At 42.3% G+C, this 72089-nt stretch overlaps 1 protein-coding gene across 1 annotated transcript; it reads left to right on the top strand.

The window, feature by feature from the left end:
* The first annotated feature begins 24153 nt into the window (after positions 1–24153).
* On the top strand, positions 24154–46882 carry cops8 (COP9 signalosome subunit 8). Its single transcript, XM_052016021.1, has 7 exons — positions 24154–24291; positions 31535–31605; positions 32313–32361; positions 37164–37296; positions 40080–40187; positions 42897–42959; positions 43631–46882. The coding sequence occupies exons 1-7, from the start codon at positions 24214–24216 to the stop codon at positions 43708–43710; spliced, it is 582 nt and encodes a 193-aa protein (XP_051871981.1). The 5' UTR covers positions 24154–24213; the 3' UTR covers positions 43711–46882.
* The last annotated feature ends 25207 nt before the right edge of the window (positions 46883–72089 follow it).

The following is a 72089-nucleotide window of genomic DNA, read 5'->3' as shown; positions in this document are numbered from 1 at the left end:
GAAGAATTGACATGTCCACAAGGATCCTCTCAAACTTCTACAGATGCGCTATAGAAAGTATTCTGATGGGTTGTATCTCAGCCTGACATTGCTCTGCTCTGGACCAACAGAACCTGCAGAGAGTGGTAAACACTGCCCAGTCCATCACAGGCTCATCACCTCCTTCCATCCAGTCCATCTTCACGGTGCGTTGCTCCAGGAAGGCTGATAGTACTGCCAATGATGCCTGCCACCCTGGCCATTCCCTTTTCTCTCTTCTACCATCTGGAAGAAGATACAGGGGTTTGAAACCTTGGATGTCCAGACTTAAAAACAGCTTCTTCCCCACTGCTATCAGACTTCGGAACCAATCACCTCTTTCACATCCCCTTCCTGGTCTTCTCAGACTCTTAATCCTACCTCTCTCAGTTATTCCGTTATTGTCACTTTAGCATTTCTTTTTTGCAGTACCTCAGGTTGCACTACAATCTTTTGTTTTTGTGCCCATCACTGTACTTATTGTTGTATTTATTATTACCATTTATACTATTTATTCTGGAATCTTCACACAAGCAAGGAATTTCATTGCACCCTGGTATCTATGACAATAAATTAATCTAATCTGAAGCCTTGAAACTTTCCCCCTCTCATCTTAAAAATATGTCCTCTGGTATTTGACATTTCCTCCCTGGGAAAAGGACTCTGTCTGCCCTATCTATCCCTCTCACAATCCTATGGACTTCTATCAGTTCGAGTCACTTTGCACCGGGATCTTTATTTGTAGTTGACCAAGTTATGATTAATAGTTATTCTATAACAAGAGCAATAGAGACAGCAAATTGCTTGTCAAAGGTTAAAGGTTCAGGGTAATTTAACACATCTGGCATTGTATAAACTGTAGTATAGTGGAAGGTGGGCTTAGTTGGAGCTTGGTTCATTGTCAGGACAGTTTAATAATGAATAATCCTACAATGCAGTAAACTAATTGTGGCACAGGTGCACTGGCCTTTATCTGATGAAATTGTTTCAGTGTCGTTCTCCTTTATACTCTCATCACTTCTTAATCTCCTCCCCCCACCTGTTGATACTATTGAGATAAAGGATGTATTTAATGTAATCCTGGTGGGAGTTGGGGTTTAATATAAATTGACTCGTGGGACAGTTGGCAAGTCTTAACAGTGAAGTGAAATCACAGCTGTTTCTGAATTGGAAAACCGCAAAAGGATTTATAGACAATACTTCTGGTTAAAAAGAGATCAAGATTTGCTGGACTTTTAAAATGTTTCTAGTGCATAAAACTTTCAATCTTAACTGACAAAAACTGAACATGGAAAGAGGAAATTCTAGCTGGACAATTGGGCAAGGAACAGTCTGAGATGGTCCCTTTCGTGGGTCGAATGAGGGCAGAGAGTAAGAAAGCTTCACAACATCTTAAATTCTTTTGCAATCTCCACTGTTACCCTATCTGATTCTAGAGTGGGATTGTGAAGAACAACGTAACTCTCTGACTGCACCACAGCTTGATCCCACATAACCATAACTCCTCTGGAGTGCACTCTGTTTCTTACCCTTTGTCCACTCCCAGTGTCCAACCCACATCCTCACAGCTCTGAATTAATAGTAAATGCCAATTCCTGCAAAGATCGGTGGAGAACCTGCACTATTGAATTGATGCACAAGGTTTGCATCTAACTCCAAGCAAGTGGATGCAACCGTTAACGTACCAGCACCAACCAACATGGAGGAGTTCGGGTCATTCGGAGGTGTGTGGAATTATTATGAACATTTGCTCGCCATCCTGCCGACTTTGCTACATGAGTTGTTGCAAGCAGAAGCCAGACAGAGTTTGTCTCCACAACATGAAGAGAAACTTCAGCCATGTAAACACTGACTTCTGAATAGCAAGGTTGCTGCACTTCAGACAAGTCTCCAAGACTTGCCCATGATGCATCCCCCCATGGAGTCGGTGCATTCATCTTGCACTTACTATTTACAAGTACAAGCATCCATTCGTTTTCACTTCCAGAATCCATTGAAGCAAAAATATGCTCAAATTGAAAAAGAAAAACACAGCGTAGTTCTTGGAGTGGAGAAATTTCACAAAGATTTGTATGGCCAACTATTCAAGTTGCTGAAAGGTTGCAAATCTCCCTTGACTATCCTTGGCCTAAAGTCAGCAGAAACGACTATTGCAGTACTGAGAAAGCAGTACTGGGTATTGACTTGTTAGCCTATGACTGCCAAATCAATTACAGATGTTCTCAGAACCATGTTAATGCTGATGCACTGTCTCCACTGCCGTGCAAATATAATGGAGGAAGGGTCAGTGAAGCAGCAGTACTTCAAGGGCCGGATATTGGGGACCTACCTGTGTTATCAAACAATATTGCTACAGAAATAAGAAGGGGTTCTGTCCTTTCAAACAGGGTTGTCACCTTCCAGGGAGAGAAAGCATCCTTTCTTTGATGAAAGGGGCTGGCTATCCACAGAATAAGATCATACTCTGTGAGGTTCTAAAGTCATAGTACCTCAGTGTTCAAGAGAAGGTTAGCATCACCCTGTCATTACTTGCACAGTGGCCTTGGTGCAGAATTACCTCTGGTGACCAAAACCGGATCCGCACGGGGTTCAATTCCAGCCGCTGTCTGTAAGGAGTCTGTACGTTCTCCCCGTGTCTGCATGGGTTTCCTCCGGGTGCTCTGGTTTCCTCTCACATTCCAAAGACATACGGATTAGGAAGTTGTGGGCATGCTATGTTGGCATCGGAAGCGTGGCGACACTTGCGGGCTGCCCCCAGAACACTCTACGCAAAAGATGCATTTCACTGTGTGTTTCAATATTCATGTGACTAATAAAGATATCTTATCTTAACATTTTATGGGCCAGTAGGTACCCTGTAATGTTGTTTAAAGTCAGCCTGTCCCTGGTCCACTGCATTTGTGGTCTTTGATCACTGCACATGGAAGCGCATTCACACGTGCTATACTAAAGTGGACAAACAGCAAACTCTGCTTGTGATGGACGTCTACTTGAAATGGCTAGAAGTATTTCCCACACGTAACCACTATTGACAGGACTAGGAATCCTTTTTGCATCTCAGGGCTTACCAAGAGAGCTTGTATCAGACAACGTACCTCGGTTTGTTGCACATGAATCCGAGCTCTTCCTGAAATTAACTTTGGTTCACCATATGTTGTCCCCATCCAATTGCGTGCCTGACAGGCTGTGTCACCATGGACAGAAATAACATTCTTAGCCTGTTGCTTCTTCCCAAAAGTTGGCTCAGTTCTTATTTGGATGTTGGAACACACCTCATGCAGTGACTGAGAGGGCACCTGGTGTGTTGTGTTTAAAACATCAGCCTTGCATTCAGCTGCCCTTGCTCAGGCCTGATTTATGCTCCACTGCTTTCAAACATCAACTCCAGCAGTCAAAAGCTTGATAAAGTGACCAGGCCTGTCCAGATGTTCTCTCCTGGGGATAGAGTAATGCTCTGGTATTTCAGACATCCAAAGCACCTGTGGATTTCTGGAGAGGTTGTCAAGCAGAGGGACCTTTGACCTACAATTCCAGTGGAAAATAGATATGCCCACATTCACATGGACCCCATCTTACCCTCACAAGCTCCAACACTACTGACAGTTGTTCTTCTGGATCAAGACAGATATGTGGAAGACTTTGATCCTGCTCATGAAACTGCAGCAGAACTGTTCCACGTGCTAATGGTCATCCAGCTTCATCAGCATCTGTTGCTCCTCAAGGAACATGCTTTATGTCGCAACAGAAGGCACCAGAGAGAATTGGCCTTTGAGTTGGATATCGGAGTGGGTTAGTAAGTTTGCTGATGACATGAAGGTTGGTGGTGTTGTGGATAGTGTAGAAGGTTGCTGTAGGTTACCACAGGACATTGATAGGATGCAGAGCTGGGCTGAGAAGTGGCAGATGCAGTTCAACCCAGAAAAGTCTGAAGTGATACACTTTGGAAGATCGAATTTGAAGGCAGAATACAAGGTTAATGGCAGGACTCTTAGCAGTGTGGAGGAATAGAGGGATCTTGGGGTCCACGTCGATAGATCCCTCAAGGTTGCCGCGCAGGTCGATAGGGTTGTTAAGAAGGCGTATGGGGTGTTGGCCTTCATTAGTCTGGGTATTAAGTTCAAGAGCCGTGAGGTGATGTTGCAGATCTATAGAACTCTGGTTAGACCACACTTAAGAGTATTGTGTTCATTTCTGGTCACCTCATTATAGGAAGGATGTGGAAGCTTTAGAGAGGGTGCAGAGGAATTTACTAGGATGCTGCCCAGATTGGAGAGCATGTTTTATGAGGATAGGTTGAGTGAGCTAGGGCTTTTCTCTTTGGAGAGAGGGAGGATGAGAGGTGACTTGATAGAGGTGTACAAGATGATAAGAGGCATAGATCGAGTGGACAGTCAGAGACTTTTCCAAGGGCAAAAATGGCTAACACGAGGGGTCATAATTTTAAGGTGATTGGAGGAAGGTATAAGAGGGATGTCAGAGGTAGGTTTTTTACACAGAGAGTGGTGGGTGCGTGGAACGCATTGCCGGCAGAGGTTGTGGGGGCAGATACATTAGGGACATATAAGAGATTCTTAGATAGCCACATGAATGATAGAAAAATGGGGGGCTATGTGGAAGGGAAGGGTTAGATAGACATTAGAGCAGGATAAAATGTGGGCACAACATCGTGGGCCGAAGGGCCTGTACTGTCCGGTAATGTCCTATGTTCTATCTGACTGTTTTGTTAGCAGAACGTTCAAAAATTGGGCAGAATTCTCTCCGGAGTTGAACATTCTACTTCAGCCCAGGAGTTAATAGCTGTTATCTTCTGTGCCATGAATAGTTACAACCCGTATTATCTTGCTAAGGAATGTTTAACCCATAGGTGAGCTCTGTAGTACGTTGAAATTGGTTGTTTTTTTCCAGTTTCGCTGTAATGCTGCTATAACAGCAGTTTACCAGCTGGGGGAGTCAAAGAGTGGCAGGAGAAAAGTAAATGTTACCCTCTCTGTGGTGTTTCTAACAAGGGTTATTACAATCGGCATCCCATTAACAAAAAAAACATTCAAATTTCTTCATTCATAATTATCTTGTTATCCTAAGGACTTTAGTATGTCTGGATGGAAGATGAGGTGCTTATGGTAGATTTTGAGGTGCTGCATTTGAGGCCAAAGGCAGAGAGATCAGAGCAGGAATGGGATGGAGAATTAAGGCGATGGCCAGCTGGTATCTCAGACTCATCCTTGCAGACTGAACAGCAGTGTTTTACCAAGTGGTCACCCAATTTGCCTTAGCAAAATCAGTAACAAATCCAGGATGAGGTTGTGTTGCAAAAAAAATCTCACGTATTGAGGGCTGAATTCCTTTTTCAAGGAAAACCAAGCAATTGGTTGTTGTTACAAATTGCTATAAAATTCCTGGTAAGATTCTATCAAACAACTAAAAAGAAAGCTCTGGATAAAACCAAATACATAAACTGATCAAAAGGCACCATCTGGTGGCCAGCTCTGGAACTGACGTTTCTCTTTCTGGAAGTTTATTTGGATTCAATGCTCCTTACTGACAACACCCTTCTCTGCCGCTAACAACAATCCATAGATCCGTGGGGAGAGAAAGTAAAGAGGTAATTCCAGGAAAAATTCCTTCCTGCCTTTTGCAGCCTTTTCTTGCCCTCTTCTGTTTGACAGTGCCCTTTCCACTCTGATTTCCCATTCAGCTTTAGTCAGGCCCACTATTTGGTATTGGTATTGGTTTATTATTGTCACTTATACCGAGGTACAGTGAAACACTTGTCTTGCATACCGTTCGTACAGGTCAATTCATCGCACAGTGCATTGAGGTAGTACAGGGTAAAAACAATAACAGAATACAGAGTAGTGTCACAGTTACAGGGAAGTGCATTGCAGGTAGACAGTAAGGTTCAAGGTCATAACAAGGAATATGTAAGGTCAAAGGTCCATCTCATCGTATAAGGGAACCATTCAATAGTCTTATCACTGTGGGATAGAAGCTGTCCTTGAGCCTGGTGGTACGTGCCCTCAGGCACCTGTGTCTTCTGCCTGATGGGAGAGGAGAGAAGAGAGAATGACCCAGGTGGGTGGGGTCTTTGATTATGCTGGCTGCTTTACCCAAGCAGCTAGAAGTATAGACAGAGTCCATGGAGGGGAGGCTGGATTCCGTGATGCCTGGACTGTGTCCACAGCTCTCTGTAGTTTCTTGTGGTCCTGGGCAAAGCAGTTGCCATACCAAGCCATGGTGCACCCAGATAGGATGCTTTCTATGGTGCATCGATAAAAATTGGTGAGTGTCGAAGGGGACACGCCAAATTTCTTTAGCCTCCTGAGGAAGTAGAGGCACTGGTGAGCTTTCTTGGTCGTGGTGTCTACATGTTTGGACCAGGACAGGCTATTGGTGATGTTCACTCCTAGGAACTTGAAACTCTCAACCCTCTCGACCTCAGCACCATTGATGTAGACAGGTGCATGTACACCGCCCCTTTCCTGAAGTCAATGAACAGCTCTTTTGTTTTGCTGACATTGAGGGAAAGGTTGTTGCCATGACACCATGTCACTAAGCTTTCTATCTCCTTTTTGTACTCCAACCCATCATTATCTGAGATACAGCCTACTGCGGTGGTATCAACTGCAAACTTGTAAATGGAGTTAGAGCAGAATCTGCCCACGCAGTCGTGAGTGTATAGGGAGTAGACTAGAGGGCTGAGGACACAGCCTTGTGGGGCACCAGTGTTGAGAATAATTGTGCTGGAGGTGTTGCTGCCTATCCTCATTGACTGCGGTCTGTTGGTCAGAAAGTCGAGGATCCAGTTGCAGAAGGAGGTGTTGAGTCCCAGGTCCCGGAGTTTGGTGATGAGTTTGCTTGGAATTATAGTATTGAAGGTGGAGCTGTAGTCAATAAACAATAGTCTAACGTAGGTGTCTTTACTGTCCAGATGCTCCAGAGATGAGTGTAGGGTCAGGGAGATGGCGTCCATTGCTGACATGTTTCGGCAATAGGCGAATTGCAGTGGGTCAAGGTTGTCTGGGAGACTGGAGTTGATGCATGCCATGACCAGCCTCTCAAAGCACTTCATGATGTTGGATGTCAGAGCCACTGGTCGGTAGTCATTAAGGCATGTTACCTTGTTTTACTTAGGGATTCAGCACTAGTCATTTAGCACTAGTCATTCATCCACTAGCTGGACGGGCAAAGGATTAATAACAAATAGAGGCTCTTCTGTTAAGTTTGGTCACAGCCACCACAGCCAATCTTATAACCTGCACTGCAGGACCCTCAGTAATACATGTCTTTCTTCCAGGAGAAGGTGACACACAGCTAAACACAGCAGGAATTAACATTAACCAAGGGGGAGAGAGAGTGCTGGCCACTGCTGGTTAGGCCACTGTTGGTCTCAGCATGATGGTGAGGCTGAAGATGGCATTATCTCTGTCCCTGGTCCACCTTCTCTCACCCCCGTTGTCTCCTTTGACTTACAAGGTGCATCCAGTATGGCACCATCCTTCCTTACTTCTTACCCACTGCAAGGCGCATCCGTCTGCTTTTCTCAACTCAGAAACTCAAGGCTGTTCAAGCAGTGGAGAGGAAGCAAGAAGACAAGTAAAGGGGCGCTCTCAGTCTGATGCACACTGGCAGACAGCAGGTTCTGATGTTGTAAACAAAGGGGTTTCATCCCCATAATTCACACCTCGAACACCAGCACAGATATTGAAGGAAAGTGGGGCATCATCCTTCCATTTCACAGTGACAGACACTGTCTCGGCTATTAAGTGTCAAGGGGCAGCATCACTGGCTGACACTGGCAGAGATGTGGCAGGAAAATGGGGCATTGTCATTCCAGTTTACTGTGACAGACACTGGCTCAGTTATTCTCAGCACAGAAACACTCTCACTATAATTCAGACTGCAGACCCCAGCTCAACAATTGAAGGCGCCAGGCTCCATCACTATAATTCACACTACTGATACCGGCTTAGATATTGAAGGTAAAAGGAAGCCATTGCTATAATTTACACAGCAGATGGCAGCATTGGTATTGCAGGCAGTGCGGGTGTAGCAGTGTGAATTATAGTGATGGTGTCTCTTTCCTGACACTACAGCTATAACTCAGATTGCAGACACCAGCTCTGCAATGCCTGGAAGGACAGTAGCATCTCTCTTATTCACCCTGCAGACAACAGTTCAGGTATTGAAGGTAGGGAGATGCCAAGGCAAAAACGAGAACGAAGACACCAGCACATATGTTGCTTGTAGAGGGTCATCATTGTTCCAACTCACACTGGTAAACACCAGGTCACATATGGTATGTAAGGGAACACCGTGTCTATAAATCAAACTGAAGACCTTCTTCACCCAGATTGCAATGAGTACCTGGAAGGCATTGCCTGAGAGAGTGGCTGAACCTGGTATGCTGACAGCATTTAAGAAGTGTCTGGGTGAACACTTGAATTGCTTAGGCATAGAAGGCTATTATGGACCAAGTGCTGGGAGATCGGATTAATACAGAAGGGTTTCCCACTGGCCAGTGTGGATGAGTTGGGCCAAATGGCCTGTTTCCATCCCGTGCCATTCTATGACTCTTTGACTCTGTAAGAGACAAGCTCAGATATTAGTACAGAGGCAATACCAAAAGGACTCGCACCTGAAACGTGAACTTTGTTTCTCTTCCCATAGATGATGCATGAACTGATATTGGTATTGGTTTATTATTGTCATTTGTACCGAGGTACAGTGAAAAACTTGTCTTGCATACCGATCGTAGAGATCAATTCATTACACAGTGCATTGAGGTAGTACAGGGTAAAAACAAGAACTGAATACAGAGTAAAGTGTCACAGCTACAGGGAAGTGCGTTGCAGGTAGACAATAAGGTGCAAGGTCATAACAAGGTAGATTGTGAGGTCAAGAGTCCATCTCATCATATATTGGTTTTGGTATTGGTTTATTATTGTCACTTGCACCAAGGTACAGTGAAAAACCTGTCTTGCATACCGATTGTACAGGTCAATTCATTACACAGTGCAGTTACATTGAGTTAGTACAGACTGCATTGATGTAGTACAGGTAAAAACAATAACAGTACAGAGCAAAGTGTCACAGCTACAGAGAAAGTGCAGTGCAATAAAGTGCAAGGTCACAACAAGGTAGATCATGAGGTCATAGTCCATCTCATCCTAAAAGGGAACCGTTCAATAGTCTTATCACAGTGGGGTAGAAGCTATCCTTAAGTCTGGTGGTACGTGCCCTCAGGCTCCTGTATCTTCTACCCAATGGAAGAGGAGAGAAGAGAGGATGTCCTGGGTGGGTGGGGTCTTTGATTATGCTGGCTGCTTCACCAAGGCAGCAAGAGGTAAAGACAGAGTCCAAGGAGGGGAGGCTGGTGTCCTTGATGCGCTGGGCTGTGTCCATAACTCTCTGCAGTTTCTTGCGGTCCTGGGCAGAGCAGTTGCCATACCAAGCCGTGATGCATCCAGATAGGATGCTTTCTATGGTGCATTAATAAAAGTTGGTGAGAGTCAAAGGGGACAAACCGAATTTCTTTAGCCTCCTGAGGAAGTAGAGCCACTGGTGAGCTTTCTTGGCCGTGGCGTCTACGTGATTTGAACAGGGCAGGCTGTTGGTGATGTTCACTCCCAGGAACTTAAAGCTCTGAAACCTCTCGACTCAGCACCGTCGATGTAGACAGGTGCATGTACACCGCCTCCATTCCTGAAGTCAATGACCAGCTCTTTTGTTTTGTTGACATTGAGGGAAAGGTTGTTGTCATGACACCATTCCACTAAGCTTTCTATCTCCTTCCTGTACTCCGACTCATCGCTGTTTGAGATACGGCCTACAACGGCAGTATCGTCTGCAAACGTAGATGGAGTTAGAGCAGAATCTGGCCACACAGTTATAAGTGTATAGGAGGTAGAGGGCTGAGGGTGCAGCCTTGTGGGGCACCGGTGTTGAGAATAATCGTGCCGGAGGTATTGCTGTCTATCCTCACTGATTGCGGTCTGTTGGTTGGAAAGTCAAGGAGCCTGTTACAGGGGGAGGTGTTGAGTCCTAGCTCTCGGAGTTTGGTGACAAGTTTGCTTGGGATTATTGTATTGAAGGCAGAGCTGTAATCAATAAACAATAATCTAATGTAGGTGTCTTCACTGTCCAGATGCTCCTGAGCTGAGTGAAGGGCCAGGGAGATGGCGTCCGCTGTAGACCTGTTTCGGTGATAGGTGAATTGCAGTGGGTCAAGATTGTCTGGGAGGCTGGAGTTGATGTGTGCCATGACCAACCTCTCAAAGCACTTCATGATGGTAGATGTCAGAGCCACTGGTCGGTAGCCATTGAGGCATGTTAACTTACCTTTCTTCGGTACCAGGATGATAGTGGTCTTCTTAAAACAGGTGGGAACCTGAGATTGAAACAGAGAGAGGTTAAATATGTCTGCAAATACTTCTGCCAGCTGATCAGCACAAGATCTGAGCACATGGCCAGGGACACCATCTGGGCCAAATGCTTTACTCTCCGGAAGACTGACCTTACGTCTTCAACAGTGACCACAGGTTCAGTTGCATTGGAGGCTATCAGGGTGGGTGGTGACAATCCACCTCCCTTCTGTTCAAAACGCGCATAGAATGCGTTAAATCCATCAGGAAGGGATGCGCTGTTGTTAACTATGCAGCCTGTCTTCGTCTTGCCGCCTGTTATGGCATGTAAGCCCTGCCATAACATTAAGGGAACCATTCAACAGTCTTTTCACCGTGGGATAGAAGCTGTCCTTGAGCCTGGTGTTACGTGCCCTCAGGCTCCTGTATCTTCTGCCTGATGGGAGAGGGGAGCAGAGAGAATGACCCGGGTGGGCTGCTGAGTGATTCCAGCATTTCCTGTTTTTTTCTTTCAGGTTTCTCTCTTTTGCAGTTTTTGTTTTGATTTTAAGAGGCACTATCAGTCCATTTCATGCTGGCAGTCACCAGTTCAGGTATTAAAGGGAAAGAGGCATCATTCAGACAGAAGATATTGCTGGTACAGGGGTATCGTCACTCTAATTCACACCAGCTAAGGTACTGCAGATAAAGGACGATGATCACTATAATTTAGACTGCAGACAGCAGCTCAGGTACTGCCAGTAGAGTAGCAGCATTTCTCCTATTCACACTGGTACACATCAGCTCAAATATTTCAAGGAAAAGAATTACAATTCACACCGGTTCAGATACTGTATGTAGGGGAATGCCATCTCTGCAATTCTGACTGCAGATATTTCTGGTGGAGAGATTCAGTAAAGCACACTGCAAGAAAGCAGCAGGTCAAGGCTGTGGAAAAGTACAGCATAAGTCCAAGCTTGTCGGAGGGTGGGTCCACACGCTGTTCTTTTTGGGAGCAAACTTAGATAAGAAGTTGCTATGTGTATGTGTCTACATTCATGGTGCACCATTGCTTCCATTGTAACATGGATAGTTTCCACCCAACATCTGTGTGCTGCTATTGAAGCCCTCGTCATTGTCCACGTGCTTTTGGATGTCTGTTGAACAGCAGACCTGCTTCCTAAAGACCCTCGGTGAATATAACCTTCTGCTGAAGTCCTTTCTCTCCATTCTCCTTTCTTAATAAATGGATCAAGTAAGCTGAGAGAGACAGGCATGGAGATATAAAGAGTAACAGGGTGAAAACAGCCCCTTTGGCCCACCAAGTCCATGCCAACCATCATCCACTCACTTACATTTATCCTAGACTGATCCCATTTTTATTCTCCCCACATTCTCGTCAACTCCTCCCAGATTCTACCACTCTCCTACACACTAGCTACAGAGGCCAGTTAACCTACCAATCTACGTGCTTTTGGGATGTGAAACCGGAGCACCCGAAGGAAACCCACGCAGTCACAGAGAAAACGTGCAAACTCCACACAGACGTAATGCGGACAAATGGGATTAGTGTAGAAAGGCTTCAGAGTTGGCAAGGATGAAGTAGGTTGAAAAGGTCTGTTTCTGTGCTGTACATAGAACATAGAACAGCACAGCACAGGAACAGGCCCTTCGGCCCATGATGTTGTGTTGAACTAATTAAACTAGTAATTAAATGCCTAACTAAACCAGTCCTTTCTGCTTACGCAATGTCCATATCCCGCCATTCTCTGCACATCCACGTGCCGAGTACAAGCCTCTCAAGCACCTCTGTATTTGCCTCCACCACCACCCCTGGCAGTGCATTCCAGCCACCCACCACTCTCTGCTAAAAAAAACATGCCCCGCATATCTCCCTCTCACCTTAAAGCCATGCCCCCTAGTATTAGACGTTTTGATCTGGGAAAAAGATACCAGCTATATCTATGCCTCTCATAATCTTATAAACATCTATCAGGTCTCCCCTCAGTTTCCACCGCTCCAGAGAAAATAACCCAAGATTTTCCAGCTTCTCTTTATAGCAGATACCCTGTATGATTCTATGATTCTAACATTTCCTTCAGGCTTTGATTGGAGCAGCAGTATTGGTGAAAGATGGATCAGATTTGTCTAAAAAGTAAACTAGACAAAAATTATACAATATAATCTAAACAGGAAATATTGCATGGTCTATTGAATGTTGTCTGTGTTTCTGCAGTTCAATTGCTTGTCTACAATCAAAGCAGAAGGGATTAAATCTATACTACCCATGGTCTCTTAGGTGACTATGAATGAACGTACTTTGACATGCAACATTAATTCTGTCCCTCTCTCCACAAATCTGTCCTGATTCATTGAGTATTTCCAAGATTAGTTTTTATTTCTTTGGTGGGGGTGGTAATGGAAGGTCAACCCTAAACATATCAAGAGAGTTACTACATAACATACAAAAATCCCAAATATTGGAAGAGCCCAGTGATCATTTAGCTAAAGTACACTAATAAATATCTCAAGCCATCAAGATAAATCTCCTTCATTGCCTAGAATCAAGATAAATCATGAAAGCTATGTTTTCTATTAACATCCATTCCAAGGATGGAATGTCCTGTGAATATGGCAGCCAGCCATATCTGCATTCTGAAAGTCTAAAGCAGCTTAATGTTGAACAATTGAATTCAAAAACTGATCTCACGCTCAAATTATACTTCCATTGTTTTCATAACTTGAGAGAGTCCAAGACATATACATTCTTAGCATGGAAACTAACCATTGATCTATGCACTAACTAGGCAGAGTGCTCTTTCATTCTATGTAAGGGCTTATATGGTGTTTCTAAAGCCGTACAAGGAATAATAATTTTTGTTATGATCCCTAAGTTGCTCCATTGTTTAAATAGATATTGTGCATAGAAGGTCTTCTCTAGATAGTGAGGCATATGGGGTTTGCTCAAGAGAGTCATTTCAGAAGCAAACCCAAGTGTAACAGCCCCAAAAGAGGAAACTTAATTGAAGACGTACATTCTTTAGCTTCTGGTCAAAATATTATGCAAGATTTATAAACTGTTGTCTGTACTACACACATATTGAAGATTGCCTTCCTACAAATATCATTCATAAAATGAACAATCTAATGAATCTATAAGCTGGTGTGTGCCAGTATAAAATAGAGTAAGTTTAAATGGTGTGCCATATATTAGGCATGGAGTAGAGTCTGAACAAACAGTATGATGTGTGCAGTTTTGGTTTCAGTACATGGAACACTAGCCCAAATTGCTATATGCAGCTTCCTGACAAATCTGGTTTAGCTACGTGAACTTTCGTGGTTCCAAAACGGCTTTATGTAGTCTGTAAAAGCTGAGAAACTCTCCCCTTCACCTTTTCCTCCTTTAGGTTTTTAACTCACAATCATGGGAGCCCCCTTCCATGTTCAAAAGCCTCAATAAAATCTGTCTCCTTAGTCATAATTATGGGCATTTCCACTTCCCTTCCATCTGGACAGATCCAATTGCCGATAGTAAATTACTTTGGGATGTTTTACTACATCATAGACGAGGTGGCGTGGCAAGGCCCTCAGATGTCAGGAACGTTTAGTGCGGGCAAGAGATGCTGGCAGCTGTTTGGAAACAAGTAATTTAGTCTGTATTGAATTATCTATTCCCAACATTATATGGGAATAAAATATATGTTGAATCAGAAAATCAAAGTGCATTTTCAATGCAGCAGGATTTAGTATAAGGTTTGGTATGCATCTAGAGTGCCATGCCTTTCTGTTTGCAAGCTTCAACTCTTTATACTGTGTCAGAAGTTAAGAAGGGTAACAGCTTGAAACTGCATCTTGTTTTTATTGATTCATCTCTATGATGTGGGCATGTTGGGAGGGCCAATATTTATTACCCACTTCTAAATATGCTTTGGAATTTGGTGGTGACTTTCATTTGTGAACTGTTGCAGCCCCTCTGGTATAAGGTATTGGTATTATTATTGGTTTATTATTGTCACTTGTACCGAGGTACAGTGAACAACTCGCCTTGCATATCGATTATACAGGTCAATTCATTACACAGTGCAGTTACATTGAGTTAGTACAGAGTGCATTGAGGTAGTACAGGTGAAAACAATAACAGTACAAAGTAAAGTGTCACAGCTACAGAGAAAGTGCAGTGTAATAAGAGTCCATCTCATCATATAAGGGAACCTTTCAATAGTCTTATCACAGTGGGATAGAAGCTGTCCTTAAGTCTGGTGGTACGTGCCCTCAGGCTCCTGTATATTCTACCTGATGGAAGAGGAGAGAAGAGAGAATGACCCAGGTGAGTGGGGTCTTTGATTATGCTGGCTGCTTCACCAAGGCAGCAAAAGGTATAGACAGAGTCCAGGACTTTCATGGTGCTGTTAATGTGTTCAGGACCTTGGCCCAGCCAAGCTGAAAGTCTGGTATATTTCCAAGTCAAGATGACGAATGAGTTGTAGGGTGATTTGCAGGTGGTGGTGCTCCTGTGTGTTGACCATGCTTGTCCCTCTAGGTAATAGATGTGCAGGGTTAGGGATGAAAGGTCAAAGAAGCCTTGGTAAGTGATGTGTATTGCTATACGTGGAAAGCACACACCACAACATTCATTGTGACAGTGAATGAGCCACGCGGAGACTGGAAATTGAGATATAAAAGGTCTTTATTCGACACAACAAGCAGGTATTCCCTTGGAGACACTCTTATCAAGAAACTCAGCACTACAGTGAGTTTTTATGCTTTTTAAGCACAAAGGTAACACAAAGTGATTAACTACAGTTTTAATGGTTATAATTACCAACTTCAATATTTTGCTTGTATACAGTTAACTTTGTAGAATTACATATTTACAGTGGGAATATTTCTCAACTGACAGAACCACTTTGAATATTCAAATACCAGTAGCTGGTCCAAGGGGTTCTGAGCACAAAACATTCAAAGTACAGTTCTTTTATTATAGTGTTGAGGGATGGCTCCCAGGATATAAAAAAAATCAGCCAGATGATTAAATGACAAAACAAACATGCTTAGTCTACGTGTTAGGTGGTGGGGATATGTCTTTAACTTTGCGTTAATACAGGAAATGACTACCTAATACTTTTCCTGATCTTGTCCTGAGAGTTTCCGTGAGGGCCAATTAAACACTCATCTGTTGTTTCCCCGTTCATAGTTACAATAATGCAGATTCAGAATGTCCCACACCCAATGGCTGGTTTCAATGTCCTTAAATTATCAATGGATATTACACTGTGAACAATTCTATGTTGAAGACCGGTTCCTGTCTGTATTAGTTGCTACCTCTAAACTCAGAATTCCTGAAAAATGTCCCATGCATAACAATCTCTAACAGCCACAATGTGTCAGCAGGAGTAAGTGTTTCCAAGGTTGTATAGGGTGCTAATAAAACAAGTTGTTTTATCCTTAGTTGTGTCAAGCTTCTTGGGTATTATTGTTAGGGACTATTTGGGACATCTTCAGGAGTTACAGAATTATGTGGATAGCAGTCATTAATACAAACAAGAACCAATGTTCAAAAAAAACCTGTTCAAATGTAAATCAAAAACAGTAATGAGTTCTGAAATTAAAAGGGCAGCTTTGTAACAAACAGTACTGTCTACAGAGCACAGGCCACTGGCCCACAGCAGGAGGCCGCTCAAGAGATGTGGTTTGCAAAGTGACATATACGTGAGGTGTTCTCATCTGCTTTGGCCAAATTGGGGGGGGGGGGGGGGGGGGGGGTGTTAATTAGCGTACATCAAACCAGGCATCAGATACTGAGGTTGAGCACCTATGCTTTGTCCACAATAGCAATCTTGAGCTCCAGTTTGCATTCCATTTAAACTCCCACACCGACTCCCACTCCCACACCATTCCCACACCGACCCATCTGTCCTCCGCCTCCTTCACTGCCAGGCTGAGGCGAAGCACAAACTAGAAAAACAGTGCCTCATTTTCTGCCTGGGTGGTCTTCAACCTAATGGCATGAACATCGAATCCTCCAATTTCAGGTAACCTGCAGCCTTCTGTCCCTTCCTCTCTCCTTCTGATCCACCCCGGTCTTCTCTCACACACCCTTCTTCCCTATCCCCCCCTCCCCAGCCCCCTGTTCCCTAGTTTCTTTCCCTTCCCCCACCAATTTCTATCTGCCCATCATGCACACACACAACCCACTGGGTCCCCTATCCCCTCCCCCTACTGTTTCCACTTGCCCACTGTCCCTCCCTGATCCTTCACACAGCTAGTATGGCACCAGTGATCGAATGGACTCCAAATGTCGACCATCGCTTTGCATCTATGGGTTCTGCTTGACCCACTGAGATCCTCCAGCGGCTTTTTTTTCGCTGACTAAATAAATATTTCTTTGTTGTCAACCAAAAAGGCCATTGCAATAATATTTCTGATAAGTGTTCCCTGGAAGAGGGCTGTTGGTCACTTTAAATCAGTCTTTGAACCAAATTTTGATGCAGGCATTGATAGATATGTAAATTGCCTTCATGCACAGATTTACTTAGTAACCTGGGACATTCAAAGGCGAGCTGAGGAGAAATGCCCTTACGTGGTGGGTTGTTGTGATCTGAAATGCACTGCCTGAAAATGCAGGGGAGGAAACCTAACCTTTCAGGCAGTATGTTTAAGGGATTTTGTGTGTTTACCCATACTCAAGGTCTGGCTTTCACGTGGGGCCCCATTCGCCCTCTTGATTACAGCTCAGACCGGGACGACAGACTGAAGAAAACCCATACAACTGTGTTGATGTTCTCAAATAAGTCAGTTTATTTTGGCCTGGGAAGCACTTTGAGAGACAGCTCAAAGGTACTTCACTCACCCAAAGAGCTTCCAGTATTTTACAGTATTCGCATTACAGTAGTTACACGTGGATTTTACAATTTCGCTATAAATTATCAAGGTCCTGTTTTCCTTTGTGCATTGTGCTCATTAGTATTGATTTATACGGGACTAGTCTGAGCGTGGTCCTCTCATTCTTCTAGTAGATAACGACTCCTCCTTTGGCCGTCTGTATGTACAAAAGGATGTGTGAACCTGTTTTCTGTCCTAATCACACATCTTTGCTTATCCTGTGACCTTGCTTTTCTGTTCATTGTTCTACATTCTGACCGCCATACTTGACTACCTTTGCTCTAATTAACTCTACCTTGCAGTCGAAGCACTCCTCTAGTCTAATTACTGCACTGGCTGTTCTAACATGACCTTTAAGCTACCTTCACTAGGTTGGCCTAATTACCCTCAATCCTTTTCCAGTATGTAAGGCACGCAAGTTGACTATTTTACAAACTTTTCTAATTTTCTTACGATCCCTGGAGATTTCTTCTTCACCGTGCATTTCAGATCAAAACTTTCAAAGGAGAATTAGATGAAAGTGAGCAGGGAAAACTATGGGTTATGTTGACTATAAACCCTGGTTTTTGATTAGAGAAGATAAAACACTTATTTTCATCCATCATCAGACTTCTGAACAGTCCACAAACCCATGAACACTTCCTTTTTTTTGCACTATTTATTTATTTGCTGATTTATGGTACCTTTATGTTTTTGCACTGCACTGCTGCCGCAAAACAACAAATTTCATGTCATTTAAGACTAATAATAAACCTGATTCTGATTCACTTCAAACACTTTGTTTACACCAAACCCCATTTATTTATTCTCTTTAAGCAAATTATTAAACAAGTGTGTTAAGTGTTAAGTATCATCCACTTGTTTCCAAGCTGGCGAGGCTCAGTACTGCAGGGATTCTGACTGTTGCTCATATCCCAATCCCAAGATTTCTCCTCTTCCTTGTCAACCATTGTTTCTTACCTCACTACAGCTAGAGAACCAGTGGCTTTAGTATCTCATGCCAGTCTAGATTACTCTGTGATTAATCAATGCTAGAGGTTCACACCTTTGATGAAGTTGTTTTAAGTCTCTTTGCTGATATTTCCTTAGCATTCTCAGAGAATTTCCTGGATCATTAGCCAGTTCTGATGCAGGGTTTTGACCCGAAACATTGACTGTTCCTTTCCTCCCACAGATGCAGCTCAAACCGTTGAGTTCCTCCAGCAGATTGTTTGTTGAACCATTAACCATCTTTGTATGTGACAACCGGGGGCTTGCTCCATCCGCTGCACGCATTGACCCAGAATTGCCGTGCCTCTGGGAAGAGTGTGCCTCCCTTTTGGGAGATTTTTAAAGCTGGAAAGAAAAGACTGAACTCCGTTGCATTGGGTGTATGGTACTGGGATGTTGTTTATGTAGAGCAGTGTTTATTAACAGTAACCGCTGCTCCTGTCTGGCTCCCAGAGCTGCTTTGCTCGCCAACTACTTACTCCACTGTCATTTCAAAGGCTTTGTGGGGAAGGGTGCGATGTAAGGCCTTGCCACCACTGGACACTGAGGAGCTGGGTCAAGTGTACCAGCCCCTCAAACAGATGTGCTATTCACAAAGGCTACATGAACGTCAATGGTGCTTTGTAAATAGAATGTACTTGGCACTTTGAATGTAGAGGAAAGACATGTACTGTTGGTGTTGTGTTTTTTATGAATGAAGTGTTGATTCACACTGAAAACACTGTCCAATCTTCTGTTCTGGGATGGCTGCTTTTAACCCTTTGCAAATTACCTTTGCACTGTTTCATATCTCTTCTCAATAATCTGTTGCTCATGTGAACATAGAACATTGAGCAATAAAGCACAGGAACAGGCCCCTTGGCCCACAGTGTCTGTGCCGACCATGATGCCAATCCAAACTAATCCCATCTCCCTGAACATGGTCTGTAACCCCCCCCCCCCCCCCCCCATTCCCTACCTGTTTATTAGCCTGTCTAAATGCCTCTTAAATTCCACTGTTGTATTTGCTTCCACTATTTCCCCTGGCAGCACTTCCAGGCACCTACCACTCTCTGTGTGAAAAAAAAACATGCCTCGTAAATCTCCTTTAACCTTTCCCCCTCTCGTCTTAAAACTATGACTACTAATATTTGATATTTCCACCTTGGGAAAGAGACTCTGACCATCTACCCTATCTGTGCCTCTCATAATTTTATATACTTCTATCAGGTCACCTCCCAGCCTCCGACACAAGTTATGATTATTGTACCCAAAGTGCTTTCCCACTGAAACTCCAATCAACTGGCCAAGCTCATTGGTATTGGTATTGGTTTATTATTGTCACATGTACCGAGGTACAGTGAAAAGCTTGTCTTGCATAGCAGTCGTACAGGTCAATTCATTACACAGTGCAGTTACATTGAGTTAGTACAGAGTGCATTGATACAGTACAGGTTAAAAACAATAACAGTACAGAGTAAATGTGTCACAGCTACAGAAAAAGTGCAGTGCAATAAGGTGCAAGGTCACAACAGGGTAGATCGTGAGGTCAGAGTCCATCTCATTGTATAAGGGAACCGTTCAATAGTCTTATCACAGTTGGGTAGAAGCTGTCCTTAAGTCTGGTGGTACGTGCCCTCAGGCACCTGTATTTTCTACCCGATGGAAGAGGAGAGAAGAGAGAATGACCTGGGTACGTGGGGTCTTTGATTATGCTGGCTGCTTCACCAAGACAACTGAGAGATAAAGACAGAGTCCAAGGAGGGGAGGCTGGTGTCCGTGATGCGCTGGGCTGCATCCACAACTCTCTGCAGTTTCTTGCGGTCCTGGGCAGAGCAGTTGCCATACCAAGCTGTGATGCATCCAGATAGGATGCTTTCTTTCTTTTTCAATCTCTTTATTGAATTTCAAGTTAATTCAAATTAATGTACATAACATTAATGATTATGCATATGATACAAAGAGATTGGGATAACAACAACAGTTAATATTTATACTCACAAGGAGTAAAATATGTAATCTAGACCTCCCGCACTCTTGCTAAGTGAACATTATAGGAAACAAAATAATTGAAAAGAAATATAATTATATTAAGAGAAAACCCCCAGATCAAAAAAAAGTATAATATTAAACAAAAGCAAACCAAAAACTTCAAAGAAAAAAAAACTGGACTGATATTTCTTCGATTAAAAAAAAACACATTCTTATGTCATCAGCTCCGCTCTTCTATATTCAAAGGTTATTGAAGGGGATTCAAAAAAGGTATGCTCATATTGTATGGAAATATTGAATAAATGGATTCCAAACTTCCTCAAATTTAAGCGAAGGATCAACAGTACCACTCCTAATTTTTTCTAAGTTTAAACATGTTATAGTTTGAGAAAACCATTGAAATGTAGTAGGGGATATAGGGTCCTTCCATTTAAATAAAATGGATCTCTTGGCCATTAATGTAACAAGATCGGATGCTTTCTATGGTGCATCGGTAAAAGTTGGTGAGAGTCATTGGGGACAAACCGAATTTCTTTAGCCTCCTGAGGAAGTAGAGGCGCTGGTGAGCTTTCTTGGCCGTGGCATCTACGTGATTTGACCAGGACAGGCTGTTGGTGATGTTCACTCCCAGAAACTTGAAGCTCTCAACCCTCTTGACCTCAGCACCATTGATGTAGACAGGTGCATGAACACCGCCTCCTTTCCTGAAGTCAATGACCAGCTCTTTTGTTTTGTTGACATTGAGGGAAAGGTTGTTGTCATGACACCATTCCACTAAGCTTTCTATCTCCTTCCTGTACTCCAACTCATTGCTGTTTGAGATACGGCCTACTACGGTGGTATCATCTGCAAACTTGTAGATGGAGTTAGAGCAGAATCTGGCCACACTGTCATGAGTGTATAGGAAGTAGAGTAGAGGGCTGAGGACTCAGCCTTATGGGGCACCAGTGTTGAGAATAACCGTGCTGGAGGTATTGCTGCCTATCCTCACTGATTGTGGTCTGTTTGTTAGAAAATCAAGGATCCAGTTACAGAGGGAGGTGTTGAGTCCTAGGTCTCGGAGTTTGGTGACAAGCTTGCTTGGGATTATTGCACTGAAGGCAGAGCTGTAGTCAATAAACAATAGTCTAACGTAGGTGTCTTTACTGTCCAGATGCTCCAGAGCTGAGTGTAGGGCCAGGGAGATGGCATCCGCTGTAGACCTGTTTCGGCGATAGGCAAATTGCAATGGGTACAGGTTGTCTGGGAGGCTGGAGTTGATGTGTGCCATGACCAACCTCTCAAAGCACTTCACGATGGTGGATGTCAGAGCCACTGGTTGGTAGTCATTGAGGCATGTTACCTTGCTTTTCTTTGGTATCGGGATGATAGTGGTCTTCTTAAAACAGGTGGGAACCTGAGATTGAAGCAGGGAGAGGTTAAATATGTCCGCAAATACTTCCGCCAGCTGATCAGCACAAGATCTGAGCACACGACCAGAGACACCATCTGAGCCAGGTGCTTTCCTCGTGTTCACTCACCAGAAGACTGAACACCGACTCCGGAGACTGAACTCCAGAAGATTGCATTTCCCAATACAAGGTCTAGTATGGCCCCTTCCCTGGCTGGATTAGCTGCATACTCTGTCAAGAAATCCTGCTGGATGTGTATAACAAATTCTGCCCCATCTAAGCTTCATGCACTCATGGAGTCCCAATCTACATTGGGGGAATATTGGAGAAATTAAAGTCATCCACTACAACTACCCTGTTGAACATAGAACATAGAACAGTACAGCACAGAACAGGCCCTTCCGACCACAATGTTGTGCCGACATAGCTAATCCCTCCTACCTATAGAATGCCCATATCCCTTCATTTTCCTCTCATTCATGTGCCCATCCAAACCTCTCTTAAAAGCCCCCAATGAACTTGCCTCCACCACCCTATTAGGCAACACATTCTGGGCCTCCACCACTCTCTGAGTAAAAAACGTGCCCCTCACATCTGTTCTGAACCTACCCCTTCTCACCTTAAATGCATGCCCTCTGGTATTGGATTGCTCTATAAAGGGAAAAAGATATTGCTTGCCCACCCTATCTATGCCCCTCATAATCTTATACATTTCCAACAGATCACCCCAAAGCCTCTTCCGCTCCAGAGAAAAGAGCCCAAGTTTGTCCAGCCTCTCCTGATAGCACATGCACTCTAATCCAGGCAGCATCCTAGTAAACCTCTTCTGCACCCTCTCTAAAGCCTCGACATCCTTCCTATAGTGAGGTGACCAGTATTGCGCGCAATACTCTAAATGCGGCCTAACCAGAGTTCTAAAGAGATGCATCATAACTTCTTGACTCCTATACTCAACACCTCAATTAATGAAAGCAAGCATTCCATAAGCCTTCTTAACCACCCTATCTACCTGTGTAGCCATTTTCAATGAGCCATGGACTTGTACCGAAAGGTCTCTCTGCTCTTCAACACTGTTAAGGGTCTTGCCCTTAAGAGTCTACTGCCTCTAGACATTAGTCCCACAAAGGGGCAACACCTCACATTTATCCGGGTTGCTTAATACATCTTTCCATAATCTGCCTCCATATCTGTTCCCCTATCTCCCGTTGGGTATTGGGAGGCCTATGGTATAACCCCATTATAGTGATTGCATCTTTTTTATTCCTGACCAGTAGTGCAGCTCCCCCACCTCTTTTACATCCCCCTCTATCACGTCCAAAGCATTTGCATCCTGGAACGTTGAGCTGCAAATCCTGCCGTTCTCTCAACCAAGTCTCTGTGATGGCTACAACATCCTAGTTCTATGTAGTAATCTAGTCCCTAAGTTTATCTTACCCGTAATACTCCTTGCATTGAAATAAATACACTTCAGCCCCTTAGCCCCAACATGTTCATTAATCTGGCTCTGCTTTTCCTTCCTTTAAGCCTTACTTGACCTAACTTCAACGTTCCCCTCAATCCCTACACTTGCTGACCTATTTCTCTGGTTCCTATCCCCCGCCATGCTAGTTAAACCCTCCCAAGCAGCACTAGCAAACCTCCGCAAGGATATTTGTGCCCCTCCAGTTTAAATGCAACCCATATTTCTTGCACAGGTCTCACCTGCCCTGGAAGAGAGCCAGTGATCTATGTACCTGAAGCCCTTCCTCCTGCACCAGCAAAGCCATGCATTTACTGTACTATCTTCTTATTTCTTGCCTCACTAGCATGTGGCACAGGCAGTAATCCTGAAATTACAACCCTGGAGGTCCTGCTTTTTAACTTTCTGCCTAACTCATTAAATTCTCTTTGCAGAATCTCATCTCTCTTCCTGCCTACGTTGCTGGTATCAATATGGTCCATGACCTTCGGCTGCTCACGCTCCCCTTTCAGAATGTCCTGTGCCCACTCAGAGACATCCTTGACGCTTGCACCAGGGGGCCAACACACCATCCTGGAGTCCTGCTCGTGGCCAGAGAAATGCCTATCTGTGCCACTAACTAAAGAGTCCCCTATCTCTATTGCTTGTCTAGTCCTTGACCTACCCTGCTCTACAACAGAGCCAGTGGCGGTGTCACTGATCTGGCTGCTGCTGTCGCTGGCTTCTTTACCCCTCACACTTTAGGGAGGTATAGCTGGCAACCACATGGCCACTGTCATGGTCCCACAGTAGAGATCAGCAGAGTGGGACCACTTGGATACAACTTTCACACAACCAGTATGGAACCAGTGGTCAAAGGGACTCCGTGTTGTTTGAATGCATGTTATTATGTCACTCACCAAGTTAAAATAAGCCTTTTCCTTGTATTTAAATAGGTGCAATAACGATATTATGTGCAATTCCTAACATTTCCCCTATATTTGGGGCTGCTTGAGAGCAGCCTGATCATCCAGCACATTTCGCTTTCACCGCAGTGGGGGTGCCGCACCTCCTCCTGGGCGCCAGGGCGGCGCTGTAGAGCCGCTGTCGGAGACCCCGCCTTGTGGCCCGGAAGTGGAAGTGCGGGAGGGAGGGCGGCCGCGGCGGGTAGAGGACGGGGAAGATGCCCGCTGTGCTGATGGCGGGGAAGTCTGTGGCTTTCGGCAAGTTGCTGGAGCAGTGCGAGACGCAGGAGCTGGAGGTAGGGCAGAGCGAGCGGGGACGCCCGCCACGGCCGGGGCTCCAGCTCGGACGAGCGGGAGCCGGGCGGGTGGGGGGCAGCGAGGGAGACGGCACACCTCCCCCCCAACATCATCCCCCCCCAACATCATCCCCCCCAACATCATCCCCCCCCCAACATCATCCCCCCCCCAACATCATCCCCCCCCAACATCATCCCCCCCCAACATCATCCCCCCCCAACATCATCCCCCCCCAACATCATCCCCCCAACATCATCCCCCCCAACATCATCCCCCCCAACATCATCCCCCCCAACATCATCCCCCCCAACATCATCCCCCCCAACATCATCCCCCCCAACATCATTCCCCCAACCCCGCCTAAACATCATTCCCACCCCCCCAAAAGTCATCCCCCACTCCCAAACTTCATCCCCCAATCCCCCCAAACGTCATCCCCACCCCCAAAACATCATGCCCCCCAAACATCATTCCCCCAAATATTATCCCCCACCCCAAACATCATCCCCCACTCCCAAACATCATCCCCCCTACCCCCCAAACAACATCCCCACCACTCCCCCAAATATCATCACCCCCCATACCGAGCATCATCATCCCCCAGACATCATCTCACCAACCCCCACCCATCGTCTCCCCCCCAACCCCCACCCATCGTCTCTCCACCCCCTGACCCCATGCACTACATCACCTCTCCTCCACCTCACCCATCCAACCCACACCTCATACCACCCCTCATCCCTACCTAACCCTTCACCCCCCAGCCCACACCTTATACCACCACCTCTCCCCTGCCCCGATCCCCACACTCCTCTCCCCTACCCTCATTGTCTTCATCCCTTCCCCTCCCTGTAGCTTTGAGTCCTAAGGTTCAAGCAGAGCACCAGAGACGACTTCACAATAATTTAGGCCGGCACTCCTGTGCAATACTGAAGGAGTATTATACAGTGATGGATGCTGTCTTTTGGGTGAAGCATTTTACTGAAGCTCCATGTGTTCTTTAAGATGAATATCAATGATTCCATGGCACCATGTTGTAAAAGATCAGGGAAGCCCCTGTTAGGGTCCTGACTGAGGTTTGTCCCCCCCACTCAACATCATTGCAATGGATTGTCTAGTTGTTATTACATTATTTGTGGGAGCTTGCTGTGTGCATGTTGACACTATATTTCCTACATTACAACAAGTACTATAATTCTACAATAGTTTGGGTGTGAAGCATTTGGATTTTGTGAAAAGTACCACATCAATGCACTTTGTACTAACTCAATGTAACCGCACTGTGTAATGAATTGACCTGTACGATTGGTTTGTAAGACAAGCTTTTCACTGTACCTCGGTAAAAGTGACAATAATAAACCAATACCTAAGTACAGGATAAATGCAAAGCCATTGTAGGAACAGAGATGTGGTATTGCATCTGTGCAAATCTTGGAATGTAGCAGGGATTCTGATTGAGAGAGTGATTGCAAAGGCAAACTGAATAGGTAAAAGCAAAAATCAAATAAGGCAGATGAGTGAAAATGGTTGTGCAAATTCATGAAGATTCCCATGCAGAAAAGCTTTTTCTCTGACTGAAAGGATTACATACAGGTCTTAGTCAATGAAAGATCATCAGTGGCATTAACTTACTACAGCAATGTTAAAGCAAGGGAGTACATAATAGAAAAAAATGATTTATACGCAATGGAGCATCTTATCAGGTGATGGGAACTCAACCAAGGTCAACGGTAGATGCATGTCAGTTCACCTGAAGGTGGAAGAGTGCGGTTTGCTTCTTAGCCTTTCTGAGAGCGATGGTCTGCATTGTCAGCAGTGGCTGCGCTGGATTTGATTCTGCTGCTCCAGAAAATGCATGTTTATTCTGGCTGTTCAAATGGACATCCAGTTTTTGCAGTTTTGTTTTACTTTGATGAAAGATCATCTGAGGGTCTATAGGTCAGTGGCCTTGAGGATTTGGCTGCTGATATTATGTTGGTCAGTAGGATCAACCAAGGGTCTTTCTAAGAGTATTTAAGCTTACTGTTGTTGCCATAATGTGCTAAATGCAATAAATACATAATGTACTTAGTGTCTTGTTCCAAACACCTGCAGTAAACTTACCACAGGTAATAAGACCGCCAATACGCACATTCCTCTTAATTATTGAACTGCTAACATTTGAACCAAGTTAGCAGCAGTGTTCAATACTATTAAATACCTTATTGTTCTCTTGGGCATTTGGAGGAATGTTATTGCTTTCTGATAGGACAATTGTTTTCCTAATGTAGATGATTATGCTAAAGGTAGTGCAAGCAAAATAACTGTCACCTGTAAAGAGCAGATTATGGGAAGTGACTTGTGCAAAGTTCTCCTTTGTTTTTTCTTCTGCAGTCACTTGGGATCAATGATGATTTGCTTCCCCCCCTAGCTTTCAGGAGTAAGAGATGCTTGTGTGTGAAAAGGTGGACGTTACATATGAGCTACCAATCAGTCTTGACTGAGAGAGGGCTTGGGTCCAATGATAAGGGGATCTGAGACAACTGTAGACAAGGTTGTGCTGCACTGTTACACTATATGCACACACGCACATTCTTCCTCATCCTAGACCCCAAACCCCCTCCCCGCCCAACCCCCGGATCCACTCCCTGCTTCATTCTCCCCTTAATTGTCTCTCTTTTATTCTTTATACACCACCTGCCTTCTTAGCTCCTCCTTCCTTTCCCTTGCATCCCCTCATTGTTCGCCCCACTCGACAGCTGCTGGCTGCTTGTCCAGAAGTGAAGAAGCCCACTGGCCTGGCACATAGGTGCAACTATGAAGAAGCTACGCCAGTGTCTCTATTTTCTTAGAAGTTTAAGAAGATTTGGCATGTCATCGAAAACTCTGACAGACTTCCACGGATGTGCGGTGGACAGCATTCTAACTGGTCGCATCACAGCCTCGCATGGAAACTCCAATGCAATAAAAGAGGCTACAGAGACTGGTGGACTCAGCCAGTTCCATCACAGGTACAGCTCTCCTCACCATTGAGGAAAAGAGGTGATGTCTCAGTAAGGCAACATCGATTATTAAGGACCCCTCACCATCTGGGCCATGCCCTCTTTTCATTGCTGCCATCAGGCAGGAGGTACAGGAGCCTGAAGACCCACACCTCAAGGTTCAACAACAGCTTCTTCCCCACTGCCATCAGGTTCTTGAACGGACCTGAAAAAGTTCTAGTTCTACCTTGGACTATATTTCCCTCAATTTGCACTAATGCTGTTATGTTTATTTTGTTATGTAACTTATGTATAATTTATGTTAATTTAAGTTTGTGTCATCTATGTTTGTCATATTCGTAATTTACTGTGCTGTTGCTGCAAACGGTCATTTTCATGGTATGTATACCCTAGGTATGTATGCCCATGGCAATAAATGATTGCAGCCCCACCTATCTCACATATCTCAGCACATGCACTGCCTGAAGCTTGCAGCCCAGCCCCAAACACTCGGACCTCTCCCAGAAAGCCAGGGTGACTCTTCAGCCACCCACTCAGTGCTGCCCAACATCTCCAGATTATTGTCTCCTGCTGCTCTGTAGATGGGTTGGTGGGTTCCAATGTGCAGTTTCCTGGCTGGTAGAGAATGTATCCAAGGGGAGAGGAAGCATCTCCCTTGGCCATCATCACATAATGTACACAAGACCCTGAACTAAGTGGGCCTCTTTTTCTTTCTGTGAAGCTACATTTACCTTGAAACCATGTGGTAGTGAACAATCAACGTCCATCTTTGTTTCAGTTTTTGTTTCAGACTGATAACTTTCAAAAGCAAATTGTGGAAGGAGACATAAAACGCTGGGTGTAAGATTGCATCCTTATTTGATCCTGGTATCATTTATACAATGGGATGGTTACCATTGTGAAATCCATGGATTTTGTGCAGATAACTTGTATATTTGAATTTAGTTAGCAATAGGTCAACGAGTGCCTTGTGAATTGTGTGATGTTCTCTGCATTTTTCTTAGCAAGAACATTTTGGTCGTTGAATATCCTACTATCCATAAATGGGCTCTCGGCAGGGATTTGGAAGCTTTTGAGCAAGAAAGTTGTTGCAGTTCATTCTGTATTTATTTTCTATAAGAGATAGTTATCTTTGAATACTTTAATTCTGTGGCATTAAACTATTTTCCCAGGAAGTACAGAGAAGTGTAGAGATCTTGTTTTCCCCTGACTTCTCAGCCTTTGTTTCTTCTGGTGACATTTTAGTAATTTCTTGCTGTTTTAACAGACAGAAGTTCTTGGGCCTTTTGTTTCATCTGGAACAATTGGTGTTTGATCCCATGCAATTTTTAGAGAATCATAGAGGTAAGCAGCATGGAAACAGGGCCACCATCCCACTGAGTCCACAATGACTGTCAACCACCCATACGGATACAAATCCTACATGAGTCCCTCAGTTAATAATTTATAGTTGGGGAATACCCACTGTCACCCGTCAATAAAGTTGTCATTACCTCACTGTTTAAATGCTGCCATTTTTAGTTTGTTGAGTCTTTATGAAAGTTGGGCCCGGTGCTTTTATATCTTTTTATTGGTTTCACAAAAGTTACCTCTTTCAAAGCAGTTTTGTACTTTCATGCAAAAGATTTAGAACACTTCTGAGTGCAATATCTTTAAATTGTTGGACTGTAGCTTTAGCTTCTTTGAGTTATGTGCTAAGAAAATTGTTGAACCAAGGCTTAGCAGCCTTGCTCTGCCTTTACTCTGAGTGGAACTAGCAAATTAGATGCTGCAAGCCAGTCAGACCATTGCGTTTCAGTTTTCTAAATATATCTTTGGCTGTTGCTGGCTCTTCTCATATGGTGTCACAGTTCACCTCTGGCATGTGATCAGTTTCATAGACCTGTTCAAGTACTCATTGGAATGTTTATTGGTTTGCGTATCTATCATATTAATTGCTGAAGCAAAAGTTACATTCTGGATGGATGTGTTTACGTTGTAGTTGGCATAAAATGGCTATGATCAGTTTTTGAACTTGCATCGTGTGATGAGTGGGCATGGTTGTAACATTCTGGATATTGCTGAGATGTACCAAATGCCATGTCCCCAAGGAGTGTGCCTACAAGTGGCTTTCCAGAAATTGGTGCCTGCTAACAGTATTTACTACTTGTGCAGATACATTGCAATGACTGATTTTCTTGCTATGACTTCCAGTATTTTATCATATTTCCTTTCAAACTACTTTTTTGGAAGGGGTGGGAGCCTATCCTTAAATCCCAAACAACATTTGTAATTTTTATTTTACAAAACAAAATATTAAGTGCTCCCTTCATTAATCTATCAGTACAGAGAAGAGTGATCTGGTTTAATGCTTATACCTGGAATATAGGGTAACTTAAGGAAGTTGTTTCCTTTAGAGAAATCTTAACTGCTTCAGGAGGGCAGAGTTGCACCAATTCACTCGCATGTTGAGGAGCTCTGTTGAAGAATCTGAATCAGAATGATTAGAATCAGATTTATTATCACTGACTTGTATGAATTGAAATGTCTTGTCTGTAAGGAATTGAAGTAATTTAAAATTTTTTCTGTAATCTTTAGAGTTTTTAATACTTTGATCATTGTAGTGTTCTTGAATGTATTCTCAGCCTTTCTAACCCAAGGCTCGTTTCATCTCCATGACTTTCCATTCTCCTAAAAGTGGCATTGTGGAATTGGACTCATTAGTTTTGAGCCTTAGCCAGCAATTATTAAAGACTTAGTACTGCTGCCTTGCTTTTGTACTGTTACTTGAATTGATAGTCATAACTCCAATTAGAATTCTTCATAGCCTGCTGTTCTCAGATTCGCTTGAGAATCCAATCTCTTTCTGTGGCTGTACTTCTCTTAAAATTGTGCCATTTAGTTTATTTTTGCTGCCCCCTCCTATTTTCTTCCTGAATAAAATCTTGCTTCTCTGCATTAAGTTTCATCTGCCAGATATCTGCCCATTTTGCCACTCTTGTCCTCATGTCTGCTGCATTCTCTACATTTCAGAGCTTTGGTAGTCCCATTTAGCTGTTTGTTATATTTAAATTGTGGTCTCTTTGCACTTGAGTATAAGGAGACTGGATTTGCCTGTGTGTTTTGCATGCACTCATTGTCTTGCTTTCTAGTTGATATCTAAGTGAATAACTAAAATTTCAGTGGTGTAGAATTTTTTAAAAATATGATCACTAGCACCACTCCTCAGTGAAGGGTCTGCAGTGGAAAGGATGAGCAACTTTAAGTTCTTGGGTGTCAACATCTCGGAGGATCTATCCCAGGCCCGGCACATAGATGCAACCATGAAGATGGCACACCGGCGTCTCTATGTTCTTAGAAGTTTAAGGAGATTCGGCATGTTGTCGAAGATGTTGACAAACTTCTACAGTTGTACAGTAGAAAGCATTCTGATTGCAACACAGCCTTGTACGTGAACTCCAATGCACATGAATGCAAGAGGCTACAGTGGTGGACTCAGTCAGTTCCATCTTGGATACAGCTCTCCCCACTCTCGAGGACATCTGCAAGAGGCAATGGCTCAGGAAGGCAATATTCATCATTAAGCACCCCCACCACCTGGGCCAAGTCCCCTTCTCTTTGCTGCCATCAGACAAGAAATACAGGAGCCTGAAGACCCACACCTCAGGGTTCAAAAACAGCTTCTTCCCCACTGCTGTCAGGTTCTTGAACAGGCCTGAAAAAGCTCTAATTCTACCTTGAACTATATTTTCCTCAACTTGCTAGTGCTATTATGTTTATTTTTGTTTATTTTGTTGTGTAAGTTATGTATAATTTATGTTTGTAATGTACTGTGCTGCTGCTGCAAAAAGCTAATTTTCATAGCATTTATACCCTGGGTATGTATACCCATGACAGTAAACTTGAACTTGATTTGTATGAGTTCAGGAGAGCACACTTGAAAAGAGGCTGAATCATTTCTATTTAGAAATGCCAGAATTGGCTCAGAACATTAACTGAACAGAGGAGGAAATAATTCTGGTAGCAAATGACACAACATAGACAGAAATGTGTCTAATCTGAGATGACCAGCAACCATTTGAACTTATTCATTGATAAGGAAAAAATGTTGATAACGTGTGTAAAAGTTGTTTTGGGAAAGCTGATCTACATGCATTGTTGAATCTGCAGCATTTCCGACCTGGTTTCTTTGCACTGGGCTGCATGTTAACAGTAACTTATCAGAACTGAAAGGTTATTTTATTTTTCAGTGGAATTTACACACCTTTATCTTAATTTACAGGCTCCAGGTGGAATAGCAACGCCTCAGGTTTATGGCCAACTTCTTGCTTTATATCTTCTGCACAATGACATGTGAGTACTGAGAGATGTGGCAACTTTACACAAATTTATGTAATTTCTCTGTGCCAAGAGCAAAATTCATCATCATATTCAAGGTTGTGACCAAGAGTATTGACGAGGGTAGGGCATTAGATGCTGTCTGCATGGACTTTAGCCTAATATTTGACAAGGTTCTGCATGGTAGGCTGATCCAGAAGGTTTGATCACATGAGATCAAGGGTGAGCTAGCCATTTGGATACAAGATTGGCTTGACGGTAGGAATTGGAGGGTTTTTCAGAATGGAGGCCTGTGGCCAGTGATCAGTGCTGGGTTCACTGTCAAAGGGCCATTTCCATGCTATATGACTCTTATGACCTTTGCGACTTGGATTACGATACAACTCGTGTCTAAATGAAATTTTACTCTTTATGATGTAATGGTTCAACCAAAAATGACCTGGCTCATCTGACCTCATCCTTTTATGGCTGTTGTCTCCTCTTCTAGAACTGCTCACAATTTAAGGGAGATACATGGTCTTGAATGTCTTTTTGGAATTCCCTGTTGTACTCCAATCGGTAATAATGTTCAAACCAAATTGAAGATACTTGCTTCAACTCAAGTTATTGTATCATTCCAATACAAACACAAGTGGAAATGACTGTACTGATGTGTTTGGTGCTTTAATAATCTTTAATAATTGTTACATTGAAAAACGTGCTGTTTCTGTTCGTTATTACAGGAATACGGCAAGATATCTCTGGAAGAGAATACCCCAAGCCATCAAAACTGTGAGCATATAGTTTTACAAGCATTTTTTTCCTGAATTGTTGTTTGTCTCAAAAAAACACTACTTGTATTTTTATAACACCTTTAGTATGCAATGAAGCATTTAATAAACATTATTAAACAAAATTTTAGACTGAATAACATTGCAATATACAAGCAGCTTAATAGCCAAAATCGATTCATATTATGGTCTAAGCTAAAGAAGTCGATTGTTTATTTTGTCTATTTTCTGTGAGGTCTCTTAAAAATGAAGGTGCAACTGATCTGAGTCTTTATCAATTATCTTTCACTTTTGGGTCTTGGCTCGATAGAAAGGTTTGTGTCATAAACTCACTGTGGTGAATTGGGAAACCACATTAAGAAGTATAGCAAGCATTTAAAGAATTAGTACATAGCTTGCATTAAATATCTGTCAAAGGTCCAGAAACCCAACAATAAAAATGGTCCAGCCAAGGCTAGCAAGTTAAAGATAACACTAGATCAAAGGAAAAGACTTGTAAAAGAGCAGTACACCTAAGGATTGGGAAAATCTCAGATTTCAGCAAAGGATAACCAAGAAATTTACAAAGTAAGGAAAATTAGAATACAAGAGTAATCTATCAAGATATATAAATGACTATAAAGGCTTCAATAAATATGTAAAAAGGAAATGGTTAGCAAAACTTAATGTGGGTCTCTTGCAGACTGAGATAGGAGAAATTATATTGGGGAATAAGGAATTGACAGAGAAATTAAACAAATACTTTGTTTCATAGAAGAAGAGACATATGGGGAGTTGAAAAAAGATTAATAAAATAAAATGTTTTGGGAAAATTAACAGGACAGAAAGCTGATAAATCCTCAAGCTGATGGCCTGCATCTCACTGTTTTGAAAGAAGTGGCCACACAGATAGCTGGTGCACTGTTTTTCTACCTTCCAAAATTCAGACTCTAGAGGGGTTCCCATATATTGGAAGATAGCACATGTAACCCTACTTTTAAAGGAAGGAGTGACCGAGAAAACAGAAAACTGCTATCAAGCTAGCCTTGCACCAGTAGTAACACAAATCCTAGAATCTGTTAATAAGGTAGCAGGGTACTTAAAAAAAAAGATTGAACAGAATTAACATGCATTTATGTAAGGGAAATCATGTTTGCCAAATCTAAGAAAATGGGAGGTTATCCACTTTGGAAAAGCAAATTATTACTTAAATAGAGTGAGACTACAAAATGTTGTGGTACAAAGGGATCTGGATGTTCTAGTGCATAAAAGTGGATCAATTAATGAAGACAAAACTAGTATTTATATAGCATGTCACTTGGCCTTTAGTGCAAGTGGTATGCGATATAAAAACAGGAAAATATCAATGTTACTTTTCAGGTCACTGTTGCAAGTTGACCTGAAGTACTGCATACAGTTTTGCTCTCCATATTCAAGACAGGATATACTTGCATTGGGGGCAGTGCAGAACAGGTCTGTTCCTGTAATGAATGAACTGGATTTTGAGAGGGATTGACGGGGTAAACTTCAAAAGGATGTTTCTTCCAGTAGGAATATTTAGAATAAGATATTTCCCATTTAAGCCTTGACTAAGTAGGTGCTGCTTCTCTAGATTTTTTTGGGGAATTTAGTACCCCAGAAAACTGTAGAAGTGGGGATTCTCAGACGACGAACTGAAAGGGAGTCAAAGATTTAGGAAGAGCCCGGGACAGTAGTGGAGTCTTGACTGAGATCAAGAACTGGCAGAATAGGTAATTAGTATGGTGATTTGAACTTTCAAAAGATCTTTGATTAGTTGCCATAAGAGGTTTATTAAACAAAGTTAGACCTTGTGGGCTTGGGGCTAAAATACTGGCATGAATTGATTGGTTAACACAGAAAATAGAGAGTAGGGATCAAAGGTCATTTTTGAGTTGGGAGGCTGCAACTAATAAAATGCATCTGCTGTTTACCCTCTATCCACTGTGGTCAAGACTTGGTCATACAGCTATACATCATGGAAACAGGCCCTTTGACCCAACTTGTCCATGCCAACCGAGTTTCCTAACGGAGCTAGTCCCATTTACCTGTGTTTGGCCCATGTCCCTGTAAATCTTTCCTATCCATGCATCTGTCCAAATGTCTTTTAAATATTGTAATTGTACTGGCATCTACCACTTCCTCTGGCAGCTTTTTCCATATACGCACCACCCTCTGTGTGGGAAAAGTTGCCCCTCAGGTCCCTTTTAAATCTTTCCCCTCTCACTTTAAACCTATGCCCTCTAGTTTTGGGCTCCTCAACTCTGGAGAAAAGACTGTGGCTATTTAACTTATTTATTTTATAAACCTCTATAAGGTCACCCCTCAGCCTCGTTCGCTCCAAGGCCTATCCAGCCTCTCCTTATAACTCAAACTCTCCAGCCCCGGTAGTCCTCAAAAATATTTTCTTACATCCTTTCCAGTTTAATGACACTCTTCCAATAGCAGGGTGACCAGAACTGCACACAATACTCCAAATGTGACATTACCAACATCTTGTACAGCTGTAAATGTCATCCCGACCCCTGTACTCCATATCCTGATCAATGAAGGCAAGCGTGTCAAACACCTTCTTCGCCACCCTGTCTACCTGTGTCACCACTTTCAAGGAACTATGTACCTGCACCCTGAGGTCTTTCTGTTCTAAAATGCTCCCAGGGTCCTACCATTTACTGTGCAAATCCTGCCCTGGTTTGCATTGTCAAAATGCCTTTCATCTATCTGAATTAAACTCTGTTTGCCATTCCTTGGTCCAATGGCCCAATGATTAAGATCCCATTGTAATCTTAGATAACCTCTTTTCAAAAAAAAACTAAGAAATTTTTTAGACATCATTTCCCCATCATGAAGCCATGCTTACTCTGCCTGGTTAGATTGATTTTCCAAATGTGCTGCTATTTCTTCAGTTATAGATTTAACATTTTTCCAACAGTAGATGTTAGACTAATCGGCCAGTAGTTACCTGCTTTTTGCTTAGAGATGTTACATTGGCATTTTTCCAATCCTCTCACACTTCTCCAGAATCCAAGGATTTTTTGGAAGATTATAACTATTGCTCTGTGGTTTCATCCCTGCCTAACTTTGAGCTCTACCAGCAGTACAATCTTTAATAAATATCTGTACTCCTACATTTTTGGCCTCTTAATCATCCCCAGATTTCCTCCCTCTGCCATTGGTGGTTAGCCTTCAGCTGTCTAATCCTTCAATGCTGGAATTCCCACCCTTGACCACTGCTATTCCACATTTTCATTCTTTATGGTGCTTCTTAGTACCCTGACCTTTTGACAAGATGCTCATCAGTTCAATATGTAGGTAGCTGTCAAATTTGATGTGACAATGCTCTAGTGAACCATCTTAGGATGTTTATTTTCCTTTTAAGAGAGCTCTGTAAATACAGACATTGTTTGTCTTGAAGTACTTTAGGACTTGGCACTGAGTCAGATAAGGTATTAGAATAATTTTTTTCCACTGGAAAAGCTTTCCTAATGTGTAAGTAATAAACATTCAACAAAGAGCACATTGATCAGCTGCAGAATTTCATCGCCAAAAGAATGATAAAATCACCAGAATGCCACTTTATAAGGCAGGATTAAGTCAAATGTCACCAACTCAGAGCCTTTTATGTTATGTGTTATATAGAACACAATCCTTATTGAGGTGTATTTTCCTGTTCAAGTTTGCATGCTTTAATTGGAGGTTCTTCAAATGCATAATATGTTGTCCTTGAATTGATGTTGGGATAATGTGGCAAATTTCTTGAATAATGTGGGCAAAGAAATGGAAGATGGAGTTTAATCCAGACAAGTCTGAGGTGTTGCACTTTGGGAGGTGAAACATAATACAGTAAATGACAAGACCCTTGGGAGCATGGATGTACAGAGGGCTCTTGGGTACAAGTCCATAGCTCCCTGAAAGTGACAACACAAGAAAATAGAGTGGTAAAGAAGCGTACAACATTGCCTTCATTGGTCAGAGTGTTGAGTATAAAAATTGGCAAGTCATGTTGCAGCTGTATAAAACTTGGGTTAGGCTGCATTTGGAGTGTTTATTGCAGTTCTGGTCACTGCATTACAGGAAGGATGTGAAGGTTTTGGAGAGGGTGCAAAAGAGGTTCACCAGGATGTCCCCTGGTTTAGAGAGTATTAGCTATAAGGAGAAGTTGGACGAACTTGGATTGTTTTCTCTGGAGTGTCAGAGGCTGTGGGGTGACCTGATAGAAGTTTAAAAAATTATTAGAGGCATTGATTGGGTAGATAGAGTTTTTCCCAATGTTGAAATGTCAAATACTAGAGGGCATTATTTTTAAGGTGAGAGGGGGAACTTTTATATGAAGCAAGTTTTTTTTTCAGAGAGTGGTGGGTACCTGTAATGTGATGCCAGGGGAAATGGTGGAAGCAGACACGATGGTGGAGTTTAAGGGGCACTTAGGCACATGAACAGGCAGGAATGGAGGGATATAGACCATGTGCGGGCAGGTGGGATTGGTTTAGATTGGCATCATGGTCGGCACAGACATCGTAAGCCGAAAGGCCTGTTCCTGTGCTCTACTGTTCCATGTTCTAATGTTAGGAGAGTGCTAAGTGTATGAAATAGTTAAATTCAGTTGCAACATTGGACAACAATGTTGTCTCTTCCATTTCTTTTTTCATGTGTACCATGGCATGGCTTTTGGTGTAGTCAATCTCAAAAAGCCTCAGTGTAGAAAGGTAGTTCTGTTCCAATATTGTCCCACCCTTATTGTCAACTTTAATACCTGAACTCTCAATTGTCTACCTTAGTGATGTTGCTTTCTCTTCCATACTGTAGGCTAATCCTGAGCTGGGAGCAATATGGTCTGTGGGGCAGCGTGTCTGGCAAAGAGATTTCCCAGGAATTTACTCAGTAATTAGCTCACATCAATGGTCTGATACCATCCAGCCTATAATGGAAGAACTAAGAGGTATGATCTTTAACAGTGTTTCAGGAAAAAAGGTATTTTCAGAGGGAAATCTGACATTTGTAGAAGCAGAATGTGTGATCCAAGCAGAGGTGTTGTGGAAAAATTAGTTTGTCAACTGAGGTTTTCAGTTTTGCTGATGCAAAGTTGAAAATCTGGGTGCGCAATCCCAGCCAAGTGGGGAGCTTTTGAGTGCGAGCACCGTGGAAAAGAGCTGGCAGTTAATATAGATTGTGCTGCAGTGTCATGGAGTCCTATAGCATGGAAATGGGCCCTTCGGCCCATCTGATCCATGCCGACCAAGTTGCCTACCCAAGCTAGTCCCCTTTACTTGCATTTGACCCATGTTCCTCTACACCTTTCCTATCCATGTAATTGTCCAAATGTCTTTTAAATGTAATTGTATATGGATCTGTTAACACACTAAGTGGCACCTCTATCTGCCGTGATGTGCTTTCAGGTGTGTTGTGGAGTGGAAAGCTTCTCAGTGAATCCTCAAATGGGTCCAGTGCTGCAGGGGTCTGTGTAAGGAAACATGGAATAAGCAAAACTTACATATAGATGGGACTGCTGATCTGTGAGTTCTGAAGAACTACAGACCATTCCACACACTGGGCCGGAGGTGGCTGATGAGAGTGGCTGGATAGTTTGTGAGATGCTGCTCTCCTGCTTCCTTGATGATTTATTTATTATGCATCTCCTCAGCCTCTCATGCTCCAGGAAGAAAAGCCTCAGGCTATCTAGTCTCTCCCTGTATCTCAAGCCTTCCAGTTCCAACAACATCCATGTGAATCTTTTCTGCATCTTTTTCAGCTTAATAGCATCCTTTCTATAGCTAGGTGACAAGAACTGCATGCAATATTCGAAGTGCTGTCTCACCAGTGTCTTATACAATTGTAACATGATGTCCCAACTCATGGTACAACTCACAAAGCCCTAACTGTTGAAGTCAGGCATGTCAAACCTACTTACCTGTGTCATCACTTTCAAATAACTATCTATCTGTACCCCTAGGTCTCCCTGCTCTACAATCTGCAGGGCCCTGCCATTTAATGTGCAAGTCCTGCCCTGGTTTAATTTGCCAAATGCAACACTTCACACTTGTCCAAGTTAAATTCCATCTGCCATTCCTTGGCCCACTTTCCCAGTCGATCCTGTTGTAATCTTAGATAACCTTCTTCACTGTCCACTATACCATCAATTTTGGTGTCATCTGCAAACTTACTAACCATGCCAACTACATTCTCTTACAAATCATTAATATAGATAACAACAGTGGCTCCAGCACTGATCCCTGCAGCACACCGCTAATCACAGGCCTGCAATCTGAAAATCAGCCCTCCACTACTTGACCCCTACCACCAAACCAATTTTGTATCCAGTTGGCTAGTGCACCCTGGATCCCATGTAATCTCACCTTCCAGACCAGCCTACCTTGTCAAAGGCCTTGCGTTCCCTAATTCATCGATTGTGTTATATTCAATTTGCATTTTGGAAACGTGCATTACAGCAGAACTATCTGTTCCTCTTTCAATTCAGCCTGAATTCAGTGAGTTATTAATTTGCACGTACTGAGAGATAACAGTAGTATATCAGATCTCTAATAAATAAAACAATGATGCTTTAACAAAAATATGAAAAAAACTTAACTATCTAACAGGTTTTTTAGGTCTTATTTCCTTGTCTGCTTTCTCTATATCCCAATTTAGAGTTCTTTTTTTTTACTAAGGGCTTCGTAATGTGAATTTAAGTGCTAAGGAATGATTTACCATTCTACTGCCCTTGTTTAATGGTCCCTCCCACCAAAACCTGATTTGATTTTTGAACATTTTAACAATTGATGGAAAATAATAGATTTTCAAAAGCATAGCTGATTTGAAAGAATAACATAGTTTGTAATGCGGTGGAAGTGACGTAACTGAAGTTCAATTTTACTCTAATACTTTTAATTCATGGGATGCAGACATGACTGGCAAGCCAACATCTCTCACATAAACCAGTCTGGGTAAGGGTAACCATTTTCATTCCTTCGTGGAGGGATCATTACTGAAACCAATTTTTGCTTTTAATTCCAGATTTACTTGTATTTTAATGTCTCAACTGCCATGATGGGATTCAAACTCACTTCCCCGGATTAGTGATTCAGATTTCTAGATATTAATTACTATGCTGCAAAAACGCCCCATCAGCAACATTAAAGTTAGTATCAGTTGACCATGTTTATTATGCAAATCATTTACTGATTTCGATTGAGTGCAAATCCTGCATTCAATGTGTCTTATCCTGATTTTAGTTTTTTTTATATAGAGAATAAGTTATAACCTTCAGAAAGATACCAGGAATTTAGTTTGGTATCTGCAAACTACATATGCACTGTATAGAATAGTTTGTACTTCATGGAAGCACTTTCATAGTAAGTAGTGATCTTCCTGTTTTGGAGAAGCTTTATTGGACAACCTTATATTCTGACAAGTAGACTTAATGCTGTTTATTGATGGCGCTCATGGAAAGATTATTTGCTGCTGCATGTCATCTATGTAATTAGTGCAGAATCTTCTCTGAAAATTCTGATGTCTCTAACAAAAAAAACTGTCACTCCCTTCAAAGCCCCCCCCCCCCCCACCAACCAAGTATCTTTTGCTCAGGTAGATCAGTTACATTCTGGATGTCATCTCACCTTAGTTTTGTGTATAGTACTTTTACAATAAAACAAAACTGACATTTGCTGAAGGTTTTCATTGACATTTGCTGAACAGTTTCAGAGTTCTATTAATTTTCTTTTTAAGATGCTACAAGACGACGTGCCTTCGGTCTCGTTGCTCAAGCATACACCTCAATTAGTGCCGATGATCTTGCAGCCTTTGTAGGGCTTCCGGTAGAAGATGCTGTTAAAGGTAGCATTTTTACTTATTTCTAAGATGTGTCCAGACATGGCTTTGCTCTGAATCAAGAGCTTTACAATTGTTATTTAGCCATTACAGCCCAATATGAACTCCAGGTCCACAAGAACTGCTTCATCCATCAAGCTCTGATCCCAAACATTACACAATTTGCTCAACATTTATGTATAAGAAAATAAAATGCATTCCAGGCTACTTAGACCGATGTGTTCACGTCTTTTAATCCAAAAAGTGCAGAGTATGTTGATGGTATTCAAGGGTCAGGTCCCATCCAGCTCCATTCTTTTTGGATGAATGTTGGTTAAAACAAACACAAAAGGAATAATTTTTGGAATCATGTGAATATCTGATGAGAAGAAAGTTAAAGAGGATAGTTTGGTTAATATTCTGAATAGAGATTTTCAAAAGCATTTGAAGTACCCACCCCCCCGCCCACCCCGGTAAAAGATATTAGCAAATTTGAATCCCATACAATTTAAGGGATATGACAGCTTTTATACAAAATTGACAATGAGAGAAAATAGAAGTGATGATCTTTGATTTTCAGACTGGAGTGATTCACTTTTTAAGGAAAAATCAGAAGAGAACATAAGTCAGAAGTCAGTTTTAAAGTGGGTATGATAACAGATATGGGAGTTGATGTACGCAAGTCTTTAAAGATAGCTGTTTTCTTAATACAAAAAGTAGGCAGGGGCAGGCAGATGGCGTTAGTTTAGTTTGGCATCATGGTTGGCACAGACATGGTGGGCCGAAGGGTCTGTTCCTGCACTGTACTATTCTGTGTTCTAAGTACTAGGAATCTTTGGGTTTATTAAGAAAGCATGAATCATTTGTTGGACTGTCGTGTCCATTTCTGGCGTTGTATCTTAGGAAGTACGTCAAGGCCTCAGAGATGATGCAAAAGAGATTTGAGAATGGTACTGGGATTAGAGACTTTGTCACATCAGGTGACAATAAAAGCTGGAGTTATTTCCTCAAAGAGCAGGAAATGTTGAGGGGAAATTTAAGCTGGCCTATTCAAAATCAAGAAAGGCTTTGATAGCCTAAATAAGGAGGAACTGTTTCCACTGGCAGAAAGGTATGTAATCAGATTTAAGATGATTTGCAGAAAAGCCAAAGTAGAAAAGGTCTTTTTTACACAGCAACTATGGAGCAAGGCGACCAGTTGATCTGAATGGCCACTTCTGTGCTGTGGACTTAATGTAACTAATTGGTCCAGCATAGTCTTTTATTGAAAACTGACAATTATATTTATTATTCATCTACATGTTGGCTCTCTAGATTTTACAAAATTAATTGCATTTCTGTGATGACAATATTTTGGCTCTTTTATTATGAAAGATGTACTTAATAAATATCAATTGTAGCTGAGCAGAGTGCCATTGTTTAACCACTCTTAATTGACTTGTATGAAGTCCTTTGCTATAAGTCATACAGCACAAAAAATTGCTCTTCAGCCCACTGTCCATGATAACCATCAAGCATCCATTTGCAGTAGTCCTATTTTATTCTCCCATCAACTCTTTCCCCACCATCACCCCCCCCCCCCCCCCCACCAAATTCTACCACTTACTTACGCACTACGAGCAGTTTCCAGTGCCCAGTTAACCTAACAACCTGCATGTCTTTGGGATATGCGAGGGGACTGGAGAATACGGAGGAGAGCCACGTGTTCATAGAGAGAATATGCAAACTCTACACCAGGGGTCAGGATTGAACCTGAGTAACTGGAGCTGTGAGGGAGCAGCTCTATGAGCTGCTTTGGAAATTGTAGCTTTATAATATATGCAACAGATGCATGAACGCAAGTAGATAGGGTGATAAAGAAGGCATGCAGCATGCTTGCCTTAATTGGTTGAGGCACTGAGTATTAAAGTCAGAAAGTCATGTTGCAGCTGTATAAAACTTTTCGGTCAGGTCATATTTAGAATATTATGTGCAGTCTGGTCACTGCATTACAGAAGGAGGTGGAGGCTTTGGAAAGGGTACAGAAGAGGTTCACCAGGATGTTGCCTGGATTAGAGAATATTAGCTATAAGGAGACATTGGACGAATGCAGATCATTTTCTCTGGAGTGTTGGAGGCTGAGAAAAAACTGACATGCAGGTGGTTATGTTAACTGGGCACTTTTTCCCCAGGTGAAAATGTCAAATAGTAGAGGGAAAGTTTAAAGGAGATGTGTGAGGCAAGGTTTTTTTATTTACACAGAGTGGTAGATCCTGGAACATGCTGCTGGGGTGGGGTGGGGGGAGCAGATAGCAACGTTTAAGAGGCATTTAGACAGGCACATGAACATGTAGGGAATGGAGGGATATGGATCATGTAAGGCAGATGGGATGAGTTTAATTTGTCATCATGGTTGGCGCAGCCATGGTGGGCCAAAGGGCCTGTTCCTGTGCTGTACTGTTTTACGTATTAACTAGATTCTTTAGGCACATGTAAGAATTATTAATGTTTAATTTGATACCTGTAGAAGGTGTGAAATGCATACCTATAAAATTCCCCATTCATCTTCATTTTACATTAAACACAACAGACAGATAAATATCAAACATTTGAACAACTGGAAATTAAATGAGTCATGTTGAGAGTTACAAAAGCTTTTTTCTGGATCTTGTTTACATTTCCTTGTTATTGCTCTGATCTTGAAGTGATATTTTTCCAACTTTCCAAAGCTCACTCTAGTTTCCCTTCTGATTCCAGCTGTATTAGAACAAGGGTGGCAGGCTGATCCTTCCACACGAATGGTTGTACCCAAAAAAACCGGTAGGTGGTGCTCTAGCTCTTTTTTTCTCAATGGAGTCAGTTTTTGAGCAGGGAATTTTTTTTTAAAAATGGGCTTCTCCGTCTGCCTTTCAGAAAATAGAAAACTAACTTTTCATGTAAATCATTCACTCAAAGTGGGTTGACAGAAATAGTCTGGTTTAGTTGTAACATACTTGTGTCTGCATCTGATTGCATTTCCCAGAATTTTTCTTTGTTTGTGTTGCTTTCTGGCATCGCATTTCATAGGTTGGTTGTAAAGAAATCCAGTGAGGAAGACACCTTCTCAAGTTTACTTGGTAACTTCAGTGTGACTTTTGAATGCAACTTTCCAGTGGGTGTTTTTAAAGCAGTGTTGATGGATTTTCTTTCAGCATCTAAACTGTTGCCATTCAATAGATGTTTTACAGATGAAATGCATTTTATGATTTCAAGGAAGATTTTTTGTAACCTTGTAAAGAAAAACGACTGATCATGCATCAAAACAAGGAACATGCTTTTTTTTCTGTTTGATTAGCTTTTTCCTATTTATCCAGGTTACTTGCTACTCCTTGAACTTACGATGATTAAGCTTAGCACCCATTAAAACGTTTCCATTTGTTTGAGTCCCCACATAAATAGCTGTATTTGCATGGATACTTAAAGTGATTCTTTTGCCTTTTTAATTTTAACAGAACCTCCTCCAGTACCACAGATTCCTAATGAACAACAGTTGGCCAGACTAACTGACTACGTGGCCTTCCTTGAGAACTGACAAACTACCATCAGCAAGGGAGAGAACCCAGCCATGTCGGTTCGTTGCCTTGAGAGTGACAGAGATGAGCAGAAATCTCTAGCAGACTTTAACTTAATCTCGAATGTACTTGTAAATATCAATGTCATTAAATTAAAGGCCCTCCAGGGAATATCTAGTGTTTTCCACGAAGTAAAGCTTTTTATTCTTTGAATCCCACTGACTGGCCTTCAGAAAAGCCAGCATTATAGGTTCTAGAACTTCCTGCACTGCTTTGAGTTTATCCACTGAGTTGGACTGTTTATTCGTAAGAAAACAAAATCCACATAATGCAGTCACGCACCAGGCTCTCTGTCTTGGAAAAACCAGGGCATTTTTTTTCATGATGTACATGGTTAACAAGCTATAATAATACTAAATGAGAGATTTTTTTTCCTTAAAAGTTATTGGTATCTGGGTTCTAGAGTAATGTCTGGACCTTAAGTTTGGATACATTTTGAGAGGCTCTGGTTTGTGTTTAATGATGATTGGCAATGGGTTTAATATACTTAAGCAATGCTCGCGTCTTTTATCTTTGAGAGAGAAATTTGGAACTGGTTATGTATAGCAGTGAAAAGGATTGTATTGAGTGGAGACTAAACTGAAATGAGGTGGTGCAATTAACTAGAGAGTCGCTGCAGCCAAGCATATCCCATTAATATTTATGCAGGTAACAAGAGACCACTTGGTTCATCAGGTCTACTCCTTTCAAAATATTTTCACTATTACCTCAAGTTTTGATCAGATGTATCCAAAAAGGCAAATGTCCCATAAAATTTTCAACTGTCCTCACATTTCTGCTGTTCATCCCCCTCTTCCCAGTTTTTCCTCAACATCAGTATTATAAACTTGTTCATTGCAACCTGGTGCCTCATAGTTCTGTCCTTGGTCTGTAAGTCATCTAATCTACTTGTCTGTAAGATAAAAAAACAAAAAGTAGCATGAGTAGGGATTGTAGCTGTCAAGAATTTTTATAAGTTTGAATAAAATCAACTATCACTTTTTAAGCTCTTGAGAACCTAGACCCATTATGTCTGGATTCCTGGGATGAAAGGGCAGCCCCATAACATAAGTACATATATTGTCCCTGAGGTGATGAGATCAAAGCTATAGATATGCTCTAAGTGTGGTTTCACAAAAGCCATATATAATGTGCTCCAACATCCTTGTAATAATGACTGACAGTATATCTACTTAATTGTTGCTATGCCTGCATGTTAACCTTATGGTTCATGTACAAGCAATCCCAGATCCCTCCGTGTGCCAATCGTTATTTACCCTCCTACCTTTCAAAAGAATGTCTTTTCATTCTTCTACTAAAATGGATTTTGGTATCCATCATGCTTTATCTGCCACCACCTTTTATAGTCGCACATTTTATTAGATTTATCAATAACAGACTGTAACGATACTCAGTTCCCTCATCTAAGTGATTAATGTGGTTTATAAATAGCCACACCCAAGTTGTGGTATTGTGGTGATCCACTTGTAGCTACCTAAATCCAGCCTGCTTATTATTTTCTGTTTTGAAGAAATACCTCTGCCTCCTAGTATTTTAACCACCTGGATCTTGAAAATTTGCCTTCATTCTTTCCCACTGATGTAAAGTTACATGTTGTAAGTTTCTGGAAGGGAACATCTCTGAATGGTGGGGAGTAATTTTTAACCAATCCAAATGCACGGTTCAGTGAGTTGATGTATCAATGATTCACCACTGTTCAAAGTAAACCACCATTTGGTTTCTGGCATTGAAACACAAACATTTTTAAATTGTCCATAAATTACATGATGAGAACAGAAGTATTACACATTTTTGGTTTGAGAGGTTATACTTGCACTGTCTGAGAGTTGGGTTGGAAGGCTTTGCAGATTTCGTGGTCTGAAAGTCAATGTCTATAATAGTTCTGACAAAAATGGATTTGCACTGCCTAGACCCAGTTCCTATCATCATCAAATCCACAATGCATATTATCGATCATTATATATATTTGCTGACCAGCATCGAGGGGAGCTTGTGTTTGAGCTATATGCATCTGAGTAGTGCATTAAGGCTTAAGAGAAAGTTAGGGGAGCTATAGAGGAATTTTAACTGCATTTAAACCATGTTTTAAAACTTAAGTGCTTGATGGAGTGTATAAAAAAGCTTTTCCCCTGCATCTGTTTGAGCTTGTCATACGTGATGCTGTAGTTGGCCATTTGCTGATAGATGTTGACATTCCTCTTTTAATGTAGCCAGGCAATTGGCCATTGCTGCCCCCACCACCCCCATGCACCCAAATGAAGAGTTTTAGCAAGTCGGTTCTGATATGATTCTTGCAGCACAGGAGGCCATTCAGCCAGCTGTTTGTGCCATCCAATTAATCCCAGTCAGTTATTTCTACTTGGGTCTTCTTTCCCCATCATAGTTGTGCATATATTGTTTTTCCTTCAGGTAGTTATCCAGATATCTTTTGACTTGTATCACCTGTTGAGATGGTGTATTTCAGAACACAATATTTCGCTGTGGTGAGGTGGATTGTTGTCATGTGTTATCTCCAGCTCTTTTAGCTTAATAATCAGAGTGACTAGCATTCTGTCACTAAGGACAGTTTCTCATTATAAAAAACATTGATGATTTTGACCATCTCTATTAAATGTTCTCTTAACCTTCTCTGCTTTGAGGATAATAACCCCAGTTTCACCACTGTCTCCACAAGCTTAAGTCTTTTGTCACTTTTTTTTATATTTTGTCATATTTTGTGGTAATTGCACCCTCCACAATTTTGACATCCTGAAGCCTTGTACCCAGATATTGAACAATTAGCTCGAGCTGAGGCCTAACCAATGTTTTATAAAAAGAGAGAATGCCAGAAATACTCAGATCAGTCCACATCTGTGGGGAGGTGTGGCATGAGTTGCTAAGTATTTCCAGTGTTTTTGTTGTTTTAGAATTCCAGCAACTGCAGTTTTTTTTCTTATAAAGAATTCTCCCCTTCAAGAAAAGAGGGTTCCATATTTTTTTTAAAATGGCTTTTCAACTTGTGAGCATAGACAACCAGGTCTTTCTGTTAATACACCCCTTCAAAAAATTGTTCAATTAATTTTATATTATCTTTCATTCTTTCAATGAAATGTATCATTCTGTACTTCTGTCTATTAAATTGCATTACCTGTATATCTGCTTGATTCACGAGTCTATTTAACCTACAATCTGTCATAACCTGATTCATTGAGCTTCGTGTCGTCTGCACTCTTTGGAACTGTGTCCTTTATAACGAAGTCCAGATCAGGGGTACCCAAAAGAGAAGTGATCTTAATATCCCAATACTCCTGTTGGCTTTAATTCTTGTAGCATGCTGTGTAGTACTTCGTCAAACACTAACTCAATATACATTGTGTCAACCACAAAACTCTTGGGAAAAGCTTGTATAACTTAATCTAAGGATATATCACATCTGTCAGACGTGGCTTGCTTTAGTAGATTCCTGCCAACATTAATTTATTGGCCTTTTTTTTTCTGAATGTCTATTCATTTTGTCACAGTTTTACTATCCTTAAATGTTTACCCCACAACAGCTGTTGATTTGGTTGGCTTGCTGATAGGTTTATCCACCTCCCCTTTTTTTTTTAAATACAGATGTGACCTTTGCTGTTCTCTGGTTAACCCAATATCAAAGGAGAACTCTTGACAGGCTTAGCAGCAAGTAAAAGGGAGGTGGTCTTTAGTAGAATGGCTATTTTGAGAAGGGCTGTTTTGAGATGGAAGGACTGCTGTTGGGGTCAAAGTGTCAACTTTGGTGAACACTGAGCTTCAGTGAGGAGGGCGAGCAGCATTAAGGTAAGGCAAGGTAAGATTTTTCCTTTTTCTTAATTCTGCTAGTTTATTAAAGGGGCAGTACTGGGGGTCAGTGGAGCAGTATACTCCTCCTGTGGGAGATCAAGGAGCAGTCGGGTGTCCCTGACTATGTCTGCAGGAAGCGTGCCCAGCTGCAGCTACTCTCAGACCGTATGGATTGGTTGGAGTGGCAGTTGGACTTGCTGAGGAGCATGCAGGAGGCAGAGAGGTGGACACCAAATGTTCAACCAGACTGTCAGGAGGGGCAGGTAGGTAGTGCAGGAGGCTCCTGCGGCTGCCCCCATCTCAAACTTATACTGTTTTGGATATTGCTGGCTGGGGCGGGGATAGCACCCTGGGGGGGAAAATGACAGCAGCAGCCAGACCAGTGGCACCACAACTGACTCTGTTATACAGCATGGTATGACAAAGTCTAGGTGAGCAATATCAATAGGGGTCTCCAGTCGGAAGTACGCACAGGCATTTCTGTGGCCGCAAGCAAGACTCCACAAATGGTGTGTTACCTCCCTGGTGCCAGTGTCAAGGATGTCTCTGAGCAGGCACAGAGACATCCTTGACCCTCTCTGAAAGGGGAGGGTGAGCAGCCAGAAGTTGTGGTCCATATTGGAATATTGCCATATTGTGCTCCATAGGCAGGAAGAAGGATGAGATCCTGCAAAGAGAATTTCAGGGAGTTGGTTAGAAAGGAAAAAAAACAGAACCTCCAGGGTTACAATCTTAGGATTACTCCCCATGATGTATGCTAGCAAGGCAGGGAATGGGAAGGTAGTGCAGTTTTGCATGTTATGCATGTCTAAGGAGCTGGTGCAGGGAGAAGTGTTTCAGGTACATAGATCATTGGTCTCTCTTCCAGGGCAGGTGGGAGGGGCTGTACCTAAACTGGAGAGGCACCAATATTCTTGTAGGGAGGTTTGCTAGTGCCACTCAGCAGGGATTAAACTAGCTTGGCATGGGGGAGCCAGAGCAGTAGGTCAGTAAGTGGAGGGTTAGAGGGGAAGGTAGAGTTAGGTCAAGTAAGTCTGACAGGGCGGATGGGTGGGTCCGGGTTAATGAACACAGTGGGACTGATGGGCTGAAGTATGTTTATTTTAATGCAAGAAGTATTTATGGGTAAGGCAGATGAAGTTAGAGCCTGGATTAGTACACGGATGTTGTGGCCATTGCAGAGATTTGAAAGATAACAATTAGTCTGGAGTTTGGGGAATGTGCTAAACTGGATAAAGGTTAATTACAATAAGATTAGGTAGAAACTGGGAGAATAGATTGGGAGCAGCTGTTATGGGGTAAATCCACATCTGACATTTGGGAGTCATTTAAAGACCAGCTGATCAGCATTCAGGACCAGTATGTTCCAATGAGGGAAAAAGAGGGCAAGCTTCAGGAACCTTGGAATGCAAAAGGTGTTGCCAATTTAGTCAGAAAAAAAAAGGAAGCACATGTAAGGTTTCGAAAGCTGAATTCAGACTGAACCCTTGAGGATTAAAAAGGAGGCAGGAACAAACTTAAACTGGGAACCATGAGGTTGAAAAGGGGCCAAGAGATGCTCTTGGGAAGTAGGATTAAGAAAATTCACAAGGCATTTTGATTGGGAAGCTATTGAATAGGATTCTGAGGGATAGGATTTACTCGCATTTGGAAAGCATGAGCTTTTTAGGGATAGAGGGCTTTCTGCAGTTCAGATCATATGAATTTGATTGAAGATGATTGAGGGCAAGGCAGTGAAAGTTGCCTACGTGGACTTTAGTAAGGCATTTGACAAGGTCCCTCATGGTAGGATGGTGCAGAAGTTTAAGACAAATGGGATCCAAGATGACTTGGGGGATTGGATTCAAAATTAGTTTGGTCATAGGATAGTGGTGGAGGAGTGTTTCTCTGACTGGAGGTCTGTAAAGAGTGGTATTCAGCAGGAATCAGTGCTGGGACCTCAGTTGTTTGTGATATATCTGATTTGGACAAAAATGAAGGAGGGCTGATTCATAAGTTTGCAGATTGGCTGAGTTGTGGATAGTGAGGAATGTTGTCAAAGGATACAGCATGAAATAGATCATTTGAAGATGTAGGCGGAGAAATGTCAAATGAAGTTTAATCTGTTGGAGTTTAAGTGTGAGATGTTGCACTTTGGGAAGTCAAATGTCAGGGGAAAATACAGTAAATGGCAGGACCCTTATCAGCATTGATGTTCAGAGGGATCTTGGCATGCAAGTCCATTGCTCCCGAAAGTAGTAACAGAAGTAGATAGGTTGGTAAAGAAGGCATACATTATGCTTACCTTCATTGGTCAGGACATTGAGTATAAAACTTAGCAAGTCAACTTGTAGGTGTATAAAATTTTGGTTATGCCACATTTGGAGTATTGTGTGCAGTTCTGGTCGCCACACTGTAGGAAGGATGTGGAGACTTTGGAAAGGATGCAGAAGAGGTTCACCAGGATATTGCCTGGATTAGAGGGTATTCGCTATAAGGAAAGGTTGGACAAACTTGAATAGTTTTCTCTGGAGGCTGAAGGGTGACCTGATCGAAGTTTTTAAAATTATGATAGGCATAGATAACTCTGACCATCTACCCTGTTTTCCAGTGGGTTGAGAGGGAAAAATAAATCAGCCATGATCGAGTGGCGGAGCAGACTCAGTGGGCCAAATGGCCTACTTCTGATCCTGCATCAAGACTCCAGATTCCAGCATCTGCAGTCTCTTATGTCTCCTTAAATTCAAATTCAGAAAACTGATTTTTCTTTGCTGTAACTCTTGTAGTTCAAAAGCTTTTGTCACATGTATAAAAAGAAAAGAACAGAATCTGTTTAAGAGCCCTAGGGTTTAAATTGAAATTAAATTAAACTTTGGGGGAGGGGGAGGGATGGAAACTATCAGTGGGAGGGGTTCATTCCTCTGTAGGGTTATCCACATGGGCAGCATTTCAATCTATGAGGTACATATGTTTAGAATAATTATGTTCTGTTGTTTTTAATTTAAAAAAAAACTCACTTGAAGACTATCTTCAGGATCCAAAATTGAATAGAACATTTAACACTAACAAGGATCATTGTTAACTGAGAAAGTAGACATCCTTATTAAGAAAAACATTATTTGAGGTTATACCCCAATTATTCCCAAACTATTTGCTAAAATTCATAGTTATCAGTTTTTAATTTGTGAGAATCTCATATCTGGAATTAGACGACATAACTCACAATCTTAACTGGAATTAAACTTGGTCATTCAGGAATGCCAGTCCATTCCATATTCCACCCATATTAACTCACGTCAAAATATTTTAACTGATAAAGGCATGAAAGAAGGACAGAGGGAACAAACTCTGTAAATCACAGCTTGCTGCTCCTTTCTTCAGGTACTTTTGCATTTCTTCAGGACAGTGAAAAATAAAGTAAAGGGAAATTATCACGTTACCAAAACCTTCCCACACCTTTTGTTGGAAATATAAAAAGGGGTAGAAACTTCACACTGTCGGTAGACTCTTGAAAGGTACAAACTTTTTTAAATTCTCAAAATATAAAAGACATTATTTAATACATTTTATAAAGAACAATCTTTTTCTCATCTTCTTTATTGATCTATCATGTTGATTTGATAGCTTTTTCTCCACTGGAGTCTATATCACTAGTTGATTGACAAAACTGTGCGTAGGATGGGAAAAGTTAATTTGTGTAAAAAAAAACTAGCTCTCAGATTTGCAGTAATTGAACCAAACTGTACTTTAATGAATGCTTGAATTATTACCAAACAATATTAATGTTAATTAGACTGCCTGAAACAAAAGACATGTATTGACTGTAGCTCAATTAAAATACCCTCTTTAAAAATCTCCATTGATTTAGAGCCTAACTGTGTAACTTTGAATTTCAACTTCAGTGCCATGTCCTTCATTCTCCACAGCAGTTAAGAAATCTGTTGGGTAAAAGAAAACATCCCAATGTTTCTTAGTTTGAAATTCCTTCCAAAGCTGGGTGTAGAGGGTTAAAGACATCAGCAATTCAAAGAAAAACATATCATCACTGAATTTTAAACATTGATCCACATTGTGGGCGTGGAGCTCAAACGTTTGCCAAATTTTAATAAACAACTGAGACTTTGAGTGCACTACATATGCATATCATTTAAATCAGTTAAAAGGCAAAAATATCACACAAGGATCTTTTAAAAAAACAAACTTCCTGCTAAGACAAGATCATAAAGGATTAACAAATTTCAGCTCTCAGCATAACTCTAAATGTTACTGAGCACAAGTTCCAGACACTTATTAAATACTTATTCCACCTAAAGAATGCTCAGGTAAATATTTGGATCACTTCAACACCAAATGAAGTAAAATCTGACTTGCACTCCCGGGCTCAACAGGCCGTGCAATTTACAACACAATCATATTTCAAAGAGACATTTAAGCTTCAAGACTTTAAGACAAAGGAGTGCTGGAAGATATTGAGCTTGCATTCAACCCCACCACAAAAATAAAATGGCACCAAGCTAGCTAAGGACAGCTGACCAAAAGTTTGGTCAAAAGAAATGCTTTAAGTAGAATCTTCAAGAAGGAAAGAGGTAGACAGGCAAGAAAGGTTTCCAAAACACAAAGGGTTTAATAGCTGAACGAACAACAGTCACTGAGGGATCAATTAAATTTGTGAATGCTCAAAAGGCCAGAATTGGAGGAGAACACATACCTTAAAGGGTTATGTATCCAGAGGAAACTACAGAAAATGGAAGTAATAGATGAGAATGTTAACAAGGAGGATTTGCTTAACCTGGGACCAATAAAAGTCAACAAATCCAGGGATGAAAGATGAGTGGGTCTTGGGCAGCAGAGAATTATGAATGTTTTACAGAGAATTGAACAAGGAAGGCAATCCAGTTGAATTTGAACTAGGAAAGTCTTGAAAGGCAGAGATGAATTGAGCTGTATACAGAATCAGGCAATTGCTTGGAGCTGGTAATCGTGATGGCATGAAATTGAGGTCTGAACACATCTGCTGGCAGAGAGAATAGAACCAAAAGAAAAATGTATGCATTAATTCCCAATGTGATTTTAGTGTTAATTTCCATTGAGAAAAATGGTTAAAGATAAAATTTTAGCAAGTCTGTGCAATGCAATATACTGAATCACATTGACTAGATCAACCATATTATTTAAAGACAAATGCTATGTATAGTAAAACTCTGATAAGCCAGCACTGGTGTGGATTGGTAATAACATCTCCTCCTCACTGACAATCAACACAGGCGCACCTCAAGGATGCATGCTTAGCCCACTGCCCCACTCTCTCCACACTCATAACTGTGTGGCTAAGCACAGCTCAAGCATCAACTATAAATTCACCAATGATACTACTGTGGTTGGTAAAATCTCAGATGGCGATGAGGAGGCGTACAGGAGTGAGGTAGATTGGCTGGTTGAGTGGTGTCGCAACCACAACCTCGCGCTCAGCATCAACAAGACCAAGGAACTGATTGTGGACTTCAGGAAGGGGAAGTCGGGAGAACACACACCAGTCCTTATTGAGGGGTCAGCGGTGGAAAGGGTGAGCAGTTCCAAGTTCCTGGGTATCAACATCGTAGAGGATCTATCCTGGTCCCAACAGAAACAGGTTTATTACTACTGACATATGTCGTGAAATTTGTTGTTTTGCAGCAGCAGTACAGTGCAAACAGAAAGACATAAAAACTACTGTAAGTTACAAAGATAAATAGTGCAAAAGAGGAATAGTGAGGTAGTGTTCATAGTTCAAAAATCTGATGGCGGAGGGGAAGAAGCTGCTCCTTAAATGTTGAGCGTGGGTCTTCAGGCTCCTGTACCCGCCACATTGATGCAATCACGAAGAAGGCACACCAGCAGCTCCCCTTCATTAGGAGTTTGAGGAGATTCGGTACGTCACGTAAGATTCTTTACAAACTTCTACAGATGTATGGTGAAGACCAGTCTGACTGGTTGTATCACTGCCTGATATGGAGGCTCCAATGCACAGTATCACAAGAGACTGCAGAGGGTTGTAGACTCAGCCAGCTCCATCTCAGGCACAACCCTCCCCACCATCGAGGACATCTTCAAGAGGCGGTGCCTCAAGAAGGTGTCATTCATCACTAAGGACCCTCACCATCTGGGACATGCCCTCTTCTCGTTACTACCATCAGGGAGGAGGTACAGGAGCTTGAAGACCCACACTCAATGATTCTGAAACTCCTTTCCCTCAGCATCAGATTTCTGAATGGTCCATGAACACTACCTCATTATTCCTTTTATTTTTGCACTAATTATTTATTTATTTTTGTAATTTTGATAGTAATTTTATGTTTTTACACTGTACCAAAACAACAAATTTCACATCATTTTAGTCAGTGATAATAAATCTGATTCTGATTCACTTGTGGTGCTGGACTAGCAAATTATCCAGATTATTGGATGTTCTACCAGTACCCAAAGAAACTCTTATTTTACTTTTTCTATATGTTATACAGTAGTATAGTAAATTTTCCAGTGAACCAGGTGAGTTTAGGGGAAGAGAAGATACACAAGCACTCTGGACCTTGGTTCAGACCACACACACTGTTTGCACTCTGGACCCAACTAATGACTGAGCTGGGTGTCGAAACATCAGGTTTATTAAACGGATGCTGGATTATTTGAACTTCACTATTTCCTTTCAGAACTTGCCCTGTTTGTGTAGTATATAACCACATAGAAATAATTGTACTTAAGTTTTATATTTCATCTGCTGGGAGAATTCTTATCTTTGCAGGACTCTTTTTGTAGCTCTGGTAATTGAAGTATAACTGGTCTGTAGATAGCTCTGCTGTAACCCATTGATGTGGTACCTGGATATATTTTGTGTGTAATTGTGAGCACTACTTTCCCAGATTAACTTTCCTTACTGGGAGGCCCACTGGCATGAGGGGTGAGAAGAGAACCAGTCTGATTGCTTTTAAAGTTTATATGACATAAAGCCAAAATTATACTTTTATATCTTAATTGCATCCATATTTTCCTCTTGTTAGATGGAAAGAGCCAGTGGAAAAGAACATGTTGGGTGAGAACGTAATGCTAATTGACACAAACTCAATTGTTCAGCCATCAGGCTCTGGGGAGTTATCCACCTTAATGCTTTACAGAAGACCCAGCACTACCTCCTCATTAATCTCAAAATGTCCCAGCACATTAGCATGCCCCACTCTGTTTTCACTATCCTCCAATTTCTTCTCCTCAGTAAATACCAATGCAAACTGCTAATTTAATAGACTTTGGAAGTTCAACTGGGCTGTGAGCAACTTACCCTTGTCCAAATTTGGTGCTCAGATGACTACTGGGTGATCTGTGCGGCTTATCCTTTTACTGTTATAACATAGCAATTATTAAACAACTGACCTGATCATTATTACTTCAAAGGGCAGTTAAGAGTTAACCACTTTTCTGTGGGTCTGTGCTCATCGATCTGAGTGGCTCCTCCCTTGAACATTGATCTTTATTAAGATTACTCTTTTTAATTCTCGTTTGTGTCAATGTCAAATCTACTTTAATTATGTTCACTTGAAGAGTGTAATGTCCTGCTGCTTTAAAAATACTATATAACTACCAGTCATTTTGATGGCTCTTAACAACGTACAGTTTGCTACTGGATTTCTAAATCACATTTGCAAAACCATTTGTGCACGACATATTTGGCAAGATATAATCAAAAGGCTTAAGCAAATTTGTATGGAAAAGCCCTAAGTGAATGTACGTACAATCATACACTTTGTAACCCTTAATTTAAGCATGTCCTAAACTAACCCTTTACTCATTATCATTGAATTTGTGACTTAACTTATTCTTACTGCACATGAATACCAAAAATTGAGCCCTCTTCTAACAAGTGTAAACTTACAATAATTAAACTTTTAAAATAAAATTTAAAACAATGTAACAACTGTGCTGAAGTAATTCACAGAACATTTTTTTAAAAACCAAGCTTATTAGCAATGGACAGCCAATGCAAATTAAATCCCCAGAATGCCTAACATTTGTGTTAACATTAAAATCTGATGTATTGCCTCCTTTATAACTCTTCTCACAGTAACTCAAAATAGCAGAATTCCTCATCCACTTCATTCTTTGCTTCCTTCTACATTAGACCTTTAAAACATTTTGGCATCACTTTACTAATCTCCTGCTTATTCCAAATTAAAACCAGCTGGTTTTATGCTATGAGAGATTGTCCAGATTTTGAAAAGCAAAAAAACGATCATTTATACAGTCCTTCATGTGTAGACAGACTCAAAGTTTGTAGATCTATAATAGCCACTCTGTTACTAACTCTATACTTAACCATCTCCAGTGGTGTGTGAAAGGGAGAGATATTAATAATCTTAGAGTCATGGAGAGATACAGTGTAGAAATAGGCCCTTCGGCCCACTGAGTCCGTGCCGACCTTCAACCACCCATTTACACTAATCCTACATTCTATTAACTCCCCTAGATTCTACCACACTCACACACCAGGGGCAATTTGCAGTGGCCTATTAACCTACTGACTCACACATCTTTGGGACGTGGGAAGAAACCAGAGCACCTGGGGGGAAACCCATGCGGTTACAGGGAGAACATGCAAACTCCACACAGGCAGCATCTAAGGTCAGGATTGAACCATAGTCTCCAGCACTGAGGCAGAAGTTTCACTAGCTGTGTCAGTGTGCCACTCTGATCAGGTGGGAAAATGGAAAACAATTAGATGACAATTTGTTTTGTGTGCAAGGGTGACTGTCAACTGTTAGGACCAGAATAGCAATTAGCTTTGGATCCTGATTGGCAACTTCTTCAAAAGTGGAACCTCCAGCTATAGCTTGGTGGAGCTTCCAGGTGAACTGGTTACTGAACGCTGGTTAGACACCATAGTTTTCCTCTCTCCATACCCACACTCACAAGAGCAAGTTCTCATTTCTGTCCAAGTTTACTGGCCAGAGATCTGATGATGAAATAATAATGGAGATTGTGGTTTAGCAAGTGGTTAAAACCATTTCCCAAAGGCTGCAGCAGCCCAGGTTTGACTTTGACCTTCAGTGCTTTCTGTGTGTGGTTTCATGATTTCCTTGTGAGCTTACAGGCCACCCCCACTCCCCTCCCCTCCCCCCCCATCCCCCCCTCCTATCCCCCCTCTCATCTCCCCTCCACTCCCCACACCCATCCCATCCCCTCGCCCTCCCCACCTCCCTCCCCCCCTCCCTCCACCCCGTCCCCTCCCCCCCTCCGCTCCCCTCCTTTCCCCCCCCCCCCCTCCCCTCCCCCCCCATGTGCTGTGGTTTCTTCTCATATCCCAAAGATCCACCAGTTATGTAGCTTGGCTGCTGTGAATTCCCCCTAGCGTAGGTTTGGTGGATGATAATGGGCACGTGTGAGAGAATAGGTTACCAGGAAATAAGTGGAGGAAATGTGATTAATTGGGTTTCTCTGAGAGCCAACATTGACTGGATGGGACAAATGGCCTCCTTCATTATTGTAAGGAAAAATATGGAAAGATAATCATTCTTTTTGATACCACGCTTTACAAGACTAAAACTTGTTTTTCATTTAATTGAATACATATTCTTCTGTTTTTTTTTAGTTTCACTGAAATATCCCAAAGGGATGAAGGGCTTGCACTTATAACACCTTTCACAACCTCAGTGAATAAAATACTTGTGAGGTGCTGTAATGTAGGAAATGCAGCAGCCAATTTGTATATATACAGCAATCTGATAATAGCCAGTTTCAGTTATGCTGGTTCAGAGGGGCTTAATATGGTGCACCCTTTGCACCCTTGGGTAGGGCTGTCCAATCAGTTGTACTCCTATGCCCTTTTAAATTACCTCACTTCAATTACGTACCCAATTTCCTCTTGATCTTTCCCACCGGATGTTCTGCCACCATCCTTACAGGCAAGGCTTTTCAGATATCATCCATTTGCTCATACCCTGTTTGTTTTTTCAGCAAACTATTCAGCTCTGTAACCTTGGATTACTGGCAGCCCTGTCAATAAAATCATTGATAGAACCATAGAAGTTTATGCCATTTTGATGCCCCTGTCTGCTGTACCAAATATTGAGGAGCCAGAGAATCACTCACAGTCTGCTCTCTCAATTTTGTTTTGTTCAATTGACCTTTCACCTCAAGAAGGGAGAGAGAGAGGGGCCCTTTCAGCTTACTAGTGTGGTCCACACACATTCCCCGATTGTATGAAACGTGGCATTTTTATACTTATTAAGAGAGAAAGCATCTCAACCAACCCACACTCTTTCAGCTATCACCTCTTGACCAATCCAAGATGAGAAGATGTATGATCAGTTGCTTTTGGCATGATCATCTTGTACTTACAGATCTTGTGGGCTCATTCCTAAAATATCCTTTTGTTCAGTCAAGGACTTGGTTACCAGGGACGAGAACTGGTTCTCTCTATCTCCAATAGCACATTCCTCACAGGGGCCGTCTGGAATCTCTTATCTTGTAATCTGTTACACAGACCAGCTCTGACTTTGTTAATACACAGGGATTCTCTTTGTCTGACAATATGCTTCATAATACAACATGCATGTTGACTCTTCAGGCTATGTCTGACCACTTCACATATTAGACCTCATGTTCAATGCCAGTCAATAAACAAGTTTGGGCTAATATCACCTTCCAGCTCTCGCTCTATACTAAGTGATGACTGTTTAAGTACTTATCCCGGAACATTTAAAATTTGATGAAGGCTCCACCACCCTTTCCCTATTTGGATGAAAGCATTTTCCTCAACATCTACAATTAACTTAAATCTAATTGCTGCAGCACTCTTTGGAGTGGGAAATAGATCCTTCCTGTTCACCCAGTATAGGCCTCTCATAGTTTTATGCAGCTCGATTAAATCTTCCCTCAGCTTCTTTTGTTTCAAAGAAAACAACCATAGCCTGGCCAATCTCTTCTTAAAACTAACATTCTCCAGTCCTGGCTGCATCCTCTTAAATCTCCTTTGTACGCTCTGTGATGATGTCACATCCTTCCTGTAATGTGGTGACCAGAACTGCGTACAGTACTTCAGCTGTGGCTCAGTGTGTGGTTTAGACGGTTTCAGTATAAACTCTGTGCACTTCTAATCTGTGCGTCGGCCAATAAAGGGAAGCATCGGTGTGGCGTCTTAACCACTTTATCTACCTGTTCTCCTGGCTTCAGGAACTCGTGGACATGCACTTGATTCCTCTGTTCTGCTATACTTCTCAGTATTCTACAACTTACTTAGTATTCCCTTGCATTTCCTGCCCTCAAACTTCTCCAGATGAATACCAATTGCCACTTCTTTTGTTCCCACCATTAGGTCCATTGCAATCTTCTTGCAGCCTACAGCTTTATTCTTTACTGTCAACCACTTTGCCTTTTAGCATCATCTGCCGCAATCTTATTAAATGCCAGAGCAGGCTTGAGGGGAAGAGTGACCATCTCCTGCATTTAAATCATATGCTTGTTTGCAAACTTTGTAATCATGGCCCCTACTTTTAACCCAAGACTTCAATGCTATTAAGTGATTTTTTAAAAAATGAAGTGATGAATCATTTTATTTTACAAGTTAATTATGGTTTTAACTCCATCATTTAATAAAATAATAACATGATTGAATAGTCCAAATATTGGTTGGGGGGAGGGGGGAGGATGTGTAAAGGTGAGGAGGAGGAGCATAAACAAAAGGGAGAAAGAAAAAGGTAAAGAAAGAGAGGGGAGTGGGAAGGGTGGAGGATGTCTCAAGCCAATAGCCAGAGAATGTATTTTCTCTTCCTTTAGTACATCTTTCACTCTGTTCCCCTCCCTCTATCTCACTCTCTCTGTGCCTGGTTGTCTGTCATTTGTTCTCCTAGGACAATTACCTACAGTTCTGGAGGTCAGCACATCCGGGCCAAGTAGGTTCTAACTTCACTCCTGCATTCTGAGGTTGACGTGAGCCATGAGGCAATGGGAATTAGGTGTGTGGCAGGGGTGGCTGAGGGTCCAAGGTTTGGCGTTCCAGCATTGGGACTTGGGGCGCAGATGGTAGGAGGTGGTGGGGAAAGTTGGAAGCAGCTTGCCAGACTGCTTGTGACCAACAGAAGTTCGAATGAGAAGGTTTTTCTCCAGTTGCAGCAGCCAGAGCAGCAGAGGGAAGGAGCTAGCAGCTTTTCTTTTTTTGAGGTTGTGTCTGATTGGCTAAGTGTGTGACAACTCAGCCAATAAAAGGAAGGTAGGGTAAAGTGGAGCGGCCATTTTGGAGTGTGCCAGTGTAGGAGTGAGGAGCTGAGGCTTTGGCTCGAGGCTTTGGCGAGGAGGCACGGGTGAGTAACAGGTAAGGTTTTTTATAGTAGTTAAATAAAAAGTCATCAAGTTACAACTAATTAAATAAAGCAGGGATGCAGGATCAGGTGATGTGTTGTGGCTGCACGATTTGGGAGCTGGTGGACCCCATTGTGGTTCCTGGTGACTACATCTGCAGCAAGTGTTGGTTGCTCGAGGAACCCAGGATCAAAGTTGATGACCTGGAATCTGAGCTTCAAACACTTCAACACATCAGGGAGGGAGAGGGAGGGTTATCCAGATTAGAGTCACGCCCATTAGATTAACTACTTCAAATTTGGTCTGTGGTCAGGGACAAGAGGGTGTGACTCCGAGTGAGGCAGGTAGGGGAATCCAAGGGGTAGTGCTGGAGCAGCCTCAGCCCTTGAGCTTATCCAACAGCGCTGAGATTCTTGCCATCTGTGAGGATGAGAGTGGGGGCTGTAGGAAGGATGAGCAACCGAACCATGGCACCGTGGTTCAGGGAGCCATTCAAGAGGGGGGAGAGAAGAGAAATGTAGTTGTCATTGGGGATAGTATAGTCAGTGGATAGACATAATTCTCTTTCGCAAGGATCAAGAGTCCCGAAGGCTGTGTTGCCTGCCTGGTGCCCTGGTTCGGGACAGCTCATCCGACCTGCAGAGGAACTTGGAATGGGAGGGGAAAGATCCAGTTGTCATGGTCCAGGTGGGTCCAACGACCTAGGTAGAATAAGGAAAGAGGTTCTGCTGAGGGAATTTGAGCAGTAAGGGACTAAATTAAAAAGCAGAACCAAAAAGGTAATAATCTCTGGATTGCTACCTGAGCCATTTGCAAATTGGCACAGGGTCAATAAAATCAGGCAGTTAAATGCTTGGCTCAAAGATTGGTGTGGGAGAAGTGGGTTTGAATTCATGTAACATTGGCAACAGTATTGGGGAAGGTGGGAGCTGTTCCAATGGGATGGGCTCCACCTGAACCACACTGGTACCAGGGTCCTGGCAAATTGCATAACTAGGGCTGTGGATAGGGCTTTAAACTAAATTGTAGGGGGATGGGTTCAATAGATTAAAAAAGTATGGATAAAGGGAAAGAGGGTGTAGGAGAGGTTACTGAAGTCTCCAAATAAAGATTAAGATGAAGTTTAGAAAGGGATAAGAATTTAACTTCAGGCAACATGGAGACAAATTTGAGAAGAAGGGTGGTGAATACAGGATTGAAAGTGTTATATTTGAATGCACACAATATACTAAATAAGGTAGATGAACTTATAGCACAGTAAGAAATTGGCAGGTACGAATGTTTTGGGCATTACAGAGTCGTGGCTGAAAGAAGATCACAGCTGGGAGCTGAACATCCAAGGATACACATCCTATCGAAAAAACAGGCAGGTGGGCAGAGGGGGCAGGGTGGCTCTATTGGTAAAATATGAAATCAAATCCTTAGCAAGAAATGACATAGGATCAGAAGATGTAGAATCTTTGTGGGTAGAGTTAAGAAACTGCAAGGGTAAAAAGACCCTGATGGGAGTTATATACAGGCCTCTGAATAGTAGCCAGGATGTGGGGTACAAATTACAACAGGAAGTAGAAAAGGCATGTAAGGAGGGCAACGTTACAGTGGTCATGGGGGATTTCAATATGCAGGTAGATGAGAAAATCAGGTTGGTGCTGGATCCCAAGAGAAGGAATTTGTAGAATGCCCATGAGATGGCTTTTTTGAGCAGCCTGAGGTTGAGCCCACTAGGGAAAAGGCAAGTCTGGATTTGGTGTTGGGCAATGATCCAGATTTGAATAGGGAGTTTAAAGTAAAGGAACCCTTAGGAGGCAGTGATCATAATATGATAAAATTCACCCTGCAGTTTGAGAGCGAGAAGCTAAAATTGAATGTATCGGTATTATAGTTGAGTTAAGGTAGCCACAGAGGCATGTGGGAGGAGCTGGCCAAAGCTGATTGGAAGGGGACCCCAGCAGGGATGACGGTACAGCAGCAATGACAGGAGTTTCTGGGAGTAAGTCGGAAGTCGCGGGATCAGTTCATCCCAAAGAAGAAGCATTCTAAAGGGAGGATGAGGCAACCTTGGCTGACAAGGGAAGTCGAAGACAGCATAAAAGCAAAATAGAGGGCATACAATATTGCAAAAATTAGTAGGAAGCTAGAGGATTGAGAAGCTTTTAAAAAAAAAACAACAGAAGGCAACTAAAAAAGCAATAAGGGGAGTAAAGATGAAATATGAAGGTAAGCTAGCCAATAATATAAAAGAGGATACTGTAAGTTTTTTCAGATATATAAAGAGTTAAAGAGAGTCAAGAGTGGACATCGGACCATTGGAAAATGACACTGGAGAAGTAGCAATGGGAACATAGAAATGGTGGACAAACTGAATAAGTATTTAGCAACAGTCTTCACTGTGGAAGACACCAGCAACATGCCAGAAATTCGAGAGAGTCGGGGCAGAAATGAGTGCAGTCGCTATTGCCGAGGAGAAGGTGCTTGGGAAGCTGCAAAGTCTGAAGGTGCATAAGTCACCTGGACTGGAAGGACTACACCCCAGGGTTCTGAAAGAGGTAGCTAAAGAGATTGTGGAGGCATTAGTAGTGTTCTTTCAAGAATCACTAGAGTCAAGAATGGTTCTGGAGGACTGGAAAATCGCAAATGTCACTCCACTCTTAAAGAAGGGAGGGAAGCAAAGGACAGGAAATTATAGCCCAGTTAGTCTGACTTCAGTGGTTGGTAAGATGTTAGAGTCCATTAAGGATGAGGCTTCGGAGTATTTGGAAGCACAGGATAAAATAGGCCGAAGACAGCATGGTTTCCTTAAGGGGAAATCTTGTCTGACAAATCTGTTGGAATTAGAAACCATAGGAAACTACAGCTCAGAAAACAGGCCATTCGGCCCTTCTAGTCTGTGCCGAAATATTATTCTGCTAGTCCCATTTACCTGCCCCCAGCCCATACCCCTCCAGACCTCTCTCGTCCATGTATCTATCCAATTTACTCTTAAAAGTTAAGAGCGAGCCCGCACTTACCACATCAGATGGCAGCCCATGCCACACTCCCACCACTCTTTGAGTGAAGAAGTTCCCTCTAATGTTCCCCCTAAACCTTTCCCCTTTCACCCTAAAGCCATGTCATCTTGTACCTATCTCTCCTAATCTAGGTGGAAAGAGCCTACTTGCATTAACTCTCTCTATGCCCCTCATCATTTTGTAAACCTCTATCATATCTCCCCTCATTCTTCTCCGCTCCAAGGAATTAAGTCCTAACGTGCTGAATCTTTCCCTGTAACTTAACTCCTGAAGACCCAGCAACATTCTAGTAAATCTCCTCTGCACTCTTTCAATCTTACTGACATCCTTCCTGTAGTTTGGCGACCAGAACTGCACACAATATTCCAAATTTGGTCTCACCAATGACTTATACAACCTCACCAAAACATTCCAACTCCTATACTCAATACTTTGATTTATAAATTCCAGGATGCCAAAAGCCTTTTTTTACAACCCTGTCTACCTGTGACTCTGCTTTCAGGGAATTATGTATCTGAACTCCCAGATCCCTTCCTTCCTCTGCACTCCTCAGTGCCCTACCATTTACTGTGTATGTCCTCCCTTGATTTGTCCTTCCAAAATGCAACACCTCACACTTGTCTGCATTAAATTCCATCTGCCATTTTCTGGACCATTCTTCCATTTGGTCCAGATCCCTCTGCGAGCTTTGAAAGTCTTCCTCGCTGTCCACTACACCTCCAATCTTAGTGTCATCCGCAAACTTACTAATCCAATTTACCACATTATCATCTAGATCATTGATATATACAACAAACAACAATGGCCCCAACACAGATCCCTGAGGCACACCACTAGTCACAGGCCTTCAATCTGAGAAACAACCATCCACAACCACTCTCTGTCTTCTCCCACTCAGCCAATTTCGAATCCAGTTTACAACCTTTCCATGGATACCCATTGACTGAACCTTCTGAACTAATCTCCCATGTGGGACTTTGTCAAAGGCCTTACTAAAGTCCATGTAGACAACACCCACAGCCTTACCTTCATCTACTTTCTTAGTGACCTCCTCAAAAAACTCCACAAGATTCGTTAAACACGATCTACCACGCACAAAGCCATGCTGACTATCCTTAATCAACCCTTGGCTGTCCAAATACTTATATGTCCTACCTCTTAGAACACCTTCCAATAATTTACCCACTACTGATGTCAGGCTCACTGGCCTGTAATTACCTGGTTTACTCTTCGAGCCTTTCTTAAACAATGGAACAACATGAGCTATCCTCCAGTCCTCTGGCACCGCACCTGTGGCTAAGGACATTTTAAATAAATCTGCCAGGGCCCCTACAATTTCTACACTAGTCTCTCTCAAGGTCCAAGGAAATATCTTGTCAGGCTCGGGGGATTTATCTACCTTTATTCGCTGTAAAGCATCAAGTACCTCCTCCTTTTTAATCTCTATATGTTCCATGACATTAGTGCTTGTTTCCCTTCCTTCCATATCCAGGATGCCAGTTTCCTGAGTAAATACTGATGCAAAGAAACTGTTTAAGACCTCCCCCATCTCCTGAGGCTCCACACATATACGACCACTCTGATCTTCTAGGGGACCAATTCTGTCTCTTACTATTCTTTTGCTCTTAATATACCTATAGAAACCCTTTGGGTTTACCTTCACATTATCTGTCAAAGCAGCCTCATGCCCTCTTTTTGCCTTCCTGATTTCCTTTTTTACTATTTTCTTACATTTCCTATACTCTTCAAGTACCTCATCCGTTCCTAGTTGCCTATACCTGCTATACACCTCCCTCTTTTTCTTAACCAGCTCACCAATATCCCTTGAAAACCAAGGTCCCTATGCTTGTTACCTTTGCCTTTAATCCAGACAGGAACATACAAACTCTGCACTCTCAAAATTTCATCTTTGAAGGCTCTCCATTTACTGAGCACATCCTTGCCAGAAAATAACTTATCCCAATCCACCCTACCTAGATCCTTTCTTGTTTCCACAAAATTGGCCTTTCTCCAATTTAGAACCTCCACTTGAGGACCAGACCTATCCTTATCCATAATTATCTTGAAACTAATTGCATTATGGTCACTGGACCCAAAATGCTCATCTACACATACTTCTGTCACCTGACCTGCCTGGTTCCCTAATAGGAGATCAAGTATTGCACTCTCTCTCGTTGGTACCTCTATATATTGATTTGGAAAACTTTCCTGAACACATTTGACAAATTCCAAGCCATCCAACCCTTTCGCAGTGTGGGATTCCCAGTCAATATGTGGAAAGTTAAAATCCCCAACTATTACAACTTTCTGTTTCTTACATCAGTCTGCTATCTCCCTACAGATTTGTTCCTCCAATTCTCTCTGACTATTGGGCGGTCTATAATACAACCTTATTAGTGTGGCCACACCTTTCCTGTTCCTCAGCTCCACCCATATGGCCTCTGTAGACGAGCCCTCCGGGCTGTCCTGTCTACGCACAGCTGTGGTCTGTTCCCTGACCAGTAATGCCACACCTCCCCCTTTCATCCCTCCCCCTCCATCACGTCTGAAACAACGGAAGCCCAGAACATTAAGCTGCCAGTCCTGCCCCTCCTGCAACCATGTCTCACTAATAGCAATAACATCGTAATCCCACGTGCCAATCCACGCCCTAAACTCATCCGCCTTACCTACAATACTCCTTGCATTGAAATAGATGCACCTGAGAACATTACTACCATGTACAAACCTTTGATTTCTGTCCATACCTGCAGACCTCGCATGATCATTTTCCTCCTCACTTTCTTCTCTGACACTCTGGTTCCCCTCCCCCTGCAAACCTAGTTTAAACCCACCGGAGCAGCACTAGCAAACCTACCCGCAAGTATGTAGGTCCCCTTCCAGTTCAGTTGTAAACCGTCCCTTCAGAACAGATCCCACCTTCCCTGGAACAAAGCCCAATTATCCAGAAACCTGAAGCCCTCCCTCCTGCACCAACTCCTTAGCCACGTATTTAGCTGCATGATCCTCCTATTTCTAGCCTCACTAGCACGTGGCACTGGTAGCAATCCTGAGATTGCAACCTTGGAGGTCCTGTCCTTTAACTTTGCACCTAATTCCCTAAACTCTCTTTGCAAGACATCCTCCTTCTTCCTATCCACATCATTGGTCCCTACATGGACCACGACATCTGGCTGCTCACCCTCCCTCCTGAGAATATCAAGAACTCGATCTGAGATATCATGGACCCTGGCACCAGGGAGGCAACAGACCATCCGGGATTCTCGATCTCTCCCACAGAATCTCCTATCTGTCCCCCTAACTATTGAATCCCCTATCACTACTGCTCTCCTCTTTACCCTCCCTCCTATCTGAGATGAGGGTCCCGCCTCGGTGCCAGAGACTTAACCACTACAACTTGTCCCTGGTAGGTCATCCCCACCAGCAGTATCCAGAACGGTATACGTACTGTTGATGGGAACAGCCACAGGGGTGCACTGCTCCTTCTGTCTAATCCCCTTCCCTTTCCTAACAGTCACCCAGCTACCTGCCTCCTGACTTTTAGGTGTAACTATCTCCCTGAAACTCCTATCTATGTCTGTCTCTACCTCCCGAATAATCCAAAATTCATCCAGCTCCAGCTGCAGTTCCCTAACACGGTTTGCCAGGAGCTGCAGCTGGATGCACCTTTTACAGGTGTAGTCATCAGGGACAAGCGTGCTGTCCCTGACTTCCCACACACTGCATTCAGAGCACACAACTGCCCTAGTTGCTGCCTTCATTACCCAATCTGACTTTAATTAACTTAATTCTTTGAGGAAGTAACAGGCAGGATCGACAAAGGAGAGTCAGTGGATGTTTTTACTTGGATTTTCAGAAGGCCTTTGACAAGTTGCTGCACATGAGGCTGCTAAACAAGATAGGAGCCCATGGTATTACAGGAAAGGTATTAGCATGGATAGAAGATTGGCAGAAGGCAAGGAGTGGGAATAAAGGGGGCCTTTTCTGGTTGGCTGCCGGTAACTAGTGGTGTTCCTCAGGGGTCGGTGCTGGGTCTGCTACTTTTCACATTATACGCTAATGATCTGGATGATGGAATTGAGGGCTTTGTGGCCAAGTTTGTGAATGACACAAAGATAGGTGGAGGGGCAGGTAGTGTTGAGGAAGCAGGGAATCTGCAGAAGGACTTGGACAGGTTGGGAGAATGGCAAATAATTGGCAGATGGGATACAGCGCAGGGAAGTGTATGGTCATGCACTTTAGTAGAAGGAACAAAGGCATAGACTATTTTCTAAATGGGGACCGAATTCAGAAATTGGAGGTGCAAAGAGACTTCGGAGTCCTAGTGCAGGATTCCCTGGAAGTCAACTTGCAGATTGAGGCAGTAGTAAGGAAGGAAAATGCAATGTTAGCATTCATTTTTGAGAGGGCTAGAATATAAAAACAAGGATGTAATGCTGAGGCTTTATAAGGCATTGGTCCCACCACATTTGGAGTATTGTGAGCAGTTTTGGGCCCCATATCTAAGGAAAGATGTACTGGCGTTGGAGAGGGTCCAGAGGAGGTTTACAAGAATGATCCCAGGAAAGAAAGGGTTAACATGTGAGGGGTGTTTGATGACTCTGGGTCTGTATTCACTGGAGTTTAGAAGGATAGGGTGGGGGGGGGGGGGGGGCGCGGGGGATCTCATTGAAACTTACCAAATATTGAAAGGCCTGGATAGTGTGGACGTGGAGAGGATGTTTCCAGTCGTGGGAGAGTCTAGGACCAGAGGGCACAGCCTCAGAATAAAAAGATGTCCCTTTAGAACAGAAATGAGGAGGAATTTCTTTTGCCAGAGAGTGGTGTAACTGTGGAATTCATTGCCATAGACGGCTGTGGAGTCTATGGCGATATATATATCATACTTTTTTGTCATCCAATGACAAATATACAATGACAGCAATGTAACTTTTGACACCCGTAGTAATCAAGAACCTATCAACCTCCGCTTTAAATAGACCCAATGACAAATATACAGTCTATTTAAAGCGGAGGTTGATAGGTTCTTGATTACTACGGGTGTCAAAAGTTACAGTGAGAAGGCAGGAGAATAGGGTTGAGAGGGAAAAATCAGCCATGATTGAATGGCAGAGCAGGTTCGAGGGGACAAAAGGGCTATTTCTGCTTCTATGTCTTATGGTCTAATGTTGAAAAATTGGCCCATTAATATGAGCGGTTATTGTGCTTAAAATTTAACATCATTTTCGGTTGTGTTAATCTCATATATTAATAGTGAATAATTAACAGTTGTAACTAATATTTCTCAATATATACACACAAAAAGCAAGGAAGCACCGAGTCCTGTGGAACTCCACTGCACGTAGTTTTCCATCAACCATTATTTTTTTATTCTTCACCCTGGCCCAATGTTAAAGCAACATGCTTTGTGCTTTGATCTGAAATGTTAATTTACCATATAGGACTTTCAAACATCTTGCCACAATTCATGTGGACTCTATCAAATATACCACAACCATCGGCACTCCTTGTAGCCTCCTCAAATCATTCAATCAAGTTAGTCAGGCACAATGTTTCCCAAACAAATCTACATCGACTATCATTGCTTAATCTGCGCCTCACTAAATGCTGTTTTATATTGTCCAGCAGAGCTTTGCAATACTTTTTCCACCACCAATATTAGGGTCACTGGCCTGTAATTATCCAATCTATCCACTTCTTCCATTTTAAACAATGGTATCAAATTAGTGGTCTTCCAGCCCTACAGCACTGAACCTGTAACCAAACAGGATTAGAAATTGATAATCAGTTTCAATGGTCAGTGAAAAGAGAAAAAACATTTATTCTTTTTAGAAATGTTCATAATTTTAAAGGCATCTGTCAAATTTCTTCTTAAGCTCTGCTCTAAGAATAATAAATACAAAGCCCAGTCTCTCTACGTTAATACCACAGAACCATACAATGGAACCGATACAAAGGAACCAATGAAGTTCCTTATCCCTGGTAGCAATATATCTCTGCCCCAATCGTGTGGTGTACAGAATTAAAATAACTCATTTGAAGTCCGAAATAAAACAAAAAATTGATGGAAGCATTCAGCAGGTCAGGCAGCATCTGTACAAAGAGAAACAGAATTAATATTTCATCAGAACTGGGAAAGGGGTAAATTGAGTCAGTTTTCAGTATAGGAAAAGATGGGGTTGCAGGGGGGTTGGTGCAGGATGGATGAAATGAAAGGAATTTCTCTAATAGAATGCGATCAGATGAATTAATGTGGTAACTAACACGTCTTTTCTGACAGTGTTTCTGACCTGCTGAGTGTTCCTCGTGTTTTCCGCTTTTATTTCAGATTTCCAGTATCTACAGTTTATTCTTGATTTCCATTTGTAGCCCAACTGGTTACTAATAAAAGTTTAGCTTAACTTTCATAATTTTGTACTCCAGATCAAAGAATACGTTCAGTAAAATTCCAGTATTCCAGCACCTTCGGAACTACTAGACTTGCTGATTTCTTCTTCCCCCAGACTATTGAATACCACACCCAACACACTTTTAATTCATCTCTTCTGAGATGTTAAGCAGTAAATTGTCCAAGGAACCAAGTGAGTGCAAAGGAAATGTGGTAACAAACCACTATGAGTTTGAAGGGAACATGGGAATGGGGCCCCAGTGTGCTTGTAAGGAGCGGCAATGGAGCCACGGTAAGACACAGATGCCAAATCATTTAGATTTCCAGACAATAGGATAAGGGGTTATTGGAGTTGCTGGATCAAGTAACAGTGTGATAATCAGCTATCCAGCCCTTCAGAAATCCTGCTAGTTTAGCCTCTGACTCACCATGTGCAAGTTCCCAAGTTCCCTTCCCCTCACTGTGGCCCATGTTTTTGCACTCTCTTCCATTCACCAGGGCCCTGGTTCTCACACTGTCTTCCACTAACCTGGGTCCCACTTCATGCCCTCCCTCCCACTCACTGAGGCCCAGATTTCTGCCCTCCCTTCAACTAACTGGGGCCACGCTTCCTGCACTGTCTTTCACTCACCAGGGCCCGGGTCCATCACTCCCCTTCACTCACCAGGGCCCCAGTTCCGGCGTTCCCTTGAAACTAACCTGATTCTTCTTCCCACTCTCCCTTGGAACTTACCCAAGCTTTGTTTTCCATGGTCCCTTTAAATTAACAGGGCTTACTGGAAAATGTATTATTCTATTGTGTTACGGCTAAAAATAGGGAACTAGAAGTGTGATAGAATAACATCTGATAGTTTGGAAAATCTTGTCTGACACCACCAAAGTCCTAAGCATGCTAGATTAATGGAGTTTTGCTGTATTCCTCAAACAGCCTTGTCATCTTTGGATCTGAGACTGCAGATGCTGGAATCTGGAGCAAAAACCAATCTGCTGGAGGAGCTCAGCAGGTCGAGCAGCATCTGTGAGAGGAAAGGAATTGTCGACATTTCGAGTTGAAACCCTGCATTGGCCTTGTCATCTTTTCGTGTCACTTTTAAATATTCATATGTGTACACTTCCAGGTCTCTTCAATCTTGCACCTCTTTACAATTGTACTGTTTCCCATTCCTCATTCTTCCTACCAAACTGAATCACATCACACTTCTCTGCCTTAAACATCATGTGCCAAATATCTGCCTATTTTAGAGTCTATCACCTCTTCCTGTCTGTTACCCATCACCTTCACTATTTACCACAGTTTTGAACTTTGCATCATATCCAAAATGTAACTTGGTAATATAAATAAAAACAAAGTGCAGAGATTCCAATACAAATCCCTGGAGGCAACACCCCATATTTCCCTCCACTCTGAAAAAACAGCTGGTTAGCATTACTTTGTGTTCACATCTGCCTTTCTCTAAATCCCATGGGCTTCATTTTAGCTAACACATCTATTGTATGATGCTTCATCAAACCAACAGCCTTTGTTCACCCTCTTTGATACTCCATTAAAGAACTCTATGAAGATGATCAAAAATTATTTTTCTTTAAAAAGTCCCTGCTGACTTATATTTATTAAGTTCTAACTGTTCCAAGTGTCATTGGTATTGGTTTATTATTATCACTTGTACCAAGGTACAGTGAAAAACTTGTCTTACATACCGATCATACAGGTCAATTCATTACACAGTGCAGTTACATTGAGTTAGTATACAGTGCATCGAGGTAGTACAGGTAAAAACAATAACAATGCAGAGTAAAGTGTTACAGCTACAGAGAAAATACAGTGCAGTAAGGTGCAAGGTCACAATAAGGTAGATCGTGAGGTCAGAGTCGATCTCATCATATAAGGGAACTGTTCAATAGTCTTATCACAGTGGGGTAGAAACTGTCCTTAAGCCTGATGGTACTTGCCCTCAGACTCCTCTATCTTCTACCTGATGGAAGAGGAGAGAAGAGAGAATGACCTGGGTGGGTGAGGTCTTTGATTATGCTGGCTGCTTCACCAAGGCAGCGAGAGATATAGACAAGAGTCCATGGAGGGGTGGTTGGTTTCCGTGATGCGCCGGACTGTGTCCACAACTCCCTGCAGTTTCTTGTGGTCCTGGGCAGAGCAGTTGCCATACCAAGCCGTGATGCATCCAAATAGGATGCTTTCCACTGTGCATCGATAAAAGTTGGTGAGTGTCAAAGGGGACATACTGAACTTCTTTAGCCTCCTGAGGAAGTAGAGGCATTGATCAAATATCATTCACTAGATCATAACCAGGAGGCCTCCAGTGCTGCAACTTTTCATCCTGTGGCAAATCCAAGCACTACATTGTGGGCACCTGCTCCTCTGGGAACAGAGAGGTTATTTTTTCCTACCTATGCAATGAGGTAGCTGGCAGTGAACTTACAACTACATCTAATTTTTTTTTGCATCTCAATGATAAGTCTAGGAATCTCACCACAATCCTTTGAGGAGAGAATTGAAATTGTCAGCAACATTAATTTTGCATGCGATCTTTACTGCAGGTAACATTACGATGTTCCTTTTCTTCTCTTAACACATCTACATTGTTTGAAGTGAGAGTAATTATGAATTGCGTGAGATGTAGAGAGCAGTGTCCTCAAGCTTTTGAATTCATGGCTTGTCCTCCTAGTGTTTATCTCCAGGAGGACAGGCCAAAAACGGACTCTGAGATTTTAAAAATCCATAGTTGAAACTTGCCCCATCATGGATCAACAGGTATTGAATGATTATGAAGGCAAAAGTACCAGCTTTGCATCACTTTGCCTGCCAGTCTTGGGTGTGTGCTTAAAGACT

Source organism: Pristis pectinata, chromosome 1 (assembly GCF_009764475.1).
Source record: "Pristis pectinata isolate sPriPec2 chromosome 1, sPriPec2.1.pri, whole genome shotgun sequence".
Classification (NCBI taxonomy): domain Eukaryota; kingdom Metazoa; phylum Chordata; class Chondrichthyes; order Rhinopristiformes; family Pristidae; genus Pristis; species Pristis pectinata.
This window is presented reverse-complemented; position numbering and strand designations above follow the sequence as displayed.

What these genes read in the sequence shown, in the direction of transcription:
- cops8 (XM_052016021.1), top strand. Translation starts at nt 24,214, where the DNA reads ATGCCCGCTGTGCTGATGGCGGGGAAGTCTGTGGCTTTCGGCAAGTTG. An exon ending in GCGAGACGCAGGAGCTGGAG is followed by an intron (nt 24,292 to 31,534) that starts GTAGGGCAGAGC and finishes CTTAATTTACAG; the next exon opens with GCTCCAGGTGGAATAGCAAC. An exon ending in TACCCCAAGCCATCAAAACT is followed by an intron (nt 32,362 to 37,163) that starts GTGAGCATATAG and finishes TCCATACTGTAG; the next exon opens with GCTAATCCTGAGCTGGGAGC.